This window comes from Mirounga leonina, unplaced genomic scaffold, assembly GCF_011800145.1.
Source record: "Mirounga leonina isolate KUSES-001 unplaced genomic scaffold, KU_Mleo_1.0 Mir_152, whole genome shotgun sequence".
Classification (NCBI taxonomy): Eukaryota; Metazoa; Chordata; class Mammalia; order Carnivora; family Phocidae; genus Mirounga; species Mirounga leonina.
The window spans coordinates 9980823-10052911 of record NW_023270380.1 but is presented as its reverse complement, the minus strand read 5'-3'; the positions used below and the strand labels follow the sequence as shown (position 1 = coordinate 10052911).

At 39.6% G+C, this 72089-nt stretch overlaps 2 protein-coding genes across 4 annotated transcripts in view; both read left to right on the top strand.

Moving 5' to 3' along the window:
• LOC118012946 (zinc finger protein 33B-like) overlaps positions 1-9121 on the top strand; it is a 50000-nt gene extending 40879 nt beyond the window's left edge. The window contains 2 exon segments of the mRNA XM_035008531.1: positions 3731-5802; positions 5804-9121. Coding sequence (XP_034864422.1) covers positions 3731-5802; positions 5804-5905 — 2174 coding nt within the window. The 3' untranslated portion in view covers positions 5906-9121.
• Positions 9122-31308: 22187 nt separating this feature from the next.
• On the top strand, positions 31309-57213 carry LOC118012950 (zinc finger protein 37A-like). Of its 3 annotated transcripts, none has more exons than XM_035008542.1 (5): positions 31309-31417; positions 33695-33753; positions 43295-43421; positions 43714-43809; positions 53123-57213. In XM_035008542.1, the coding sequence occupies exons 2-5, from the start codon at positions 33739-33741 to the stop codon at positions 54574-54576; spliced, it is 1692 nt and encodes a 563-aa protein (XP_034864433.1). In that variant the 5' UTR covers positions 31309-31417; positions 33695-33738; the 3' UTR covers positions 54577-57213. The 3 variants fall into 3 exon arrangements, with proteins under 3 accessions (XP_034864433.1, XP_034864432.1, XP_034864434.1); XM_035008541.1 differs by having other exon boundaries at positions 31358-31529; XM_035008543.1 differs by lacking the exons at positions 31309-31417; positions 33695-33753 and adding an exon at positions 36099-36225.
• The last annotated feature ends 14876 nt before the right edge of the window (positions 57214-72089 follow it).

The following is a 72089-nucleotide window of genomic DNA, read 5'->3' as shown; positions in this document are numbered from 1 at the left end:
TTATCTTTATTATTTCCCTCTTTGTGCTTTCTACTTCATTGTTTTACATTACTATTGTTTCTTCTAGTTTTTTTTTTTATTTTTTGAGTCAAGGGTTTACTTATTTTTCATTCTTTTTCACTGATACAAAACATTTAATGCTATGAAATCTCTGATCAGTATGTGTATCCCATATGTACTCCTAAGTAATATTTTCACTAGTTATTTTGGTTTAGAACTTCAGCTTTGGTTTGTTTCCTTTTTCACCAAAGAGCAGTTTTTACTAGAGAGTTGTTTGTTTTTGAAGTCCCAGTGGAAGCTGAATGAAGAAACATCCTCTGGGCAAAAAGACTAAATCTCAATAAATTTAGTTTCCCCAATAATTTCTAGTTTTACTGTAGGATTACCTGAGCATGTTACCTATATCAGTTTTTTTTTTTTTTAGTGTTTCATGCACCCTTGAGATGGAAGTGTATTTTCTATTACAAGTTTTGACATTATAAAGATATATGTCTTGATTGTTGTCATTAAGTCTTCTACACCCCCAACTTTCTGCTTTTTGATCTTTCTTGAAATAATATTTTGAATAGTGTATTTTATTTTTTCCTTGCTTTTCTGAGTTCTGCTTCATGAAGGGTTTTTGGACTCTAGATATTCATAACCGTGATTTTCGCATTCAAAGTTGAGGATTTTAGCCTTGTAAAGTGGGGGGTTTTTTTTGTTTTTTTTTTTTTTTTTTTGTCCTTACTGATAACAAGATTGCATCTCTGCTTCCTTACTGTTTCCCTTTGTCTGGAATAATATGGTCCATCCCTTTGATTTTAGCTTTTTTGAGTCCGTTTTTATCATTGTATTTCCCCTTTACAGCATCAATTTGGATTTTGCTTGTGACACAGTTTGAAGTCATTTTGTTAATTGATGAAGTAAACCCATTCATATTTATTAATATGATTCATGTTTGGTCTCATTTCTGTCATTTTGTTACATTTAATGAGTGTATCACATTTACTGAATTATTCTGTTTGGTCTTTTTTTCTTTTTGGAGGGAGTCAATTAGGAAATTTTCATGTTTTTGTTCTCATAGTTACTTTTACACTAATATCTTTTATACTGGCCTTAGTTTGCCCATTTCCTTATTTAACTCTCTATTTGATTTTTTAGCTTTTAGTGACATTCTTTAGGCTATTATTTATATGGCTATCTCTGAGCTTATTCTTATTTCTTCTTTTCATTCCTGTTTCCTATAGGTCTTCTAATTGCATCATTTCTACTTCACTAGAATATATAGCATTTATATATATATATATACACACACACATATGTATGTATGTATGTATTTAAAGATCTTATTTATTTGAGAGCAAGAACGTGAGAGGAAGGAGAGCATGAGTAGGGGGTAGTGCAGAGGGAGAGGGAAAGGCAGACTCCCTGCTGAGCAGGGAGCCCGATTCAGGGCTTGATCCTAGGACCTTGAGATCATGACCTGAGCCGAAGGTAGACGCTTAACCAACTGAGCCACCCAGGCGCCTCTAACATTTATATATTATTCTTCTATTCTTGTTCTCAACTTTCTTTTGGTCTTAGGCCTACAATTAAATTATCCACTGCTCAGTTTTTCTCCCAGTGTTCCCTATCAAATCCTTTATTCCCACTTTTTTTTTAACTTGAAAATATTCCTCCACTGAGCCTCGCTTTATTGGTGACAGAATCTATTGCCAAATCTACATTTTTGTTTATTGAGATTTAGTCTTTTTGCCCAGAGGATGTTTCATTTTTAAGGTCTAGTAGTTTTATTAAAGTGTTCCTTAGAGAAGACTGTTCCAGGTCAGCTTTGCCCAGGTTCATGGTGGTTCTTTATCCTGTGTAGATGAGGTCCTCTTTGGGGCAGTTTTCTTAGATTATGGTTTCTTTTTGTTTTGTTTTTAAAGATTTTATTTATTTATTTGACAGAGAGAGACACAGCGAGAGAGGGAACACAAGCAGGGGGAGTGGGAGAGGGAGAAACAGACTCCCCGCTGAGCAGGAAGCCTGATGTGGGGCTCGATCCCAGAACCCTGAGATAATGACCTGTACTGAAGGCAGACGCTTAACTACTGAGCCACCCAGGCGCCCCATATTATGGTTTTTAATATTCATTGTTTTTTTTTTTTCTGTAGAGAGTATAATCCTCATATATGCATATAATTTTTTTTTTAAAGATTTTATTTATTTATTTGAGACAGAGAGAATGAGAAAGAGAGAGCACATGAGAGGGGGGAGGGTCAGAGGCAGAAGCAGGCTCCCTGCCGAGCAGGGAGCCCAATGCGGGACTCGATCCAGGGACTCCAGGATCATGACCTGAGCCGAAGGCAGTTGCTTAACCAACTGAGCCACCCAGGTGCCCTATGCATATAATTTTATTTTAAAATCTTTTATTTATTTTGCAGACTACCTTCCTTATCCAGAATCTTCTTTGTGAACCAGTTCTTCTTTCTTTGGTTTTCTTGTCATTCTTCTTTCTGCTCTGTTGTCATGCCTTTTTTCAGGGCTATTTATTAAAATTTCAGTGAAATCTCTTTTCTCTTCGGACTCTCTGTTAGTCTGCCTGGACTGCTATAACAAAACACCACAGACTGGGTGACCTAAATAACCGAAATTTGTTTTCTCACCCTTCTGGAGTCTGTAAGGCCAAGGGGAAGGTGCCAGCAGGGTTGGTTTCTGGTGAACCCTGTCTCTTCAGCTTGTAGACGGCACCTTCTTGCTGTAGCCTCACGTGGCTTTTTTTCTGTGCACACAGTGGGAGCAAGCAAGTTGGTGTCTCTTCTGCTTCTAATAAGGATGCTGTTCCTATCAGATTAGCCCTACACGCTGATGACCTAATTCAACCTTAATTGCCTCCTTAAAGGCTCTGTCTCCAGATATAGTCACATTGGGGGAAAGTGGGAATAATTTCAGGAGGAATTTATGCCTTTCACAACTTCAGAAAACTCACACAATTCAGTTCATAACTGGCTCCTTGTAATTTAAGTCTATTCTAAGATCACTTTGTCCTTCTTACAGTTTTATTTCTGACCTGGATCAGCGCTTGCGTCCTCAGTTCCCATTTACTACAAGTCCCTTCTGTTGGAGTTCCCAGTGGTCTGAGCTGTCATGTATCAGAACTGAAATGTCATCTCAGTGTTTCCCCACTCATAGTGGGACTTCCCCTTTCTGGGAATGATTTTATTTGTATTTAATCATCTCTGAGTTCCCTGTCTCTTCTTTATGTGTGGTTGCCACAGTCTCTAGCTGACTCTCAACGGATGTGGGCTCATTATCAGTTTTTTCTGTATTTAAATGTTTCTTTCCTTAGTGGCGATTTGAAGTTCGTAGTATTTTGTATGTCCTGGTTATGCTGAAGTCATGGGTTGTTGTAGGTAATTTTATTTGCTCTCCTTATATTGATCCATACAGTTTTTTGGAGGACAGATGGACACATTCAGCTTTTAACGGGTGCTGTTATTCTTCTGACACCAGAGTGCAGATGTATGTGTTGTAATAGCCAGTTTCCGCTCCCTTTTCCCATTATGCCAGGCTTTTTGTTTCTTGTTTTCATTTTTCTTTTTTCATCTCAAACTCAAGAATAGAAAGAATATGTACCTACAGTTATTTTCTTCTCTGGAGACTAGACAAGAAATCCAAATCAGCTCTAACATAGGGCATTTGTATATACATTGCATTCCTTAAAAATGTGTTACTATTCATATGTAAGGTTAATTTTTCTTATTTTTAGAAATCTGGAAAACTGATCACAAGAAAGAAAGGAGCCACGAAAACCAGCCTAAACATGTGTGGGAAGTTGCATTCATCAATAATAAAATGCTAACTAAAGAACGAGGCAACGTAGTAGGAAAACCACATAACTTGGACACAAACTCTTTTCCTTCCAGCAAAACCCTCTGTCAGTGTGACTCATGTGGAGTGAGTTTCAACTGTATTTCAGAATTGTTTATCAATAAGAAAAACTATTTAGGAAAAAAGACTGATGAATTTAATGCCTGTGGAAAATTACTACTCAGTATTAAACACGAGAAAACTCATACTAGAGAGAAAAGTGAATTTTTTAAAAATGGGAAAACTTTCAGTCATGATGAGGACCCTATTCATCATGAGAAGATTCAAACTTTAGAGCAAAATTTTGATCATAACATTTATCAAGAAACCTTCCTTGAAAAGGCAATATTCAGTACATACAGGAAAGAGATTGCAGAAGGGAATGACTGTGAATGTAATGAATATGGGAGAACCTTCTTTGATAATTCCTCCTTCTTATTCCACCAGATAAATTCCTCAAAGGAAAATCACTATGGATTTAGTGGTTGTGGAAAATCCTTATGTGTGAAGTCTACCCTTTTGAAACCTCATGGGGCACATATGAAACACTATGACTGTAATGAAAGTGGGAATAATTTCAGGAGGAATTTATGCCTTTCACAACTTCAGAAAACTCATAAAGGAGAAAAACACTTTGAATGTAATGAATGTGGGAGAGCGTTTTGGGAGAAGTCCCACCTCACTCGACATCAGAGGATACACACAGGAGAGAAACGCTTTCAGTGTAATGAATGTGGAAAAACTTTCTGGGAGAAGTCAAACCTCACTAAACATCAGAGGTCACACACAGGGGAGAAGCCCTATGTGTGCAGTGAATGTGGGAAAGCCTTCAGCCACAAGTCAGCCCTCACGTTACACCAGAGAACACATACGGGGGAGAAACCTTATCAGTGTAATGCATGTGGGAAAACTTTTTACCAGAAGTCAGACCTCACTAAACACCAGAGAACACACACAGGGCTGAAACCCTATGAATGCTATGAATGTGGGAAATCCTTCTGTATGAATTCACACCTTACAGTGCATCAGAGAACTCATACAGGTGAGAAACCTTTTGAATGTCCTGACTGTGGGAAATCTTTCTGTCAGAAGTCACATCTTACACAACATCAGAGAACTCACATAGGGGATAAACCCTACGAATGTAATGCCTGTGGGAAAACTTTCTACCACAAGTCAGTACTCACTAGGCACCAGATCATTCATACAGGGTTGAAACCTTATGAATGCTATGAATGTGGGAAAACCTTTTGCTTGAAGTCTGACCTCACAGTACATCAGAGAACTCACACAGGGGAGAAGCCCTTTGCATGTCCTGAATGTGGGAAATTCTTCAGCCATAAGTCTACCCTCTCTCAACATTATAGGACACATACAGGGGAGAAGCCCTTTGAATGTCACGAATGTGGGAAAATCTTCTATAATAAATCATACCTAACTAAACATAATAGAACACACACAGGGGAGAAACCCTATGAATGTAACGAATGTGGGAAAACCTTCTGCCAGAAGTCTCAGCTCACTCAGCACCAGAGAATTCACATAGGTGAGAAACCCTATGAGTGTAATGAATGTGGAAAGGCTTTCTGTCATAAGTCAGCCTTAATTGTCCACCAGAGAACTCATACAGAAGAAAAGCCCTATAAATGTAATGAATGTGGAAAATCTTTCTGTGTGAAGTCAGGACTTATTTTACATCAGAGAAAACACACAGGGGAGAAACCCTATGAATGTAATGAATGTGGAAAATCCTTCAGTCACAAATCATCCCTCACAGTGCATCACAGGGCTCACACAGGAGAGAAATCTTGTCAATGTAATGAATGTGGGAAAATTTTTTACCGTAAATCAGACCTTGCTAAACATCAGAGATCACACACGGGGGAGAAGCCCTATGAATGTAACACATGTGGAAAAACCTTCTCTCAGAAGTCAAACCTCATTGTACATCAAAGAACACACGCAGGAGAAAAACGTAACGATTGAAGTGGATGTTAGGAATGTCGAGCTGCAGTTCAGCACCCATTACACAAGAATTCACACTGGCGGAAGCTCTGTTGACAGGATATCCTGAATGTTCGGGAATCTTCCTCCACACAAACTGGCCTTATTTTACTCCAGAGTAGACTGCAACAAATGCAGGACAGTCTTGTTAAGTAACATTCCATTGAATGTCACCAAGCAAATACCGGTATAAAATATTGCAGATTTTTTATTTTGTAAAAACAATTTTTTTTTTTTAGCAAAAATAAAAACTAGGTTATGTCAGAATTTATATTAAAGAGAAACCTTTCAATTTGGGGTATATAACTTGAAGATTATTTTTAGAAGTAATATATTAGAAGTCGTGTTTTTGGTTTTCATGCCATATTTATCTTTAGGAAACATAAAAAATTATAATTTATAAATGTATATTGTGCCATGTGAAGCTTTAAAAACCAAAAAAAAAAGAAATAGTAAAATGAAAAAATAGACTTGTAATAGGTTGCAGTCATACATAGAATTCTCACTTGCCCTCCACCAACCTTCCTTTAATGCTATCTTCCACAACCATGGTATACTGTCAAGCACAGGAAGTTGATGGTACTACAGTACCAAGTCACATACAGTCCTTATTTCTACTTCTACTTCAACAGTTTTTACAAGCACTTTGTGTACAGTGTAGTTATGTGAAATTTTATCACTTAATAGTTTGAGTAACCATCAGCACAGGTTACAAAATCAAAAAGGTATCTGGAGTCTCTGTTGCATTAGGATTACAAAGGAATCAGGATTTCATCACGAGAAGTTCCCTTGTGTTAATCATACCGTTTCTGCAGCCCTCATCCTGGCAATCGTGAATATGAAGCTTTTTAAAAGCAGAGATAAATGGAATAATTAGGGTCACAGCCTTAAATGCTTATGTGAGGTGTCCCTTAAGTTTACAGGACTTAGGTATCCACATATCATTCCTTATATAAACCATATGTGCTTCATGGGCATAATGCAACTTAATATAGTTGTGAACAGAGAACAGACACTCCTAATTTAGCAGTTGTTACCGTATCAGGCACATTTCTCATATGTGTAAGGGCTGAGCAGCCTTACATTGTAAAAGGAGGCCCAGAGAAGTAATACATAACCATTTAGAATGTATAAATCAAAATAACAAAGTGGCAAATAGAATGTGTTCAGTACAGAGGGATATCTAGTCCCTAGTCTCATTTTCCCCATTCACCCATGGTTCAGGTCAAGCCAGGAGATGCCTTGAGTGTACATGTGTGAGTCCTCTAGTCCTCAGCCTACATTTTGTACAAACCCTCTGTAAGTAACTGCCCTCTAAGGCAGAGGCCAGTATACCCAGAGACAGATCTGTGCCCTTGGAGATATTTGACTCTGTGAGGAGAAGGTGGGTTGAGACTGGAGCAGAGCCAGAGTGAAGCTAGAGTGGGGCTTTTATTGAGAGACAGGGTATAAAATGGTGGTATACTAGATTACACCATCAGTCAGATTACATAAACCAGGTTACACAAACAAATGATCTTAACTTGCACAAAGAGTCTAAACTTCCATCTTAGGAAACTAGGATAAGGAGCTGATTAAATCTGGAGTAAGTGAAACAAAAGAAATAATAATTAGAGCAGAAATCAGTGAAATCAAAAACAAAATAGAGGAAATCAGTAAAACCAAAAGTTAGTTATTCAGAAAGGTCAAACTGATAAACCTTTAGCTAAATTAACTAAGAAAAAGAGAAGATACAAGGTGCTAATACCAGAAATGAAAGAAAGTCATAACTGATTTCATGGACATTAAAAGGATAATAATACTGTGCATGACTCTGTGTCCACAAATTTCATAACCTAGATGAAATGGACCAATTCCTTGAAAGACACAATCTGCCAAAACTCACAGAAAGATCTGACTAGGCATATAGCTGTTAAAGAAATTGCGTTAATACTTAATCTTCCAAATCAGAGAGTGTCAGGCCCAAATGTGTTCACTGGTGAATTCTACCAAACACTTCAGGAAGAAATACCAGTTCTCTACAATCTCTTCCAAAAAGTAAGAGCAGAAGAAATACTTCCTAACTCATTCTGTGAGGCCAGCATTGCTGTAGTAGCAAAACCAGGCAGACATTACAAGAAAGGGAAACTGCAGACAGAACTCTATGTCTTGGAACATAGATGCAGAAATCCTCAACAAGTCATAAGCAAACTGAATCCAACAGTATATAACTTCACACCATGACCAAGTGGGGTTTATTCCAGGTATGCAGTCCTGGTTCAGCATTTGATAATCAGTTCACATAACCCATCACATCAACAGGCAAAAGGAAAATAGTCATATGATCATACCAATAGGTGCAGAAAAGCATTTCACAAAATCTTAACCCATATTCACAATAAGAAATCTCAGCATACTAGGAATACAGGGAACTTCTTCAACTTGTTAAAGCACATCTACAACAGCCCTATCACTAACATCATACTTAATGGTGAGAAACTAGATGCTTTCCCAGTTAAGATAAGGAGGAAGGAGGCCCCTTTGACCACTCTTTTTTAGCCTCCTTCTGGAAGTCATCGCTAACACAGTATGACAAGTGAAGGAAATAACCTTGGATTTAGAAGGAAGAGATAAAACTGTCTATATTCACACATAACATGATTCTCTAGGTAGAAAAATTGGAGGAGTCAACAATAGAATACCTTGACACTGGTAAGCAATTATAACAAGGTTACAAGGTACAATGATTGAGTGGATGGTAAAAAGAAGTGAGCTCTCAAGTAACAGAAGACATGGAGGAACCTTACTTGCATATTGCTGAATGAAAAAAGCCAATCTGAAAAGGCTTTACATTTTGGTTTCCATCTATAATGCATTCTGATAACAGCACAAGTGTATGGAGACAGTAAAAAGATCAGTGGTTGCCACGGGTTTGGGACAAGGCAGGGAAGGACGAATAGGTGGATTGTAGAGGATTTTTAGGACAGTGAAACGATTCTGTAGGATATTATAATGGCAGATACATGTCATTCATTTGTCAAAGCCCATAAAGTGTAAAACACAAAGGGTAAACCCTAAGGTAAACTGTGGACTTTAGTTAGTCATAATGTATCAGTATTAGCTCATCAGTTGTAACAAATGTACCACACTAATGCAAGATAGGAATAACGGAACTGTAGAAGTGAAGGGGTATATAGGAACTCTACTTTCTGCTCAATTTTTCTGTAACCCTAAAACTACTCTAAAAAATAAAGTGTATTAAATAAACAACCCTGCCTGCATATAGCAATGTAGGTGAATCTGTGAAGGTGCTTTCTTCTATACTTACAAAATTAAAAACTCACAGTATTCGGTACCAGTTTTCCCATGGTGGGAGGCACAATGCATTCTCAGAAATCTTATATTGACAACCACTAAACCTATTTTAAGTTATAGCTTTTCTGCTCTTGTAAGCCTTACTAGCTTTTTTGGAAGTATCATAAATTTCTTACCTCTCTTCATAATATCTTGTTTCTATATTAAGGTTTTTTTTTTTTTTTTAAGATTTTATTTATTTATTCATGAGAGAGAGAGAGAGAGGCAGAGGGAGAAGCAGGCTCCCTGCGGAGCAGGGAGCCCGATGCAGAACTCGATCCCAGGACCCTGGGATCATGACTGAGCTGAAGGCAGACGCTTAACCGACTGAGCCACCCAGGCGTCCCATATATTAAGGTTTTTGTTTCTCATATGTTTCTGCACTGAAAATATAATCAACATTAATGAACATTTGAGATGTTTTTATAGTCTTTGAAATATTTTAAATTATAGTAACTGTGGCCTGAAATCAAGGCCTAGTATAATGGACTCTTTTACCTCTGAAACCAAGATGGAATCCCACCACCAACTGAGTGAATAGGAGGCAGTTAATACAGTTGTCATAATGAACAGGATGGCCCATCCAAGAACAAGGTCACCATCTTAGATGTGGTTCATGTAGTTATCATTAACTAATTGTTCTTGACTGACTAACTAGTTCTGTGATACGACAAAGGCCCTTTGGGACAGAGCTGCCAATCGCCGGCAGGCCTGCCTTTTGACCTGCACAGTACTGCCTTCTTTTTGGGGTGTCACTGTGTCTTCCCACCCTAAAAAGCTCCCTGTGAGAGAACTGTTATTTGGCTACACCCCAGGTGACTTCCCTTTGGGTTCAGTTTGGCTGTGAGGCTTCTGCCTGTAAAGGTGGAGACAGCACTGTACCCCCACTGCATTTGTGCCCCACCTACCAAGGGTCTGGTTAGAACTCTCTGGTTACTGCATAGCGTCCGGCGACCATCCCTGGCTGCTCAGGGTGCCCATGCGTACCGGTTTGTTATTGTGCACCACTGGGGTGGGCATGCAGCTGGCCCTTTGTGAAATTTTGGAAAGGTAGGACAATCAGCCTCAGGAGAATTAAGCATGGCACTCCAGTTGTCTAATGAGCTGTTGCTCAGGTCAGGGTAGCAGCCTTCCCCCCTCCTCTGCTGCTCCTTCCCTTGCTGCCATTGCACACACACCTGATGCCCAGCGGTGTGGAGGTGCACATTTGTGGTGTCCTGTGGCCCAGATGCTGATGAGAAAAGAAAAGGGACCCCTTCCAAATTACCAGAGGAAGCACCTCAAATGCTCTTCTAATGCAAAACCTGTAGCCACTGAACCTGGGATTTACTTAGCACCGCTGAGTAACCTTGGAATCATGGAGCTTAATGGCTCTGACCCGGGCTATAGACAAATGACCCTACTGTTTGTGAACCCTGACCACAGGGAGATTGGCTGGCATTCCCTGGAGGAAGCGACAGCTGCCGATGAAGCCGACTGCTGGGCTCTGGTACTTTCCCTTCTAACCACGCAGGTCCATGCCACAGGTGACTGAGTAGAGACAAAAGCTGAAAGCTGCTACTTGACATGGCGAGAAACCCAAAACATTCAGAGGGAATTTGTACAGAGAGGAATGAAGGAGAGAAGAAGATGTGCATGGCAGAAAAAAAAGGCAGCCATACAGAAGATAATCAGTCAACTGCTGGGCTATTGGCCAGGCGTGCTCCGCTGCCTGTGTCTGTGTTGGAAGGAAACTCTCGTCCTTGTGTGTGGAGGGGAAAGTGCGCACTCTGTGCCCCAGCCAAGGGGATAGTCCAAATGTGACATCAGCCCAGGATCTTTAATCTGTAAGAAGCAAATACTGCCATGGAGTGTGCCCATGGCCCTGAAGATCCTGACTGGAGACTCCTCTGGGGAATGAAGTTTGTAAATTTGATCAGAGTAAATAGAAGCCCCCTGAGGTATATCTAGTGACAACAGAAAGGAAAGAAGGGGCAAGAAAGAATGAGGGAGAGGGAGGGACTTAGATACGGAAAGAGGAGACCACCAAATGACAGAAACGAAGGTCCACAGATTGACCCAATTGGGGGTATGGACTTAAAAAAAAATTATACCGCAAAAGACAAAAGGGCACTGTTTGGCTTTTGTACCTCTACTATTTAGTTTCTGAATTGACTTAAATATCTGCTGAAATGCACCATTGACAAAGTTTTATGGCCTTAAAACAGGGCTCAAATTACAGCTATATCTGGGCATTCCACTAAATTTAATCATGTTACTTCCTCAAACCTTGGAGGAGTTTTTGAATATAAAAGAGAAGTGCTATCGACTAAATATTTGTGTTTCCTCAAAATTCGTATGTTGAAATCTAAACCCCAGTGTGATGGTATTTGGAGGTGGGGCCTTTGGGATAAGGTTAGGTTATAAGGATGGAGTCCTCATGAATGGGAGTAATGCCCTTATAAGACTCCAGGAACTCCCTTGGCTTTTTGCCCACGTGAGGACAGAGCAAAGGGACAGCCATCCGTGAACCAGGAAGCAGGCCCTCACCAGACCCCAATACCACTGGTGCCCTGATCTTGCACTTCCCAGCCTGCTTAACTGCGAGAAATAAATAAATTTCTGTTGTTTATAAGCCACCTGGTCTATGGTATTTTGTTTTAACAACCTGAACAATCTGAGATAGATGGATGGCTGGATGGATGGCTGGCTGGACAGATAGATAATCAATCGATCTGCTGTACCCTGCTGTTGGTTATATACTGGGTGCTCCAGTACACAGAGGCTCTCACAGACTGAGCCTGGGACCCTCCATACACAACTGCCTATTATAGCTTGAATCATGGAAACAGTACCTCACACGCATGGCTACAGAGGCTTCCTTGCTACAAGATGGAGCCAAACCTGGGTTCTCTGGCATATCCCACCTGCAAATAAAGTATTTACTTTATATATATATATATACATACATATATATATATATATAAAGCCTCAGCCACAGTTCGCCTTCACCTCCTAAGGGGCACCTTTCCCAGGGTACCAATGGGATATCTCAGCGCCTCTGCCTCTGCACATAGTCTTTGTGGGCAATATCTTGATTGCATCCACATTTCTTCAGGAGCACAGGTAAGACATTATATTGATGCCATCCTCTTCTGAGGAGCAATTTCACACATCCGGTAGTGATCTACACATACAAGAGAATCACAAAAGTGGGTAATTCATTTCCCCATACATATTGCAAAGATCTGCCTCGGTATTGGTAAACCAAGGGCTGCTCCATCCCTGGCACTGTTGAGAAACAGATATTGACTGTTATTTGTATTGTGTGTTCTTAGCACACAGAATGTTAATACAAATACAACATCCTTTAGTCCTTTTTGGGTTCTGCAAGCAACACATTCCCCACTTACAAAGTTTATTTAATTTTACTAATGCTGTTACTTTCAAATTGACTCACTATACAAAGGGCCTTCTCCAAAAACAGGCTCTGGAGTCAACCCAAATTGAAATCGACAGGCACTCCTGTTAGTGCCCTTCTTCCCTGTAGAGACTTTAGCAATCTCTTCTCATGCCTCCTGGAGTTTGTAGACCATCCGTGATGGCCATAAGTCGCCCATGGGCTTCTGATGCAAGAAACTACCTTCTTCAGCCCTGCAGTCTACACCTTTGGAGCATCAGTTGTTGGTTATATACTGGGTACTCCAGTACACAGAGGCTCTCACAGACTGAGCCTGGGACCCTCCATACACAGCTGCCTGTTATAGTTTGAATCATGGAAACAGTATCTCACACACATGGCTATGGAGGCTTCCTTGCTACAAGATGGAGCCAAACCTGGGTTCTCTGGCATATCCCACCTGCAAGAGGGGGGCGCCTCTTCTGTATTCAGTCCCTTACCAGGTGCTGTGATGCTGGAAGAGGTCACTCCTCTCACAGACCCTGTTACTGGGGCAGCCCCTTGGGATTAAATGAACAGTAATAGCAGTTCTTAGACTTTACAGGTGACATCATCATCATTGTATGTGATGGAGCACAGGGGAATGTTGCTGGTTTTCATCCCTTATCCAGGATGTCCCTGATAAAGGGAAGGACCCAAGAGTCCGCATAACTGGCCAAACATCAAGTAGTCATCTTAGCACTGGATGCCCTGGCCAACAAATGGTCCCATCGGCACAGTTTTACAAACTCTTGGGCTATGACCTAAGAATTGCCCCCTCTTGGGGTAAAGAATTCTGGAAATCTTCTGTCTCACAGTATAGGCTGAATATAAATCAAGGTAACATGTTTCTACATGGACAATCGCTATAATACAGGAACTAACCAGGACACTCCTATTACCTTAGGAGTTCCAGACATTACTGATCGTGACCAGGGCACTTCTGTCACTTCTCAGAGCACACAATCCTGGGCTCTTGAAAAAGGCACTCAATAGAACCTCCACTTAACCCTGTAAGTCCCAGGCAGTCCATTTATTTGAGAGGCCACCTCTTGCATGTGGGGCGTGGTATAGTATATGAGTACACCTGTGCAAATCTTGCTATTTAAAGTGCCTGCTTAATGCTGAACTTAGACAAATGCTCATGATCTTTGCAGGAGTGCTCATGTATTTGCAGATAATAAAACCTACTCAGGTATTTTGGGATGTTTTTTTCAACACCCCAACTCCCATACAACCTCTCTTGGGAAGATGAAAGAAGCTGCTCTTTTTTTTTTTTTTAATTAGAGAGCATGAGCAGTGGAGAGGGGCAGAGAGAGAAGCAGACTCCCTGCTGGGCAGGGAGCCCGACTTGGGGCTCCATCCTAGGAGCCTGAGATAGACCTGAACTGAAGGCAGACACGTAACTGACTGAGCCACCCAGGCACCCCGAAAGAAGCCGCTCTTAAGAGGTCTAAATGTGAAGGTTTTGAAACATATTTGCAAATCTTTTGACACTTATCCCATTGAAAGGGAAGTTCTGTTTCCCTTCCTTTTGAATGTAGGCACATTTGTGACTCTACTGAGCAACAGAATATGGTGGAAGTGATGCTGTATCTTCCAACGTTAGTCATGAAAGGCTACAGAACTCACTGCCTTGGTCGCTATTAACACTTGTACTTGGAGACCTGAGCCTCCATGTGAGAAGTCCAACAATACTGAAGCTACCATTTCATAAGGAAGCCAAACAACACAGGGAAGTTTTGCCTAGGAACTCTGTTAGTCCAGTCTTTGTCTTCCCAAACCTTATGTTGTGCATGGTAGCCAAGTAAGCCTTCAAATGACTGCAGCCCACCTTTGAGTCATCCCAGCTTTGCCTCAGACATCAAGGAGCAGGGACAAGTTGTGTCTACTATACCCTTTCTGTATTCCCCAGCATAACAAAATGGTGAATGTTTTATGTCACTGTGTTTGGGTTGGTTAATATTACACAACAGTAGTAACCAGGACAGCCAGATCACTGGAATTTGGATGATCATCTTTAATCTGTTTGTATCCTTTTTTGTCATGTAAATCCCATTTCATATAGATTTTTCAGAAATGTGTTTATGACCCTGTTACAGGGCTATGGACCAAAGGCCCCATTAAATACTTGCTTGTGTAGGTCAGGCCCTATCTGCTGACAGCTGTTTGGGAGTAAGGAACATGATTGGTGGTGGTGGTGGAGGAGCTCAGGAATTCTCACTCTGCTTGCATCCCTAGGGTATAGGACTCCTCTTTTCCATTGCAAGCTTGGGGCACACAGTTCATTAGGAGTTGAGCATGTACACAAAGTATGGGAAGACCTGTTCAAAACTGAGAATACCACTTTTAACTCCAGAAAAATGGTTCACAGAAAAATACAAAAGTTTTTAGGCATGGGGAGGATAAACTGGAACAGTCATTCTGAGGAGTACCTACCTATGAACGAGACGTCATAATCTTGGTTATATTCATGATATCACGGGTTTTTAAACTGCATGATCAGAATGTAAATGCGAGTTCAGTCAGAGAAGCAGAACCATTAGGAGACAGATGTAGATAGAGATTTGTTGCAGGGATTTGACCTTATGCAGTGTGGGAGCTGGTTAAGCAGTTTTCTTTTCTTTTTTTTTTTTTAAGATTTTTTATTTATTTGCGAGAGAGAGAATGAGAGAGAGCATGAGAGGGAGGAGGGTCAGAGGGAGAAGCAGACTCCCTGCTGAGCAGGGAGCCCGATGTGGGACTCAATACCGGGACTCCAGGATCATGACCTGAGCCGAAGGCAGTCGCTTAACCAACTGAGCCACCCAGGCGCCCTAAGCAGTTTTCTAATGTACTCCTTCCAAGTCCTTGATCATCCAAACCATTAGCCCCTGTGCATGAATCAGTATAGAAACATAACTAAGGCCATCTCTCCTTCCCTGCCAAATAAGTAATCAGGTGCCCTGCTCAAATTTTTGCCCATTTGGATGATTTCCTTTCATCACTGACTTTCAGGACCATCTCAGAGTGAGGTCGAAATTCTGCATACCGTGCAGAATTATCTAACTCAAGCCTGAGTTTTTTCTTTCTCCGTCAGCTGGTCATGAACTCCTCATGAGACTATAGCTGTGGGTTGAAGAGGATAAGAGGGTAGAATGTAGTATTAGTAGGGGTAATGGGCATACTTGTGTTTTCTGGGCCTGCTGGAGACTAATCTTGTATATGCCATTTCATGTAATGATGAAGTGCTGCTGTGAATACTCAATTGTATGGCTTGGTGGATCAGACAACATCTAATTATTGATGGGCAGTTCAGGTTACATGGTAACTTGGTAGCCTGTGGTTGTGTTCAGTCTCCACTGTGGCCCACCAGGCATGCCAAAAGCTGTTTCTCAAAAGGAGAATAGTTGTTCACAGAGGATGGCATGGCTTTGCTTAAAGAGTCCTAAGGGTGTGCGCTGTGATTCACATATAGGTGCCTGCAAAAAGCTCCAAGCAGGACCCTCCACTACCGATACTTCAAGCAACCTTAGATCTGCTGGGTAATACAGCCCAAGTGGCACAGCAGTTTGCTTGGCAGCTCGGATCTGTTGCAGAACAGTCTCCTGTTCTGGGCCCTACTCAAAATTGATAGCTTTTCTGTTCTCTTAGTAAATGGCTGGGGGTAGCAGGCCCAAATGTGTATATTGTCTTCAAAATCCGAGGTGGCCCAATAATGGTTGTACCTCTTTCCTATTGGTAGGAGGAGCAACTCATTCTTTACCTTAGAAGGAATATCTTGGCATGTCCTACACCACTGGACCATTAGAAATCTTACCATGGTGGTAGCCCCCTGCATTTCTGTGGGATTAAATCCCACCCTCAGGCACACAAGTGTCTTACCATTGTGTCTTGAGTATTTGCTACTTTCTGCACAGTAGGTTCAACCAGCATTATATCATCAGTGCAATGAATCAGCAAGACATCTACCTGGTGGAAGAAAAAGGCAATCCAGCTGTCTGTAGACTCGACTATGATATGGGGCTGAAGAGTTGATATGCCCCTGAGGTAGGACAGTGAAGGTGTATTGCTGGCCTTGCCAGCAGAAAGCAAACTGTTTATGATGATATTTACAAATAACTATAGAGGGGGGGAAAAGCATTTGCTGCCAAATTGCTTCACACCAGGTGACAAGGGAAGTGTTGATTTGTTGTTTTATCTTGTCTCCATAATTTTTCCTTTTCTGTAAACTATTCCCTTTCTACTATAATTTTTTTACAGAGCTGTTATTCAGCAAATGAAACGTCTTACTTATTTTCTTTATATTCCCTCACTAGAATATAAACTCCATCATAACTGGGAGTTATATGCAAACAATGAGTCCTGGAACACTACATCAAAAACTAATGATGTAATGTATGGTGATTAACATAATAATAAAAATAAATAAAATTAAAATTAAAAACTTAAAAAAAACCAAAAAACTGGGAGTTTTCTCCATTTCAGGTAGTACTATAAATCCAGTGCCTAGATTGTGGCACACTGTAAATACTCCATGAATAAATGTTAAATGAGTATTTGTGTTTATATTGGATCATGAATCAAAATGTATTTCTTACTATAAATTGAGGTTAAAAACATCTGCAAACTTTAGCAGTTTTTTACAAAGCTAAACATAGTCTTATATAATCCAACTGCTGCACTCCTAGGTAATTACTCAACTTATTTGAAAGCTTAACATTCATACAAAGCCTACATAGTAAATACTTATACCAGCTTTATTCATAATGTCCCACATTGGAAGCAACCAAGATACCCTTCAATAGGTGCATGGATAAACAAACTGTGGCATATCCATACAATGCAATACTATTTGGTGATAAGAAAAAATGGTGTATTGAGCCACTAAAAGTCATGAAGCAATCTTAAATGCATATTGGTTAGTGAGAGAAGTCAGTCTGAAAGAGCTACATGATGTATGATTGATTTTTATATGACATTGGAAGAAGCAAAATTGTAGAGAATAACATTTAGAAAGCTTCAAGGGGAGGTTGAGAGAGCTGAGCAGATGATTCGCAGGAAATTTTTTAAGCGGTGAAGCTATTATTCTGTAGGATACCATAATGGTGGGTATATGACTTTATGCATTTGTTCAAACCTATAGGACTTTACAACATATATAAGGAAACTTAATGTAAGCAAATTTAAAAAGCCATTGATGGGTTCCGGGGATACCAGGAAGGATTGTAAACTATCTATGGGACAACCTCATTGAAGGAGGTGGAGGGTGAAAGGTGCTGACTTAAGTAATTATGGAAGTGAGTGGAGACTATAATGCTCAAGACAAAGAATTGCACATAAGCATTCTACTCTAGTTGATAAAGCTGTTTTCCATGGGGTACAGGTTAACAATTCTGGTACTGCTATACATTTACACTGGGTACTAAGTAAATAGGTAGCAGATGGAAGAGCCAGGTTTATCACTGTTGCATTGGGAGATTACAGATCAGCAAGGAAAGGACACTAGAATGATCCACATGGTAGTGGGTGAGAGTTGGAAATACCAACGTGAACTTATATTTAACTGCATATAGATACATATGATTGCATATATAAGTTTTTATGTTTATATACATATGCTAGTATACACAAAATACATCTTTTCTGTCAACTGACAGGATATAAGTGCACCAGTGTCCTAGAAGCAACATGTATGTGCAGTGCCCAGATCCTGGTTTCTAATAACATATTCCATACTTAATTAAATTGTCTCAAATAAAGACAATAACAAAGTCATACTTCCTCCATCTACCATTATACAACATCCAGGGTACAGCTGAAAAAAACATTAGCCATATCCCTGAAAGAGGATGCAGAGTCCTTGGGTGATGTTTATTTACTCTTCTCTTTGATAGCCCATAACTTAAATAGTATGATTTAAGTTAACAATACTTAAACCCTATGATATAAAATCAGTACACCATATACTATGGATATAGGGATAAGAGAAGGTAGTAAACAAAGATACCTACTTAATATATATACCAAGTATAAATTAAGTACATATATTATACTAAGTATGTTAACTAAACTATTTAGTATATAAATATATATGTATTCAGTATATATATTTAATTGAAGATATAGGCATACACCTACTAACAAAATAAGGAAGAAATACTCCTCTGACAATTACAGTCCTTATTTCTGTAACTGTTCATACAGTCACAGTGGGTATTTATAATGATCTTCTTCCACTACCCTTTCTTACTCCCTTTACCCTCTGCAAGCACTTCAGCTGGTCATGGTTCTTTACCTGGTGGGGTGATCCAAACCTTCCTTCCTGAAGGTTCTGGGACATTAGTAGTCTTCCCTGGATCAGGCTGTTGTACTTTTCCATTAATTTTAATCACAGGACATGCTAGTACTAAGAGATGCCCCAAAGGATCTCCTGTATTCTAGACATATTTTTCCTTACCTCTAATGTGTAGTAACAGTCTAGTTTCTTTAGTAGGATCAATCAACTCAACACAGTATCTCCCTTCTTTGCCTGTTCATTCGAAGGCATGAGGAGCCCAAATTGGCCAAGTTGACAGTCTTAACTTCCACTTCAGTTGAATCATGGTTGTGTCTCCTGATGGAAGCTTTCCTCCATTTGGAACTATGCCAGCAGAACAGAAGGTCATGGAGATAGCAAGCAAAAATTTTGCTACTGATCACTAAAGGTAATAGTGAATGGTGCCAATCCCATTTCCACCCTTTGGTTCATGGACCTGTGAATCAGGGCTATGGAGGAAATAGCACCATTTATTGGACACTGATTCAGAGCATATACAGCCTTCTGGAGAACTTGCCCCAGGTCTGTAAGGTATTGCCACCTACTTGGCACTGTCACTGAGTTTTCAAAAAGCTATTCCACCATTCATTCAAGCCAGCTTCTTCAGGATGGTAGAGAAGATGGTGAGACTAGTGAATTCTATGAGCCTGGGTCTATTGCCTCACTTCATCTGCTGTGAAGTGATTTCCTTGATCAGAAGCAACACAGTGTGGAACACCATGACAGTGAATAAGACATTCTATAAGTCCACAGATGGTTGTTTTGGCAGAAGCATTGTATGCAAAGAAGACAAGACTGTGTCCAGAGTGTCTGTTCCAGTAAGGACAAAATGCTGCCCCTTCCATGAATTTTTGCTGGATTCATTTCCCACTCTTGGACACACAAATGTATTTCTCCTTTTTTCTTTGTCTTGTCCTTCTGGGACTCCCATAATGTGTATGTTGTTTTCTTGATAGTATTCCATAGGTTTTCTTCACTCTATTTTCTTTTTTTTTTTTTTTTGTATGTTCCTCTGGATGATTTAAAATGACCTGTCTTTGTGTTCACTTATTTCTTCTTCTTGATTGAGTCTATTGTTGAAACTTTCTATTGAAATTTTCAGTACAATCTTTGTATTCTTCAGCTCCAAGAATTTCAATTGGGTTCTTTTTTGTGGTTTCTTTTTTTTTTTTTAAGATTTTTATTTATTTATTTGATAGAGATACAGCAAGGGAAGGAACAAGCAGGGGGAGTGGGAGAGGGAGAAGCAGGCCTCCCACTGATCAGGGAGTCCGATGCGGGGCTCGATCCCAGGACCCTGGGATCATGATCTGAGCTGAAGGCAGATGCTTAATGACTGAGCCACGCAGGCGCCCCATTTTGTGGTTTCTATTACTTTGTGGAAGTTCTCATTTTGTTCATTTGTTGTTTCCCTGATCTCATTTGGCTGTCTCTCTGTGTTCTCTTGTACTTAACTGAGCTTTTTTAAGATGATTATTTTGAATTCTTTGTCAGGCAGTATATAGATTTCCATTTCTTTAGGGTTGGTTACTGGAGCTTATTTTGTTCCTATGGTGGTTGTATGTATAGCCTTGTGTTGGTGTCTGTACACTTGAAGAAGCAGTCACCTTTTCCAGTCCTTATAGACTTGCATTGTCAATGAAGCCCTATACAAGTCAGCCTGGCCAGGAACTCTGGGTGAGCTGGTTGGCTGAGTCTGGGAGTGAATGGGCCCAGTGCTGGGTCTGCACTGAATTTGGATACTCACTTTGCTCTCTTTTTTGCTACAGGAGAATTTACGGGCTAAGGGAATCTCTTTTGGTGCTACACTGTGTGGGTTTGGGGAAAGGGTGATGAGGGTATAGTGAGACTGTTATTCTCACCCTTTTCCATATGTTTGTTTCTGTGCTCCACCAATGTACTTTAACCTCTCACCTGGATTCTGAAGCTTGTCTGAAGGTATTTTTATTCATGGGTGGTTGTTAAATTGGTGTTTCTGTGAAGGAACAAGGACTGAAACTTCATTTTTGCCATCTTGCTGACATCACTCCTGATTTCCCATTTACTTAGATCTTTAAAATCTTTCACTGAAATTTTCATTATACAAATCTTGTAGAAGTCTTGCAGTTTTCATTGTAGTCTTACACTCCTTCTGTTAAATTCATTTCTAAGAACTTTTTTGTTTTTGGATTGCTCAATGCTAATGTATGCAAATTCATTTGATATTAATATATTGGGATCATGTATCCTGTAAACTTGTTGCAGTCATTTATCAGTTCTGATGTTTTTGTCAGTTTCCTAAGAATTTTCTACATATAAGATCACATCATCTGCAGATATAGTTTTCCACTTCATTTCCAATCTGGATGACTTTTATTCTATGTCATTGTCTAATTGCCCTTCTAGGACCTTCAGTACAGTATTAACTATAGGTGGTAAGAATGGTGTAAGGATAAATACAAATTAAAAATAAGAGGCTTAATATTCCTCTAAAAATAAAGGAAGAGACATCTCTCTTTGTATTTTCTTTTGTAAACTTGTAAATTCTTTTTCTGCCCCTTTGAGAATGAACATAAATCTTCTTAAATGTCTCTTGGCAGTTTTACAACCTAGAATGTCTTTCTCAAGGGCCTCAGAACCATCTCTTTGAAATGTAAACTTCAAGGGACCTAGCACTTAGGTTTCCCAGTTTCTGTGAGAGGGTAGAAGCCTAACTTTGGTGGTGGGTGCCTTGATCCAAGTTGCAAAATTACCTCCTGTCATAAAGATATGAGAAGCTTGTTTTTTGTTTTTTTGTTTTTTTGTTTTACTTTTTGAAAAACCAATAAACTAACACAGCCAGTCATTCCAATTACCAGGTAAATTTAGGGCAAACAATGTGTGATAAATGATGCTCTCAAGTCCTCTTACTTGAGGGCTAGTTATTGTTTATCTTGACAACATGTATGTAATGGGTTGTATCTGCTTGGCTATAAAAAAGGGTGAGGGGTGCCTGAGTGGTTCAGTCGGTTAAGTGTCTGACTTTTTTTTTTTTAAAGATTTTATTTATTTATTTGACAGAGAGAGACACAGTGAGAGAGGGAACACAAGTGAGGGAGAGGGAGAAGCAGGCTTCCTGCTGAGCAGAGAGCCCAATGGGGGGCTCAATCCCAGGACCCCAGGATCATGACCTGAGCCGAAGGCAGATGTTTAACGACTGAGCCACCCAGGCGCCCCGCGTCTGACTCCTGATTTTGGCTTTGGTCATGATCTCAGGGTTGTGAGATCAAGCCCTGTGTCGGGCTTTGTGCTGAGTGTGGAGCCTGCTTAAGATTCTCTCTCTCCTTCTTCCTCTGCCCTTCCCCCCACTCACTCTCTCTCTCAAAAAAAAAGAGGGGGGGCGCCTGGGTGGCTCAGTTGGTTAAGCGACTGCCTTCGGCTCAGGTCATGATCCTGGAGTCCCGGGATCAAGTCCCGCATCGGGCTCCCTGCTCAGCAGGGGGTCTGCTTCTCCCTCTGCCCTCTTCCCTCTTGTGCTCTCTGTCTCTCATTCTCTCTCAAATAAATAAATAAAATCTTTAAAAAAAAAAAAAAAAGAGGGGGGGTACCAGAAAAAAAAAAAGGCAGCTCTTTCTGCCCATGGGTCCTGTCTGCATGCTATGATAAAAACACCTTTTTGCACCAAAAAAAAAAAAAAAAAGGTGGGGGAGGTAAGATTTCTTTCTGTCTTTGGATTGTCTGTGATATGTATCATGTCATTCAATAATAAAGTTGTTTTCTTTGTCTTATGCCTGAGTGGATGTTTTCTAGGTTTGGAGAAGATTTTGTTTTTAATTGTATTTCCTTAACAATTTTGGTGTTAAGGATGGGATGAGTCTGGCAATTCCTGACATGATCAGCTGAAGTTGTATGGTCATACACTAGTCAGATAAGAGACACTAAACTGTAAAATGTCCTCCTTCTAATGTTCTACTTTTTTGGAATACTAGCCAAACTAACCACCCTGTCCAAATTCAAGATTTTACTTTCACTTAATCACCATTAAGTATGATGTTAGCTTAGGTTTTTCATAAATGGCCTTTATTAAGCTCAAGAGGTTGAGGTAGTTCCATTCTATTTGCGGTTTGTTGTGTGTTGTATCATGAAAAGGTGCTGGATTTTGTTAAGAGTTTTGTTGAATGCTTTCCTGTGTCTATATGTAATTGCATGAGATAACAATATTAGTTTATTCTATTAGTTTGATGTTTTACTGTAATAATCCTTCTTGAGAGTCTGTAACTGATGATTTGGCATCTCAAAATCATCAAGCTGATGGCTAAAGTTGTTTATATTCAAACCATCTCTCTGTTTCCACAGGGGCACAGAAATCATATTACAAACCCTCCAACCACAAACCCTAAATCTGTTTTGTTTTCTGCCCAGTGGGGCACATCCTCACCTAAGAACTTCCTACACTATAGAAATAAAGGCTCTCATCCATGATTTTCTCTCACTTCTGTCTCTTCACTGACCTCGGTGCTTCCCTGGGTGGCCCTGCATGGTGTGGTGTGTTCTTTCCTCTTGAAAATTGTATATAATAAAGTTTTCCTTCAAAGGCAGTTATCTTCATGTCTGTCATCTTATCAGACCTGCTTATAACAAATCCTGGGTATATCTTGAGATAACTGGTACAGTGACCAGGGTGGTTCAGTGACAGACAGGGATGGCATGCCTCTAGAATGCTTTCAGCTTACTAACCGATTCCATGGACAGCGAATCCTGCCTGGGAGCACAATGCTGGATGCTGGCACACTTGTGCTTTAGTGGCCACCACACTGTGCGGTGTCTTTTGGGTTGCTCTGGTTACCCAGTTCAGTTGTGTTAGAGCTCAAGAAGAGAGATCATCTGCCTAGCTTAGGGTGCTGTAGTCTGGGCAGAGCAGTCCCCAGTTGGTCCCTGTGTGTTTGTGACAGACACACCTAGTCTGGATGAGGTCTCCAGGGTGCTTAGGGTAAGTGGCCACCATACTGAGCAGAGGTCCTCTAAAGGGACTGGAACAGTTACCCTTCCACCCTCACCTGCAAGGCAGGCTTGATCTGTTGACCCTCCAGGCCAATGTGCCCAGGGGCTGCTCCATTATTCGCCCTTATTTTCCTTGTATACAAAAGACACACCAGCTTGCCTCATCAGGTAGTAGGAGACTGCCTGGCTAGGCATTCTTACACTGAAAGGACCTACTGAATATTGGTTTGGGGATGCCTGTCCCATGGAGACCACAGCTCCCCACAACTGTTATGTGGCTGCCGACTACTGCTATTGTGTGCCTTTGTGCTGTCAGTTTGACTCCAGACCCAGCAGATGTAAGATGGCCCGTCTCTGGAGATGAGCGGCTCAATGTTCGATGAAAAAGTTGAACAGAAAGGAATATCTAGTTCTGACTTTGCCCCAAGCCCTAAGGATGTGGCCTAATGAATAAAAAATTCTAAAATACTTTTTCAGTGTGTATGGGCTCTCTTAAGGGCTGCTGCTTATCAGCACACAAACAGTCTTCTACACAAAACATGTGAAAGCGAAAGCTGATCCCACTGTTGCTCTCTTGGACGTAAACCCCACACCCTTTGAGGTCAAGTGGGACACTCTTGAAAGGAAGGCCACTGCGGACCACCAGGAGTTTATCAGGGAAGCATCTAAAAGGGGGAAAAACATGATCAGGAACAGACGACAAAAACAAACAAAAGGAAGGAAGAAAGAAAGAAAGAATGAGTGAATTTATCCACCTAGAGATACAAATCATTCTAAAAGATTTTATTTAAGTGGGGAAAGGCTCTCATTATACTGCAGACAGGGCTAATCTCAGGTAGAAGCTCCTGCCTAAAGGCACAGAGTGCTCCCTCCTCCTCCTCTTTTTCTTTTAGCAAACACATAATCTAAAAACCATGGCTTCAGGCAGCTAAAAGCAAAAACAGAAAAAAGTAAAAAGAAACAAAAGCCCTAGTTAGAGGGGAGAAAATAAAACACAACTAAGTAAGTGGCACATATGATATTTTAATATAAATATATAGTAAATAAATTACATATGTGTATGTATAACTATTAAAACAGAGTCCCATGATTTGACCCAATCGAAAGTCCAAAATTTCTATACTAAAATGATTTATAAAATAAAAAGGGTGCTGATTTTCTTTTGAATATAGGTTCTAAATTAACTTTAGTATTTGCTAAAATGCACCAACTGACAAAACTTTGTGGACTTCATCAACACTGGGTCTCAAATTATTTGTTATACCTGGGGATGCTGCTAAATATAAGCATCGTATTTACTATAATATTAGGATATTAACCAAATTATAGAGGGGAAATAGGTATGTTTCACTTTCACTGTAGCCTTGCCTAAATTTTCCATAGTTGTTGTACCCATTGCCCTAAAATATCCCATATTAGGCATATTAGGCATAGATGCCCATAAAATCTTTGGGATTTACAAATTGGCTTGATAAAATGGGAACCTATGGACCCCAGTTAAAATCGTTAATATATCCTAATGTAAGCTAAAACAGGGCCTTAGAGGATTAAAACTCATTATATAAAACCTAATTAATAAAGGACTGATTATCCCCACTACTTTTTTGTGTGACATTCCAATTTTGCCTGTTCTTAAACCTGGAAAATATAAGGGATGCCTCATGATGAATCATGACAACCTGAATCCTGCGGTCCCATCCATTAGGGCCCCTGTATCAGTCTACTCAAGCTGTCATGACAAAAGAGCATAGGCTGGGTGGCTTAACCAACAGAAATTTATTATCTCACAGTTCTGGAGGCTGGAAAGTCCAAGATCAGGTCTGATAGGGTGCAGTCTCCAGTGAGGGCTCTCTTCTTGGCTGGCAGATAGCTGCCTTCTTGTTGTATCCTTTCGTGACTTTCTTGGGTGTTGGCATGTGGAGAGAAAAAGAGAAAGCTCACTGTCTGGTCTCTCTTCTTATAAGGTCACTAATCTTATTGGATCAGGACCCTACCCTTATGACCTCATTTAACTTTAATTACTTATTTCTTCAAATATAGCCACACTATGGATTAGGTTTTCAATATACATGTTTTGTGGGACACAAATATTCAGTCCATAACAGCCCTCACACTTACTATCCAATATTGTTAAAATTACTGATTCTATCCAATCAGCACCTAGTAAATGGTTTGCTCTTGTAGACTTGGCCAGCATGTTCTATTCAGTGCCTGTTTTAATAGTTTCTCAGTTGCAGTTTGCCTTCAGTTCCCAAGGGACACAACACACCTTTTTCAGACCACTCATAGCACACTTCAGTGGTTCTGCCGTCGTGCTCAGTCTTTGCAGACAAGATATTAACTGCATCACCCTTTCTCCAGGTGGCTGACGTTGCAGCACAGGTCTGACGTGACCTTGATGACATCCTCCTTCAAGGAGATTCTTTTGACATACTCATTGAAGACATACAAATCCAGTATCTTTTAGTCTTTTGGGGGGTTCTAGTGATGACATAGTCCTCATCTATAAATTTTGCTTCCTCTCACTGCTGCTGCTTCTTAACAAATCAACTCACTTCCAGTGGGGCTCTCTCCAGCCAAAAAACTCTAAAATCTGTCCATATTGAAATCAACCGCACTCTTGTGAATGCTCTCAGAAACTCCTTCACTAAAGAGACTTTGACAGTCTCATCTCATGCCTCCTAGAGTCTCTGGACCACTTATCATGGACATAAGTTAAATTGCCCAAGAGCTTCTGATGGAAGAGACTGCACCTTTTAGCTTCATGCTATACACCATTAGAACAACAAATTACTGGCTATATCCTGGGGTATCTCAGAGATAAAGGCTCTCACAGACCCTAAGCCTATGGCCCTCCACACCCAGATGCCCATTATACTTGGGTCATGGAAACAAGACCTCACAAACTTCACCAGCTACCAGTGCCTCTTTAATACAAGATGGAGCCAAACCTCGGATCTCTGGCATAATCCACCTGCAGTGGCATCCCCTGTCCTCAGTCCATTGCCAGATGCCATGGTGCTAGAGGAGGCCACCTCTCCTCAAGACCCCTGAGCTGCCTAGAGAGTCCCTTGGGATTAGCCAAACGAGCAATAGGAGTTTGTTGGCACTACCATTCATCATAAAAATGATATAACTCAGTGGGATATTGCTGTTTCCATCCCTTAGTCAGGAAGTCTTTGATAAAGGATGAGACCCCAAGGTCAACAAAATTGGCCAAACTTCAGGTTGTCATTTTAGCACTGGGTGCTTTTGCCAAAAAATGGTCCCATCTTCACATTTATCATGAACTACTGTGACATTGCTTAAGAGTTAACCCCATCAAAGTAAAGAACTCTGGGAATCTCCTGCCCCCAGATATTCAAAATATAAATATAAATTAAAAATATAAATCAAAATCCTACATCTCAGGGTCCCTGAGAGGTGTAGTCTTAAGCACTCTTGGTTTGGGGTCAGGTCTTGATCTCAAGGGTGTGAGATGGAGCCCCACATTGCGCTCTATAGTCAGTGTGGAGTCTGCTTAACTCTCTCCCTCTCCTTCTACCCCCCCAAAATAAATAAACAAACCTAAAAAAAAATCATACGTCTCTATACATACTAACACTATGATACAAGGATTTGCCAGGACATTCCTCTTTCCCTTCAAAGAACAAGACATTACTAGTAGTAACCAAAGCACACATTTTATTTCTCAAAATACACAATTCTGGACTCCTGGAAAAGGCATTCAATAGAGCTTCCATGTCACTGACATGTTCTGGATGGATGGTATACTGAGAGATGTAATTGTCTTCTCAAATAATTCCTCTTCAAATGCTGGTCCAGCAAATGGACCCCTAAATGGACTTCTAACTTACTCCTTGAGCAATTGGGTTGGAAAACTAGTGGGGCATATAATTGAAGGCAACCCTGGGGCAATGGTGTTGTGAGTTGGAGTTGACTGAAATTGAATATATCAGCAGAGTAAGCATGTAAGGTAGGGTACAGGCAATTGGAGACCAAATGACAAGTCTGGCAATTTCTGATTCCCACTGTGTGGGTAGCTTTATTGGCTAAATCAGTTTAACCAGAATCCTTCATCCTCCATAGCTGATCACTCTGGATATCTGATCAGTTTTTCATCCTCTACCATCCTCCAGGTGATGTCTGATCACCTTGGCCTGTCTTTAGCAAGATTCTTGTTAGGTTGGTTTAGCCTAAGTCCTCCTTAACCCTGATGTTTCCTCTTGGTAATTTTCCATCCACTAACCTCCACTCTGCTCCTTGACTATAAATTCCTACTGCCCATGCTGTATTTAGAATTGAGCCTGGTTGTATACTGAGATCCCTTTTTCCCTAATGCAATAGTCCCAAATAAAATCTGTTAGTTTGCTTGTTTGTTTTTGGCTTTACTGTCCAGCTTTGTTTTTTCCTTGACAAAACAATAATTTAGCCATATTTCAGTCAGTCAGTGCTATTCTGTTCTAGATAATCCCGCTTCAGATGTCAATGGTTTGGGGTTGACATCCTTGGGTTCAGTGATTTGCTAGAAAGTTTTACAGGACTCAGCATATAGTCCTACTCATAGCTAAAATTTACTCCAACAAAATCATCAAGGGGAAAGGCTCTTGGGGCAATGTCCAGAGGAAACCAGGCATAAGCTTCCAAGGGTTCTCTCCCTGTGGAGTCAACTAGGATGTGTTTAGTAACACCAGCAATGAACTGTGATAGCACATGTGGAATGCTGTCTACCATGTAAGCTCATTAGAATCTCTGTGCTCATGGTTTTTATGGGGGGCTCGTTATGTAGGCACCTTCTGCCTGGCACATACGTAAAATTCCAGATTCTCAGAAGTATGTGTTCAGCATAAACCATGTTGTTTGCACAAAGAAATTTAGGCACAGTAAGCCACTCTTACCAGGTAGACTGGCAGGAACACTTCAGAAGTCCAAGCCCCCAAGCCTTTTCAAAATCCAAGTTCCCAGATACTAGCCACAGGCCAGCCTTACAAGCAGGCCTTCTAGGACAGCTGTCTCCATCCACTTAAATGGTAACACGACTTCAATTTATTTCTAGTTTGCAAGTTTGCAATGCTTTCAATGATTCAACCCCTGTTTGTGATTAGTTATGAGTTCCAACTTGTGACAGACACATTAATGCAGTCATGAGATTATCAATCATTTCAATTTTTGCAGTGGTTGCTATTATCTGTTTTTATCTGCATATATTTGAATCCTAAAATGCCAAAATGCACGTGTAAATTGTGTGATGAATTTTCTGAAAAGTGGACATTTATTAAGCAAGGAAAAGTTCCCTTTGAAGCTTTTTGTCCCTTATGGAAAAATGGTAGTCAGGTATGAACCAGCATATACTAACAGCTAAACATAAGATATGTATTATTTTCTCAACTAGTACTATAGAAAGTGACAAAATAAATTTACTATTATGAGGAATTCAGATTGAGATAGTAATTTCAGCATAAGTTGAGTACCCTGTATGCTTTATATCATCATCAGTCTCTCAGCTCAAATAGACTGAACGTACTGCTGACAGAAGTGTTTTTCTGATTCTGAAGTTGCAATAAGAATTTCAGGTGCCAGGATGAAATCAACAACAAAAATAGTAGCTCCGCTTATCATTACAGAGATTATCAATGATCTAAATGCCCCACCTTTTGGGGCGCCTGGGTGGCTCAGTTGGTTAAGCGACTGCCTTCGGCTCAGGTCATGATCCTGGAGTCCCGGGATCGAGTCCCGCATCGAGTCCCGCATCGAGTCCCGCATCGAGTCCCGCATCGAGTCCCGCATCAGGCTCCCTGCTCGGCAGGGAGTCTGCTCCTCCCTCTCATGCTCTCTGTATCTCATTCTCTCTGTCTCAAATAAATAAATAAAATCTTTAAAAAAAAAAATAAATAAATAAAAATAAATGCCCCACCTTTTTTCAGCATAGCCATGGATTCAAGTCATTACAATGCAGAAAACAAATATTTTCCCTTTGCTTCTGTGCTGCTTTTGGTGGAAGTTAATACTAATACAAATTTTGGTGGATGTTTGCCTAAAGTTGCAGACATGTTTAGTCCAAGTTGAAACAAAGCATGAATGATTCTATGGAAGATGTTGGCTGTCCTGCTTATAATACCTGCTGTTCGAATAGCTTTTGATATTCTTTCTATACAGGTTGAAGTGATTGTCATGAAATTGTTTCCTTACTTCGAATTTATGCTGTTTGGGTTGAGAGACAAAAGGATTTATGTGACTTTTGTTGGCATTCAGTATTCTTCACGTCTCTTGCATTCAGAAACCCATTGGTTCTCTTTAACAAACACAGTTGAGAGAGTTCTGTTTATATAAAGCACTGAAATAATATTTCAATTCTCAAGGAAAGGTCCCAATATTCTTGACTATTTTTTCTTGTTGTCTTTTTAAATAATCCATTGAGTGAAGCTAATTTGCTTATTTCTTGTTCATAGTTTTCAGTATCTTTTTAGCAACAGGATTATGGAAATTGAAAGAAAAACAAAAAGTATTATTAAATATTCCAGTGTTCAATGGAACTTGAAAGCATCAAAGGAAGAATTGATGAAATCTTCATAAGTGCCAAGCTTGTTCTTAAAAGGGAAAAACATTACTTATAAATAGGAAAATAAATTGACTTGTGGATAATCATTATTGTACTTTCCATGACTGTCTTTTGAAATGAGTTCCATCTCTTGTAGAATTTGATTTTTTTTACATAAATGTTACTAAATGCTTTTCCAGTATGGGAACAAGTGAATTATCATGTGTAAGGTCAAAGAGGAAGGGAAAAATTGGCAAAAAAAAAAAAAAAAAGTTCTCTTTTTGTCAGTAAACAACTTTTTTAAAAGTCACTAATCAAGAGATCCAACGTAATTTTGAAGAATGGGAAAGGCATGTTATGCCATAAAAGATGATATTATGTATTTCAACAAATCAAAATTTGAAGAGCAATTGCCAGTGTTAACTTCATGCCAGGATAACCACTCATAATGCTAAATTCATCAATGAATGTCCAGAAGGACAAAGAACGAAGTGAGAGAGATACGACTACTATTTATGTTACAATGTAAACGGAACACAGACTGCCTCTGGAAGAAATTCTGCAAGTGCATTCAGCAAAACAACGAACTGCTAGGAGAGCCAATCCATCAGGGAAATATAATTAATGAAACAGGTATGTATTTAGATACTTAGAATTATTTCGGAGTAACAACGAATACTGTAGTTATCAGTATGTCTCCTGCTTTTACCTTATTTGCTAAATCGAGCAGTTCTGCCCAACTTCCCCAAAGTCTGAAGGCTGGTTTCCAGCGACGTGGCGCCAGGGATTTGGGAAACAGCGCGCGCCGTGGAAGCGGACGCGGGAGTCCCTGCGGGACTTCTGCGCATGTGCCCTGCGCCGCTCCCGTCTAGTTCGCGTCGGCGGCTGAGGCCTCGCGAGAAGACGGTCCCGGATGCTCCAGAGGCTGACGGCCCGGCCGGGGAGCCCCGGGGGGTTGGGCGTGGGTGGCCCTTTAACTGGGGGCTCCGCGCGGGAGGGGCGCGTGACGGAGTCGGCCTTGGGGCCTGAGCTCGGGGTGAGTTCTGCTACGTCTTATGCATCGAATGCGAACCAGCACGTCCCAGCGCTTGTTACCGAGCGAAACTTGGTGTTTTCATCTCCGACGTGAGGGGTCGGCCGAGGCCTCGGTAAGACCGGCGGAAACCGGCCTTGGGGCGCTCGTGGCCTGGCGCTTCTCTCTTGGGGAGGGGGAACTTCGTTCTTCTCCACTCACGGTCCCTCTTCGTCCTCCCAGCCACCTGTGGTCAGTGTCGCGTTCCCATGGCAACCGCGTACCGGGCTCAGGGAGGTGACAGAGACCCAGGTGGCGAACGAGCAGGGGGGAGATGCCCTGCCTCATCCTCTATCCCGCATCAAACCTGGGCTTGAGGCAGACCCAGCAGCTGGCCGCCGCTGCAGGAGTCCTGACCTTGTTCCTGGAGAACCTATGAGCCTGAAACCTGAGTGGAGCATCCAGATCCCGCTGACACCCTGCAGCTTGCCTGTGTCTTCAGTAGCAGCAGTTTGCGTTTACAGAAGGTCCAGCTTGTGATTCAGGGTGACAGGAAGGTCCAAGAGCTTTAGATCTTGGATGGGGATTCTAACTGGCTATGCCCTTAGAATGTTCCTGGAACAAGGCAGCTCCTGTGAGGGAGGAAGAGGGATCCCAGGAGCAGGGACCACTCCTAGGACGCCAGTCAGTTGGCCCCAGACCTCAGTAGAGATAGGTGGAAAGGGCAAAGACTCTTGCTCAGCCAGAAGCAGTTTGGGTCCTCTCGCCGGAACCACGGTCATAACCAGATTCTCGAAGACTGGGGTGATGGTGGACGTTGTGGGCCAGCCTTCAGGAGGACTGTCAGCTGTGGCTGGGAGGGGAGGGGAGGGGAGGGCAAAAGGAACAGAAGGTACTGCTTGTTGGGGAGCTGTGAGGCATCATGTGGAAAGAAAGGCTTACCAGCCACAGAGAAGGAAACTACCTCCTTCGTCCCTTCATCTTTTCTCCACTCCCAGATTCTGAGCGGCTCGCTTAGTACAGAACAACTAGCCCTATGCTAATGCCCCCTCTGATAGAATCCGAGATGGTACTGCAGGAAGGGTCCTTAAGTCTTACCTATTTGTGCTCTGCTTAAAGATGGGAGTGGGATAGGGTGGGAAGGAAATGGGTCTTCTTTCACTTAACTTACCTGCTCCTAGTCACACATTTTGTTGTGGCAGAAACAAGAGCAGACATGGAATCTTTTGATGGCCCAGGCAGGTGTTTTCTGCTTTAACAACAGATAAGTCAGAACCCGTTTGTTGTTTTTATTTATTTATTTATTTATTTTTAATTTATTTGACAGAAAGACAGCGAGAGAGGGAACACAAGCAGGGGGAGTGGGAGAGGGAGAAGCAGGCCTCCTGCTGAGCAGGGAGCCGGATGCGGGGCTCGATCCCAGGACCCTGGGATCATGACCTGAGCCGAAGGCAGACGCTCAACCGACTGAGCCACCCAGGCGCCCCTCGGTTTTTTTTTGTTTTTGTTTTTGTTTTTGAAAGAGAATGAGAGAAAGAGAGAGCGCACATGAGAGGGGGGAGGGTCAGAGGGAGAAGCAGACCCCCTACTGAGCAAGGAGCAGGATGCGGATGCAGGGCTCGGATGCGGGGCTTGACCCCGGGACTCCAGGATCATGACCTGAGCCGAAGGCAGTTGCTTAACCAACTGAGCCACCCAGGCGCCCCTGTTGTTTTTAATCAAAAGATATGTTTGAGATACCTGAACTGAGTTAAAGCAAACTCTTTTTTTTTTTTTTTCCTTTGAAAAAAGACCAGCCCTTAAAAACCCCATCCCTTTTTTCAGAACCTAGTGGGATTCTCTGGTTTATAATGAACATTACAACTTGATATATTTTTGCTCAGCATCAGTTTTAATGAAAGCGTTATGTTCCATTCCTTGGCTTTTCCTAATTTGTTTATTTAGTGTACTGTGTTGCTTACATTTTTCTGTTTTAAAGCATACATTGTTAGTAAATCAGGAGAAAACAAACATTTTTTAAAGATTTTATTTTTAAGTAATTTCTACATCCAACATGGGGCTCGAACCTACAACCCCGAGATCAAGAGTCGCTCGCCCCACCAGTTGAGCCAGCCAGATGCAAATGTTTTTACATTTAAAAATTAGTATGTCTGAGCACTCCGGAATTGTGCATGGGCTGCTCCCTCCTGTCATCCTTTCTGTCCCTTCTCAAGGCATCTCCACTTCGGAGGTGTTTTGCCAGCAGCTATGTGGAGTTTTTCAGGCTGGCGGCATATCTCATGTTGGTTCTTTCCTTCTCAGCTGTACCCTCATGGTTATCCACACTCTTCCAGGGCCAGCAGAAAATGATCACATCCCAGGTGAGTTGTTCATTTATTCACCGTTTTGCCTAACAGTGATTATGTGAGGTTCATAAAATGTACCTTCATGTAAAATAGTAGAAATGAATACGTTAACATCAGGGAAAATGCAGAGCACAGGTCAACAAATTACAGTACATGGGCCAAATACAGCCTGCTGCTTATTTTTCTATGGCCCACAAACTAAGAACTTTTAGGTGGTTGAGAAACAAATCAAGAGTAGTATTTTGTGATGGGAAATTATATGGAATTCAGATTTCAGTGTCTATAAAATTTTATTGGGACATAGCCATGCTCGTTCATTTGTGGTTGTGGCTGCTTTCATATCATAGGGATTGAGTTGAGTGGTTGTGACAGAGACCGTGTGGCTTGGCAAGCCTAAGATATTTATTATGTAGCCATTTACTGAAAATGTTTACAGGTTGCTGACATCCGATATAGTAGGGCAAAGATGCCTTATAGATAAATGCACATCTTGTGATCTTACTGAGTTTTGAAACTGGAACGTAAAAACCTTTTTTGATAAGCCTCATTTGGTGGCATTATGTACCTTCCAGTGACAGTCCTGTAATTACACATAAAGAAGTGGTAGGCATAGAATACTTCTCGTGAACCGTGCCAGCATTAGGACTCACAGTTGTTTAAAGAAGGAGCAGGTTTGGGCAGACCACAGTGATTAGTGGTAGTCAGTAGGATGAGATAGGCTTTGTGACAGCCCTGGGGACTAGGCAGAATCTACATTTTTGCAGTCTGGTGAGGGATTCCACTCTTTCAATTGTGGTAAAATACATATAACGTGAAATTTGCATTTGAACCCTTTTAAAGTGTAGAATTCAGTTGCACTTAATACGTTCACAATGTTGTACAACCATAGCCACCCTCTCCTTCCAGAATAGTTTCGTCACACCAAAAGGAAACCCCATACCTTTAATGAGCAGTGCCATGACTTAATGAGCAAATTACTCCCCAGTCTCCCCAGCTCCTAGCAACCACTAACCTGCTTTCTGTTTATGGATTTGTCTATTCTGGATATCTCATATAAATGGAATCATACAATATGTGGTCTTTAATGTGTGGCTTCTTTGACTTACCTTAATGTTTTGAAAACCCATCCATGTCGTAGCATGTACCACTACTTCTTTTTATGACTGAATGATATTCCACTGATGTATAGTCCACCTTTTGTGTATCTATCAGTTGATGGGCATTTGGAGTGATTCCATGTTTGGCTGTTGAGAACAGTGCTGCTATGAGCATTCATGTACAAGTTTTTGTTTGAAGACCTATTTCACTTCTTTCCTGGGAGTAAAACTGATGGGTCATCCTACATTTAACTTACTATGAAACCACCAAACTATGCTCTACAGCAAGGTCCCTTGCAAGTCCGTATGAATTTTAGGTTAGCCTTTCTATTTCTGCAAAGAAAAGGCTGTTGAGATTTTGGTGAGGATTGCATTGAATCTGTGCATCACTTTGGGGAATATTGACATTTTAACAATATTAGGTTTTACAGTCCGTGAACGTGAGATGTTTTTCCACTCTCTTAGGTCTTCTTTAATTTCTTTCAGCAATGTTTTGTAGTTTTTGGTGTGCAAATCTTACATATCCTTGCTCAGATTTATTCTTAAGTATTGTATTCTTTTATTTATTTTTATTTTTTTCAAGTCTGAGACCGGGAGAAGGCTATTTTATTCCTTTTTTTTTTTTTCTATTAACATGTAATGTATTATTTGTTTCAGGGGTACAGGTCTGTGATTCATCAGTCTTACACAATTCACAGCACTCACCATAGCACATACCCTCCCCAATGTCCATCACCCAGCCACCCCATCCCTCCCACCCCACCCCCCACTCCAGCAACCCTGTTTGTTTCCTGAGCTTAAGAGTCTCTTATGGTTTGTCTCCCTCTCTGTTTTCATCTTGTTTCATTTTTCCCTCCCTTCTGCTATGATCCTGTCTTGTTTCTCAAATTCCTCATATCAGTGAGGTCATAAGATAATTGTCTTTCTCTGATTGACTTATTTCGCTTTGCATATACCCTCTAGTTCCATCCATGTTGTTGCAAATGGCAAGATTTCTTCGATGGCTGCATGATATTCGTTGTATATATATACCACATCTTCTTTACCCCTTCATCTGTTGATGGCCACTCTGGAAAACAGTATGGAGGTTCCTCAAAAAGTTGAAAATAGAGATACCCTATGACCCAGCAATTGCACTACTGGGTATTTACCCCAAAGATACAAATGTAGTGATCCGAAGGGGCATATGCACCCCAGTGTTTATAGCAGCAATGTCCACAATAGCCAAACTATGGAAAGAGCCCACATGTATTTTCCTTTTAGATGCTATTATAAATGAAACTGTTTTCTTAATACAACTCTAATTAATTTCTCTTTTAACTTAGTTGAAAGCAAGTCACTGAAAACCACTTGACTTGTAAAAGGAGATGTTATCCATTCTCACTCACCAGTGAGTCATTCCTTCCTTTGATGTCCTGGAGGTTTTGGGGTCATGGGGGTATTGAATCTTAGTAAGATTTTCCGCTTTCTTTGTGAGTATATTTTTTTTGGTAAGGAACATATAACTAGACATTTTTAGCCTAATATGAAATGCTCTGTCCTTTATATTGAGAATTTGTTCTCATATTGTTGTGGTTGCTGATAACGTGGTTTTAACTCCCTCATCTTTTACTGTAATTTTATTCCCCACACTTTCTTATGTTTTAAAAAAATTTATTGAGGTGAAATTCACATGCAAAATTAACTATTTTAAAGTGACCAACTCAATTCAGTGGCATTTAGTACATTCACAGTGTTATGCAACCACCTTAATTGAGTTTCAAAATATTCCCATCATTCTAAATAAAGCCCTTTACTCATTAAGGAGTTTCTCCCCATTCTCTTATTCACCCTATCCCTGGCAACCAGCAGTCTGTGTTCTGTCTCTATGGATTGATCTATTCTGTGTATTTCATACAAATGGAGTCATTCAGTATATGGCCATTTGTGTCTAGCTTCTTTCACTTAGCATGTTTTCAAGGTTCATCCATGTTGTAGTACATATCAGTACATTTTTACTTTTTTTTCTTTTTCATTGTGGTAAAATACAAATAACATAAAATTTACCATCTTAAACATTTTTTTTTTTTTTTTTTAGATTTTATTTATTTTTTTGACAGAGAGAGACACAGTGAGAGAGGGAACACAAGCAGGGGGAGTGGAAGAGGGAGAAGCAGGCTTCCTGCAGAGCAGAGAGCCCGATGTGGGACTCGATCCCAGGACCCCGGGACCATGACCTGAGCCGAAGGCAGACGCCTAACCGACTGAGCCACTCAGGCGCCCCTACCATCTTAAACATTTTTAAGTGTACGCTTCAGTGGTGTTAAATACATTAACATTGTTGTGCATCTGTCACTGCACTCATCCCTATAGTCTTTCATCTTGTAAAACTGAAATTCTGTACCTATTAAACAATAACTCCCCCCTGGAAAGTACCTTGATACTTCCTGTTTCTGTAATTTTGATTACCCTAACTACCTCATATAAGTGGAATCCTGTAGTATTTGTCCTTGTGTGACTGCCTTATTTCACTTAGCATAATGTTCTCAAGATTCATCCATGTTTTAGCGTACTGCAGACTTTTTTCCATTTTTAAGGCTGAGTAATATCCCATTGTATGTATATATACATTTTGCTTATCCATTCATCTGTCCATGGACACGAGTTGCTCCATGTTTTAGCTACTGTGAATAACAATGCTGCTGAGAAAATGCATGTACAGACATCTTTTTGAGACCTTCTTTTGGATATTTACCTTGAAATAGAATTGCTGGGTCATATGGTAAATTCTGTTTTTAATTTTTTGAGTAATCTCCATACTGTTTTTCACAGTGGTTGTACCATTTTACATTCCTGCCAGAAGTGCATGGGAGTTCCATTTTCTTTACATCCACACCAACAGTTGTTTTCTGTGTTTTTGACAGTAGCAATCCTAATGGGTGTGAGGTGGTATCTTATTGTAGCTTTGATTTGTATTTCCCTAATGATTCATGATATTGAGCATCTTTTCTTGTGTTTATTGACCATTTGTATATCTTCTTTGGAGAAATAACTGTTCAAGTCCATTGCCCATTTTTGAATTGGGTTGTTTGGGGTTTTTATGTTACTGAATTTTAGGAGTTTATATATTCTGAATCAGCTATATGACTTATAGATATTTTCTTCTGTTCTGTGGATTGCCTTTTTACTCTAGATAGTAACTTTTGTTGTGAAAATATTTTCACTTTCATGAAAAATTTGTCAGTTTCTCCTTTTGTTACCCAGGCCTTTGGTGTCTTATCCAAGAAATCATTGCCAAATCCAATGTTGTGTAACTTTTGTCCTATATTTTCTCCTAAGAGTTTTACAGTTTTAGGTCTTACATTTAGGTACTATATCTATTTTGAGTTGATTTTTGTATATGGTGTTAGGTAAGGGTCAGCTTCATTCTTTTGCGTGTGGCTATCCAGTTTCTCCAGTGCCATTTGATGAAAATACTGTCATTTTCCCATTGAGTGGTCTTATCAACCTTGTCAAAAATCATTTGACAGTATATGTGATGGTTTATTTCTGGACTCTCTTTTCTATTCCATTGGTCTATATGTTTTTATGCTGGTACCATCCTTTTTTGATTACTGTGGCTTTGTATTAAGTTTTGAAATCAGGAAGTATGAGTCTTCTACTTTTGTTCTTTTTCAAGATTGTTGTGGATATTCAGGTTTCTTTAGATTCCGTATGAATTTTAGGATGAATTTTTTCATTTCTGCAAAAAAAATCATTGGGATTTTGCTAGGGATTTCATTGACTCTGTAGATTGCTTTGAGTAATATTGACATTTTAACAGTAAGTTTTCTAATCCACAAACATGGGATGTGTTTCCATTTATTTATGTCTTCTTTATTTTTAAAGATTTTATTTATTTATCTGACAGAGACACAGTGAGAGAGGGAACACAAGCAGAAGGAGTGGGAGAGGGAGAAACAGGCTTCCTGCTGAGCAGGGAGCCTGATGCAGGGCTCAATCCCAGGACCCTGGGATCATGACCTGAGCCAAAGGCAAACGCTTAACGACTGAGCCACCCAGGCACCCCTATTTATGTCTTCTTTAATGTCTTTCAGCACTGTTTTGTAGTTTTTATTGTGCAAATCTTTTACATCTTTGGTTACATTAATTCCTAAGATTTCTTTTGATGCTTTTGTAAATGGAATTGCTTTTGTAATTTCCTTTTCAGATTGTTCATTGTTCCTGTATAGAAGTGCAACTGATTTTTGTGTGTTGACATATCTTGCTACTTTGCTGAATTCATTTAGTTGATCTAATAGCATTTTTTGTGGAGTCTTTAGGTTTTTCTACATATAAGAGTATATCATTTGCACGGGTGATTTTATTTTTTCCTTTTCAATTTGAATACCTTTTATTTCTTTTTCTTGTCTGATGCTGTGACTAGAACTTCCAGTACTGTGTTGAATAGAAGTGGAGAAAGCAGGCAGCCTTGCCTTGCTCCTGATCTTAGAAGAATAGCTTTCAATCTTTCACCATTGAGTATAATTTTTCCTGTATTTTTTACATACATGGCTTTTATTGTGTGGGGTTAGTTCCCTTCTATTCCTATTTTGTTGAGTGTTGTTATCATGAAAGATTGTTGGATTTTGTCAGATGCTTTTTCTGCATCAATTGAGATGGTCATTTTGTTTTTTCCTTCATTGTGTTTATGTGGTATATTATACTGCTTGATTTTTATATGTTGAACCATCCTTGGATTCCAAGAATAGATCTACTTGGTCATGGTATATAATCCATTTTATTTTATTTTTTAATTGAAGTATAATTAACATACAATTTTATATTAGTTTAGGGTGTACAACATACTGATTCAGCAATTCTATACATTAGTCAATGCTTACCACAATAAGTGTAGTCACCAGCTGTTGTCATACATGATTACAATATTATTGACTTTATTTACTGCCCTGTATTTTTCTTTTTTTTTTTTTTTTTTTAAGATTTTATTTATTTATTTGACAGAGAGAGACACAGCGAGAGAGGGAACACAAGAAGGGGGTGGTGGGAGAGGGAGAAGCAGGTTTCCTGCCAAGCAGGGAGCCCCACACAGGGCTCGATCCCAGGACCCCAGGATCATGACCTAAACTGAAGGCAGCCGCTTAATGACTATGCCACCCAGGCGCCCCTGCTCTGTGCTTTCCATTTCCATAATTTATTTTTTAACTGGAAGTTTGTAACTCTTAATCCTTTTTCTCAGCAATCTCCTACCCACCTCCCCTCTGGCACCACCAGTTTGTTCTCTGTATTTATGGGTCTGTTTTTTTTTTTAATTTGTTTTTCAGATTCCTCATGTAAGTGAAATCATATGGTATTTGTTTTTTTCTGTCTGACTTATTTCACTTAGCATAATACCTCACCCATTTTGTCACAAATGACAAGATCTCATTCTTTTTTATGGCTGAGTAATACTCTATTGTGTCTATATACCAAATCTTTCTTCATTCATCTATCAGTGGACATTTGGGTTGCTTCCATATCTTGGCTATTATTGTAAGTAAAGCTGCAGTAAACATAGAGGTGCATATATCTTTACAAATTAGTTTTTTTTTTCCTTTGGATGAATGCCCAAAGAAAGTGGAATTACTGGATCTTAAGATATTTCTATTTTAATATTTTGAGGAACCTCCATACTGTTTTCCACAGTGGCTGCACCAATTCCACTCCCACCCAAAATGCACAAGGGTCTCTTTTTCTCCACATCCTCACCAACACTTCTTATTTCTTTTTGATCGTAGGGACTCTGACTGGTGTGAGGTGGTACTCATTGTGGTTTTGATTTGCATTTCCCTGATGATGAGTGATGTTGAGCATCTTTTCATGTGTCTGTTGGCCATCTGTATGTCTTCTTTAATCAGTGTTTTTTTGTTTTGTTTTGTTTGGTGTTAACTTGCTTATGCCCTTTATATATTTTGGATATTAATCCCTTATTGGATATATCATTTGCAGATTTTTTTTTTTCCATTTACTGGGTTGCTTTTTGTTTCATTGATGGGTTCCTTTGTGCAAAATCTTTTCATTTTGGTGTAGTTGCAATAGTTTATTTTTGCTTTGTTTCCCTTGCCTGAGAAGACATATCTAGAAAAACGTTTCTATGGCCAATGTCAAAGAAATTACTGGCTATGTTTTCTAATGGTTTTATGGCTTCAGGCCTCAAATTTAGACCTTTAATCTCTTTTAAGTTTATTTTTGTGTATGGTGTAAGAAAGTGGCGCAGTTTCCTTATTTTGCATGTAGCTGTCTAGATGTCCCAGCATCATTTGTTGGAGAGACTGTCTTTTTCTCAGTCTTTATTCTTGCTTCCTTTGTCGTAGATTAATTGACCAAATAGGTATGGATTTATTTCTGGGGTCTCTGTTCTGTTCCATTGATCTTTGTGTCTTGTTTTGTGCCAGCACCATATATTTTGATTACTATAGCTTTGTAGTATATTACAGTCCTTTTACTATGCTGCTGAATTCTGTTTGATAATATCTTGTTGAGGATTTTTTACATCAATGTTCATAAAGGATATTGGTCTCTAGGTTTCTTTTCTCTTTAAAACAATTTATTTAAACAAATAAAGAAGAATTCACCCATTTCCCCCACTCCACCCCCCCACCTCTGGCAATCACCGATTTGTTTTCTGTATGAATGTAATTTTTTTTAAGATTCCACATATCGGAGAGATCACAGGGTACTTGTCTTTCTCTTTCTGGCTTATTTCACTTAGCATAATGCCACAAAGTCCATCCATGTTGTTGTAAATGGCAAGGTTTCATTCTTTTTTATGGTTGAATAATATTCCATTGTATATATATATATACCACAATTTCTTTATGCATTCATCTGTGGATGGACTTATTAGGTTGTTTCCATATCTTAGATATTGTAAATAATGCTGCAGTAAACATGGCGGTGTATATAACCTTTTGAGTTAATGTTTTTCTTTGGATAAATACCCAGAAGTGGACTTGCTGGATCATATGATAGTTCTAGTTTTAGCTTTTTGAAGACCCTCCATCCTGTTTTCCATAGCACCAGTTTACATTCCCTCCAACAGTGCACAAGGGTTCCTTTTCTTTACATCCTCGCCAACACATGTTGTTACTTCTTGTGTTTTTGATAGCCATTCTAACAGGTATAAGGTAATATGATTGTGGTCTTGATTTGCATCTCCCTAATAATTAATGATTTTGAGAATCTTTTTAATGAACCTATTAGCCATCTGTGTGTCTTTGAATAATGACTATTCAGATCTTTTGCCCATTTTTTAATCAGATTTTTTTTTTTTTTTACAAATGAGTTGTATGAGTTCTTTATATATTTTGGATATCAGTCCCTTATTAGATATATTACTTGGAAATATTTTCTCCTATTTAGTAGGTTGCCTTTCCATTTTGTTGATGATTTTCTTCAGTGTGCAAAAATTTTTAGTTATGATGTAGTCCCACTTATTTATTCTTTCTTTTGTTGCTTTTGCTTGTGGTGTCAAATCTAAAATCATTGCCTAGACTTATGTCAAGGAGCTTACCACCTATGTTTTTTCTAGGAGTTTTATGGTTTCATATTTTCCTGTTTCTTTGTATGCCTTGTGATTTTTTGATTGAACACTGGGCATTTGAATCTAATAATGTGGTAACTCTGAAAATCAGATTCTCCCCATTCTGCAATATTTGCTGTATTTTCTTATTGTTTTGTTTATTTTTATTTATTTTTTGATTGTCGTAGGCTTTCTCTGTGCCAAGGACCAGCCTGATGTGTAAACTTAATGTCTTCTTAGGTGTATTCTGAGCCTTTCCTTGGGTATGCACAGTTACTTTCTTATTCTCCTAGTATATGCAGTTGTTTTTGAATGTCTTGGTCTTCAGTGTCTGGTTCTTGAAGGGGGAAAAGCAAAGAATGAAGGAGGAGAAAATGAAAAGGGAAAAACACAAACTGAAGGGGGACTTGCAACAACTGGGGGAAATGCATCAACAGTGGCTGTGTGCCTCTTTGCATCTGTGTGATCAGAGGCACCGGTCTGCAGTCAGAGCATGGGAACTTGCACAGAATCCCTTTATAATTCCTGTCTGTGTTGCACGTGTTCGTGGTGTGGATTCTTTAAGTCCTATGGTAGCTATGTCTTCGTATGTTTCCTTATGAGAATAACTTCTTTGAGACCAGGAAGAGTATTTTATTCAACTTGGAATTCTCAGAAACTAGGGCAGTTCCAGGTACCTGTGAGCACTCAGATTTTTTGTATTAAATAACAAAATAATTCACCAATGGTATTTCTATTATTATTATTTTTTTTTACTCACAGAGTATAACACAAAATAAGCTACATAGCAGAGGTCTGTAGTAACATTTTCTGGCCAGTTTTCAACAGTAAAAAATGGTAAGAATTAGTCTTTGAACTTCTTTTTTTCAAATCACCAGATTCTGATCACTTCAGACTGAGCAGAAATGTGCTTTTCTAGGGATCCTTGTCATTCAGGGATGTGACTGTGGGCTTCACCCAGGAGGAGTGGCAGCACCTGGACCCTGCTCAGAGAACCCTGTACAGGGATGTGATGCTGGAGAACTACAGTCACCTTGTCTCAGTGGGTAGGTAGTGTTTGTTTCTCACGGAGACCCCCGCTATGTGTGTCTTTTTTTATTTACAGAAACTTGCAGAGTTTTTGTAGAATATAATAATATTTAGCTTTGGAATTTGGAGGTCAAGGTTGACTTACCTCTTTTGGTTATCAGAAGGAATTTGTTTTCTTCTCCCTCATAACAGGGATTAAGTTAATTTTTTTTTTTTTTATTGTATAGTCTTTGAGTTATTATGTCCTCCACTTTCAGAGGCCCTGAAGCTCATCCAGTTTGTCCCAAATCACACACCTCTCATTCACAGGGTGTTCCATTCCTAAACCAGAAGTGATCCTCAAGTTGGAGCAAGGAGAGGAGCCGTGGATATTAGAGGAAGAGATCCCAAGCCAGAGTGACCCAGGTAAGTTAGTACGTATGAGCCAGATGGAGTTTAGGAGGAAATTAGATCACAAAGGGTTAGTTCAGAGCTTTAAGGCCATTGAAATGTCATCAGGAATCACCTTTTAGAGGCTCTGGACCTTTGGAAGTAGCATGTTGACATGACTCAAATATTCAGTCACTGAATCATCCAGTATCTCCCAGTGTCACTTTTATACAGAAATGTTATCTTTTTTTCCCCTTTAGGAATAAATTATATAGCGTTAAGTACACAGATCTTAAGTGTACACACATGTACTATATATGTGTGTATGTATTCTTACTGTAATTGTGTATATAGAATATTTATATATATAGTATCTGGCTACTTTGGTTCAGTATTATGTCCATGAGAAACATCCATGTTGTGTATATCATTAGTTTATTGCTTTATATTGCTGTGTAGCGTTCCATTGTGACTATCCCAGAGTTTATCTCTTTATTATATTGTTAAAACATCATTAGGATACATATTTGAAACATATTGTTTTGAAACATACTTGTTTTGAGTTTTGAGGTATTTGAAAAACATTTATAACTATTCTTGTGTGTGTCTTTTTGAGGAGGACATAAACTCTTACTTCTGTTGGATGTATGACCAGAAATGGACTTGCTGGGTAGAGTAATCACATATTTAGCTTTAGCAATATTTTTTAGTTTAAACAGTTTTCCAGGGAGGTTGTACGGAATTGTATTGCCACTGGCAGTGTATGAGAGCTTTAAATGCAGTTTGTTATTGTGAGCACTTGGTATCGTCCATCTAATTTAGCCACTTTAGTCATTGTGTTGTGCTATCTCATTAGGTTTTCATTCCCGTTTCTCTGATGACTGATGATGTTGAGCATCTTTTCATATGTTTGTTGGCTATTTGGATCTTCTTTAGCAAAGTTAACTGGTCAGGTCTTTTGCCTGTATTGTTTTATTGGATCATTAGTCTTTTTCTATTGAATTATAGAAGTTTTAAAATAGATTCCAAATATGAATCTTTGGCAGATGTATGTATTGAAAATACCATTTCTCAATTATGTCTTGTCTTACCATTCTCTTGAGGACTTCTGATGACAGTTAAAAAGACTATCCTTTCTCCTGCTGAATTGTGGTTTTATCTTTGTTATTTATCAGGTGACCATATATTTGTGGTTTTGTTTCTGGGCTTTCTGTTTTGTTCCATTGGGTGATTTATCCATCTTCTTGACAATACCATTGTCTTTTATCTTTATAATTTAATTGTAAGTCATGACATCTGGCAGTGTTAGCCTTCTAGCTTTGCTATTTTCTTCAAGGTTGCCTGGCTATAGCATGAATACAGAATGTTGCCAAGAACATTTTAATCTACAAAATATATTAAAATAATTTCAATGTTTCCAGATATTATGGACAATGCTGTGATACTATGAGCTTTTGCATCTTCATATAAATTTTAGAATCAGCTTGTCAGTTTTCACAAATGCGCGTGCACGTGTGTGTGCACACACACACACACCCATATGCCTATACCTACTGTTTTAGGGCTTTTATTGGGATTACATTGATCATTTTGGAGAGAATTGACATCTAATGCTAGTGTATAGAAAAACAGTTGGTATTTGCACACTGGCCGTGTATCCTGCAACTTTGCTAAGTTTACTTATTCTGGGAGTTGTTTTATGGATTTCTTAAAAATTTTTAGGTCAATAATTGTGTTCTCTATGAATAAAGACAAGTTTACTTCTCCTTCCTAATGTTTATACCTTTTTTCTTTTCTTTGCCTGTTGTACTGGCTAAGAATGACAGTAACATGTTGTACAGAAGTGGTGAAGGTGAACATCTTTGTCTTATTCTTGACTTCAGAGAGAAACTATTGAGTATTTTAGAATTAATTTTGATTTTAACTGAAGGATTTCTATAAATATGCCTTATCATTTTGAGGAAGTTCTCTTCTATTCCTAATTTCCTAAGAGGGTTTTTGTTTTTAAAGATTTATTTATTTATTTTAGAGAGACAGAATGAGCATGTGCGTGGTGGGGAGAGGGAGAGAGAGAGTGTGTTAGAGGGAGAGAGGGAGTGTGTTAAGCAGACTCCGTGCTGAGCAGGGAGCCCAATGTGGCTCGATCTTAGAACCCTGAGCCAACCTGAGCCAAAACCAAGAGTCAGATGCTTAACTGACTGTGCTACCTGGGTGCCCCCCCCCCCCGCTTTTTTGAATCATGAATGACAATTGGATTTTGTCAAATACTTTTTCTGCATGTATTGAGATAATCATGCTTTTTCATATTTATTCTGTTAATATGGTGAGTAATCTTGATTAATTTTCCAACGTTAAGCCAACCTATTATGTCTGAAATATATCCTCCATCATAATGTATTTTGCTCTTGCAATCACTGAATTTGGCTTTTCACTATTTTATGTAGGATTTTTCTGTGTGTGTGTGTGTGTTCATGAGAACTATTATCCTTAATTGTCCTTTATTGTAAAGTTTTCAGGTTTGGGGTTGAAGATTGTACTACTTTTGTAAGATGAGTTGAGCAGTGTTTTATACTTTGCTATTCTATGGATGATATTATGTGAGATTATGTTATTTGATGTTTGATAGATTTCACTTATGAAGCTTTTTTGGGTCTGAAGTTATCTCTTGGTGGAGATTTTAAATTTCAGACTGTTAAATTTTTAGTATTTTACCATAAATACAACACATGAGGTTCCTGGAACGGAGCAGATGAATTAGTATTTGCTTAAAGCTAAGTAACAACTTTGTGGTTCCAGTGTACCTCAGTTTCTTACTCTTGAAGCAATGAGACAGAAACCAGGTGTTCTACGCATACATACAAAGTTGGTATTTTGGGTGAAAAATACTGATAAAATGAATGTGGGTGTTTCTATAGAAGGGAGAGGTAGCTGTCCCCCTACCCTTTTAAAAGGAGAGAGGAAAACCTTTCCTCCCTTGGGAAGGATCCTGAGTTCACACTCTAACCCTTTGGACTATGAGTACATTTCTTCAGGGGAGAAAGAAGACCATTGTCTCCAGCCTTATACCCAGGATGTCACCAGGGCCCCCAGTTCCAGCGCCCCCACTGAAATGTGAGTCTCTCTGGAGTCTGTCTCTATCTAATTAGTCATAAATTACTTTCCAAGCCTCATTCTTTTACTTTAAGCTCCAAGTTTTATTGAGAGTTGCTCAAGAAGTCCTAGCTGTGCAGAAACAAAATTTATTTTCCCTACAGCCCCACACAACCACTCATTTTATTTCTGACTTCTGGCCAGTTTTTCCGTATGTGTGCCATTCCTCCATAATTTTGGTTTAGTCTTTAACCATCAAGGTCTGTCTTAGAAAGCTAGATGCTCTTCAGGTATTTCCATTCACTTTTTTTTTTTTACCTGGCCCAAGGCATCAAACCAGGGGCTGCAGTTCATATTAGTATTTTGCCCAGACTTTGCCTTGGCCTGCAAGAAAGAAGTCCGTGGCACATTCTGTTATCCATAGAGCTCTGGCCAGCCTGTTGAAGCTGACTTGAATGCCTTCCAGGCTGCGGCCGGGTCATGAAGCATTTCAGCTCAAGACAGGAACAGATTCTGTACCTCTTTCTAGCAGAATAACCACACTATAGGCAGTAAACCTGCTCCCAGAGGGCATGTCTGAGGTCTGTACACCACCAGGTATTTCCTCAAATACTTGAGTGTTTCTGATAACCACCCCTGGGTGCAGATCACACTTAGATTGCAAGTTAATGCCTTATTTTCACACATGCACACACGCAAGCACAGTCCCAGAGGGTACACCTGGAAATAACGATTTTGCAGTTGTTAGGCCCCCAGCATGACTTCTCACTGTCTGGTAAGCTTTAGACTCCCCATCCCCAATACCAGTCCAAATATTTGATTTTGTCCTCTTTTCAGAGGGACTTCCTGAAGGCAGTCCCCCTTGTTCATGACGCCATTTCACTTGCCTCCCTTCTCTGGTGTGCATGACACCTGGAGGTGTTCCACAGGGAAAATGTAGGAGCTGCTATTGATCAGAGCATCAAGCAGGGATGTTGAGAAGTGAGTTGCTTCTAAAATCTTTTTTTTTTGTTACCCTTCAGTTCTTGAGTTCTAATTTAATACAGAGAATTTCAGTTTCTTGAAATAAATTCAGTTGCTTGAAATTTGTCGATACTGTCTGTTTTCATAAATGTTCCATGCTCACTTGAGAAGAAGGTATAGTCTGTAATTGTTTTGTATAATGTTCTACAATGGTATTTTTTCAGCTCTTCTGTATTCTGATTGTCTTTTGTCTGCTGTTCTGTCAGACACTAAGACGTTTTAAAGTCTCCAACTGTGATATTTCTTGAAGCTGTATTAGTAGGCAAATAGGAATTTAGGATTGTTACATTTCACTTTTTAATGGACTCTTCAACCATTATGCAGTGCCTGTCTCCATATATGCAGTGATACTTTTGCCTTTAAGTCTGAGTCTGGTGTTAGTGTTGCCACACCAGCTTTCTTTTCCATCCTTTACTGTCAGCCTTACCATGTTCTTATATTTAAAGTGTGTCTCTTATAAACTGAAAGCAGTAGTTGTTTGTTAAATCTAGTCTGACATTTAAAATTTCTTATTTATATTATTTAGTCCAATTATGTTTACTGGTATAATTGGACTTAAGCCTACAGTCTTGCTATTTCTTTTCTTTATGTACCATGTCTTCTTTCTTCTCTTATTCCTCATTTCACAACTCCTTTTGGATTTAAAAAAACTTTGTTTTTTAACTTAATTTAATGCTTTATTTTTTTATATTTTTTTAAGATTTTATTTATTTACTGGAGAGAGAGAGAGCACAGTCAGGGGGAGTGGCAGGCAGAGGGAGAAGCAGGCTCCCCGCTGAGCAAGGAGCCTGATGTGGGACTCGATCCCAGAACCCTGGGATCATGACCTGAGCTGAAGGCAGACGCTTAACCGACTGAGCCATCCAGGCGTCCCTCCTCTTGGATTTTTAAATTATTATATTCTTTTGTCTCTATTAGCTTTTAGTTATATATTCTTTCAGAAAATTACTAGTTTTTTGGAGTTACACTGTATATAACAAGATGTAAGTGTGGACATCAGCGGTGTGAAGATGTTCAAAGTCATGGGAACTGTATGAGATCTTCTTGCTCATGAGTATAAATAAAGGAGAGACGTGGTCTCATGGCTGAATCCTGGGGCACCATGAGGTTTAGAGGTTTAGAAGTGATAAAGATGAGGATTGAGCAGTGGGGACTATAGGAGGAATCTGTGAGGATGGACTAAAGTTGAGAGAATATGATATTCTGGAGGCCAAGAGAAGTATGTATTTCCAGGAGAAGTAAATGGACCTCAGGTTTGAAGATGGAAGCATAAAATTGGCATTTTAACCTTGACTTCTTAGGAACAGGAATACAAGAAGAACTAGCAGATGCAAATCAAACATCACTTTTGAAAGAACAAGCAGAAAGTTTAACTCTCAACAGCAAAACAAGGGGAAGGGGTTGCCAATAGCTGTGAAATACCAGGTGGAGGTGTGTGCTGAGCTAAAGATTTCAGAGCTGCTCCTTTCGAAGGTGGAACCTCAAATTGTCAAACCTAATCTTGTAGAACAGCAGGAAGGACTTTCAGGATGGTGCTAGATCTCTGTACCGGGTTTCTTCCTGAGAAGCAGAGGGATGGGGTAGAATGAGGACTCATAGGCACAAGCTGTGTTGGAAAGCTGCAGTCCATCTGTGAAGTAGTAGAAAATGAAAAAGACTTTATACTTGAAAAAACTAAAAAGACTTCTCTCAGTTGAAGAATAGTAAAGATTGAGGAGAGCATGCAGTGCCCTTATTCCTGCCAGTTTGGAATACAGTTCTCAGTTCACCCCATGGGAAAGCTGGATCAGAAAATAGCTGGGTCAGGAAAAATCCATCTCCTTCAGTGCTCAGGAATTTAAAAAAAAAAACAAAAAAAAAAACAGCCATCACAAGATATATGCAAAGTTATTACAAGAAATAGGAGAAGACAGGACAAGCAAGTGGTAATTCATGTGAAAAATGTCATGTAATGCCTAAATATTGTTACTAGTGTTTAATAAAAATTAACAATAAAATAATGGCTTTGGGTGTGCAAGAACATAAAACAGGCAAATAAGAGGTTCTGAAAGAGATAGTAAGACCGCAGGAAGATGTATTATGAGCTGTGTTATATCATAGGAAATAATTGGGGAAAAAAGGAATAAAATAGCTGCAGTAATCAAAACACAATTTGAAAAAACAGGTAGAAAAGATAATGCTGAAAGTATAGTAGGAAATATGGAGGTTATAAATGAGAAACCGAAACAACAAAGGGTATGGAAACAGTGCCTGACATCAAGTAATGGCTTCTTGTTTTCATTACATATGTTTTATAATTTTTATCCCAAATTTCTTTTGCCAAGACAAGCTCATTGAATACTTCAGCTCACTTCTCCTTCTATGTTTGTCCATCAAAGAGGGCACGTTCTGCATGGAGCACTGGGTGTTAAACGCAAACAATGAATTATGGAACACTACATCAAAGACTAATGATGTAATGTATGGTGATTAACATAACATAATAAAAAAAAAAGTTATTTCCTGGTCATATAATTAGGTAATGGTATTTTATGAGACTTCTCTCCTCCACCCCCCCCCAGGATTTTGATCTTCCAAAGAGAAAGATCTTGGTTTCACTCTTTAATAATCCAGAATTGCACATTAATAATGATTTTGCTTGACCATGGACCACATAGAGCCAGATTTTCATAATAATTCAGAAAGTCATTACCATAAACTCTTTGTAAACATACATGCCAGGTCATCAGTCATTAGATTCTGATTTGTCAGGTATACATTGACATAGAGACTGAAAAATCATGCCTGTGTTATCATTCTTGTTCCTTCTAAACAGAAGTAACACATGCTCATTTTAAAAATTATCATGGAATATGAAAGCCAACTCCATGTCATCCTCCTCATACACACACACATCAAGTCCTAAGAGGAACAGGACACTTTTGATGGGGTTTATATAGATTTGTTAATAACATTTAAATATTTATTTTCATAATAAAACTAACATTATTAATATCATAAATATTAAATATATTATTCTATACATACTTTTTTGATCTTTCATTAGCATTTTACCATATTTGCTGGTTTTTACAGAAGTATTTTTAAAAGTACAGACATTAAACCACTAAATCTTTCAGTATGATGCCTAAAAGCTTGTGTTTGGTAAAGCTCTCCAGTTAATTCTGATGAAAACCATTTGTTAAATATCATTGACTTAATATCTAATCAGAGTGTTGAAAGAAAATCATAGGTAGAGTTATGGCTGCCAGAAACATAGTTGAATGAAAATCAGAGCTGCGTGAAATATTTAAAAATTCAGTGTTTAACAAAGACGTTGTTATAGCAGCGTAGCTCATGTTTGTGTTAAATTATACAAACAGACTTTTTTTTTTTTAACTTTTTATTTTATCACCCAGTGCTCATCACGACAAGTGTGCTACTTAATCCCCATCACCTATTTCACCCATTCCCTCCACCTCCCCTCTGGTAACCATCTGTTTGTTCTCTGTAGTTAAGAGTCTATTTCTTTGTTTCTCTCTTTCTTTTTCCCTTTGCTCATTTGTTTTGCTTCTTAAATTCCACATGTGAGTGAAATCATATGGTATTTGTCTTTCTCTGACTGGCTTATTTCACTTAGCATTATATTCTCTAGCTCCATCCATGTCCTGGCAAATGGCAAGATTTCATTCTTTTTTATGGCTGAGTAATATTGCATTGTGTGTGTGTGTGTGTGTGTGTGTGTATACACCACATCTTCTTTATCCATTTGTCAATTGATGGACACTTGGGCTGCCATCATAATTTGACTGTTGTAAATAATGCTGTTATAAATATAGGAGTACATGTATCTCTTGAATTAGTGTGCTTGTATTCTTTGGGTAAATACTCAGAGGTGCAGTTGCTGGATCATAGGGTAGTTCTATTTTTAACTTTCTGAGAATCCTCCATATTGTTTTCCACAGTGGCTACACCAGTTTGCATTCCCACCAAACAGTACATGAGGGTTCCTTTTTCTCCACATCCTTGCCAACATCTGTTGTTTCCTGTGTTGTTGATTTTAGCCATTCTAACAGGTGTGAGGTGATATCTCATTGTGGTTTTGATTTGTATTTCCCTGATGATGACTGATTTTGAGTATCTTTTCATGTGTCTGTTGATCATCTATTTCTTTGGAGAAATGTTTGTTCATGTTATAGGCCTTTTTTTTTTTTTTTTTTTTCTTTTTCTTTTTAGCAAATGAATCTGAAAGTGATTGGGAAATTTGGGAAGGCAACTTTTTAAAAACATTATTGGACTGTAAACTAACAGAATGAAAGAACTTGAATATAAGATTATGGATGAGAATGAACAATTTATGGGGACAAACAGCTGGGCTTACAAGAATAAAATATATTCATTCTAGATTTGTAAATTAATGGTTTGGTTCTAATCTGAATCCAGATACAATGATATGTTTGCTTCAGGGTGATACCTTTAAAAAAATATTGTCAGTTCTTAGGTTATTGGACTCAGTAGTATTAGTGTTAGTATTAGTATTGGCATTCTATGGAATTGTATGATACATTATTACAAATATAGTATTATAGATAGCAGAGGAGTAAAGACATGCATAGGTATGCATAACCAAAAAATATTAAGGTACAGGTAAATGAAAGTTCCAGGTTCAGGTTTAGACTTGTAGGTTTTCATGTTATGCAGAGATATAAAAGCATATATATATATATATGCATTTAACATTAGTCTTTGAAGACTAATGTTAAATGAAGGATTGAAGACTAATGTTAAATGAGGTGAGATTTGGTTGGGAGAAAGCCAGAAAACATTGGAAGAGGGTTTGATGGCCAGGAGAAGTCCACACTATTGAACAACTCTGATGGAATAAAGGGAAAATACTATAAATCAAAAGAGCTGTAAATCTGATCCTATGGCAAGGATGGCTTGACCACTCATTGTTTTTGCTATTTTGTTGTGTGTTTTTATTCCTGGTGCATCAGAGCTAGAAACAGAATTAGAGATATTAGAGATAGCGTTATCGTACCATTCCCTTTTGAATTAGAGGTCTTAGAAATTTGATTTGTTGTTATTGTGTGGAATGGAAAAGAGAGATGAGACTGGAAGTGTGTATACTATTGTTATAATCGAGACATGAGGAGATAATGAACTAAGCTTGTTCACTCCCTGAAACCTAATTAATTTTGTTTCTCCTAAATATCTTTGTCAACTAATCTTCCTTGTTACTCTATTTATATTTCAGAATTAATTAATAACAGTAGAAACTATTCAAGAAAGAAGTTCAATGAGTTTAACAAAGGTAGAAATTGGCTCCATAATGATAAATATGAAAGAATTCATTCTGAAGAGAAACCTTATGAATATAATAAAAATGGGAATGGCTTCCACCTTAATGATGACTTTGTTCACCATCAGAAAATTCAAATTTTGGAGCAACCTTTTGAATACAGTGAATGTAGGAAAGCTTTCCATGAGAATTCACTCTTTGTTGTAAATAAGAAAGCTTACACAGGGAAGAATACCTGTGAATACACTGAATATGGGAAGATCTTCTGTGATATGTCATCTCTCATTGCTCATCAGAGAACACATCCAAGAGAGAATCACTGTGAATTTAATGAATGTGGAGAAAACTTGTTTGAGGAATCCATTCTCTTTGAGCATCAGAGTGTTCAGCCTTTCAGCCAGAAGTCAAACCTCATTCCAATTCAGAGAACCCACTCAATTGACAATATACTTGAGAATAATGAATGTGGAACACTTTTTAGTGAAAAGTTAGTCTTTGGTGTACAGCAGAGAACACACATAGGAGAAAAACCTTATGAATGTCATGAATGTGGAAAAACCTTCAACCAGAAGTCAGCCCACACAAGACATCAGAGAACACACACGGGGGAAAAATCTTGTGAATGTCATGAATGTGGGAAAACTTTCTACAAGAATTCAGACCTCATTAAACACCAGAGAATTCACACAGGGGAGAAACCTTTTGAATGTCAGGAATGTGGGAAATCCTTCAGTGAAAAGTCTACCCTCACTCAACATCAGAGAAAACACACAGGGGAGAAACCATATGAGTGTTGTGAATGTGGGAAAGCCTTCTCATTTAAGTCCGTCCTTACTGTACATCAAAAAACACACACAGGGGAGAAGCCCTATGAATGTTATGAATGTAGGAAGGCCTTTCTCAGAAAATCAGACCTCATTAAACATCAAAGAACTCACACAGGGGAAAAACCTTATGAATGTAACGAATGTGGGAAATCCTTCTCTGAGAAGTCAACTCTTACCAAACATCTGAGAACTCACACAGGTGAGAAACCCTATGAATGTACTGAATGTGGAAAATTTTTCTGCTACTCCTCGGGTTTCACAGAACATCAGAGAAGACACACAGGGGAGAAACCTTTTGGATGTAATGAATGTGGGAAAAATTTCCGTCAGAAGTCAGCCCTAATTGTTCATCAGAGAACTCACATAAGACAGAAACCTTATGAATGTAATGAATGTGGAAAATCATTCTGTGTAAAGTCAAAACTCATTGCACATCATAGAACACACACGGGGGAAAAACCCTATGAATGTAATGTTTGTGGAAAATCATTCTATGTGAAGTCTAAACTCACGGTACATCAACGAACACATTTGGGGAGAAACCCTATAAATGTAATAAATGAGGGAAATCACTCTGGGTGAAGTCAAGAGTTTATAGAAAAAGAACACAAATGGGGGGAAAAATCCATTGATACAATGATTTTAATAACATCTTTGGTCTAAAGTCAGTTCTCACAATATAGCAGAGAACTTAACAGAGGGGAGAGAATGATATGAAGCTATGGAATATAGAAAACTTTTGTGTTGGAATTTGAACCATACTGTATATCAGAAAACTCAGTGGAGAAAACCTATTGGTGAATGAATATAGGGAACCTTTTGCCCAAAGCCACACCTCACTAAACATCAAAGAAAACACATAAGTTAGAAACCTCTATCAGCATTCGTAGGGTAGAGAAGACTTTATCCACGGGCCTTAGAAAATGCACAAATTATAGGAAACTATAGGAAAATATTTACTCTGAGGTGATGACTTGTGTGAAGTGCTTGAAGTAGGATCTGGTCGATGTTGGAAATTACTAGAGAAAATATTTTAAATATGTGGAAGCTTTAAGTTAAATCTAAGCTTATACATCAGAGATTTTGAAGGGTTTCTAGCAATTGAGGAAATGTGGAGAACTTTTCATTTAGAAATAGTGTTTTATTTTTGTAAAGATACACTTTGGCCCCTTGCCAGGTCCGTTGTTCCCCTCTGTTTAAGGTATTAGACGTGAAAACACACCACACTGGGAGCACAGTTGTAAGCACGTCTGAGGCTTATTGTTCAGGCATATGCAAAACAAGAGAAGATTTTTAGCAAGAGGACCCACCAACAGGACTTTCTGATGTCCAGGTAAAAAAGAGAGATTTTGGATCTGGTGACACATGTAGGAGTAGCTTGCCAGCAGGATGTTTTAGTAATTCTGGGATAGACTGATTTTGAGTGGCTCATCCTGGAATGGTGGATCAAAGGGGAAAGGTGAGTTGCTATGCATGCAACATAGTGAATGTAGGAAAAGTGAGTGTGGAGCATAGGTGGTTTCTTCCCTGGCAAGTGTCATCCTGTTGTGAGTGACTTACTGTACCCAACTCTATTTCTCCACATACTTAACACCTTTCATATGTGGATGTAACAATTTAAAAAAACTGAAACAATTATATATGAAAATGCATTCTTAAATATAGAGCTTTAAAAAAGCACAAGTAGATACTACTACTGGGTGGGTTATAGTAGCTTACAGCAGATCAGTGTACTAACTGAGAACAACTAGAAAAATATCACAAAAAGCATCTATTTGAATGCAGCCTATTGCTGCAGAAGCAAAGAGGACTAGAGGTAACATTCAGGAGAGGAGTGAATCATAGAAAGTACACGGGCAAAATGCAGCTGTTTTACCTGGGAGCACTTGCCAGTTCTGGCCACAGAGAGGAGCCTGAGTATTGAGCGTGGCTCAGGTGGAGGCTGGAACTCTTAGGAGGGCAGAGACGAGAGCCAGCAGAGCTTTTGGCCGTCAAGGCTGGAGTGAAAAATTCTTAAACATTAGAGGTCAGATACATAGACAGTTTTTAAGGAAATTTTTAGAAGACTGACTCAACACAGGGCAGGAGCCTGAAAAGCAAAGCTGAAAGTAGATTTTTTTTCAGTACTAAGAAAAAATGATTAGAATTTGGGAACTGCCAGTAGTTTGGGCCCTTGCTGAGCACAGCATGCTATCAGTAAAAGCAAGGTCATATCAGAGGTAGATTGTACCTTATTGCAATTGCAAATGATACCTGGTATTTAAAAAAAAAAACAAACAAACAGAAACCTGCCCAGAAAGAAAACTCTTAAGAACAGATGGCTTCACTGTAGTTATTCCAAATATTTAAGAAGGAAATGATACCAAGCTTTTATGAATTTTTCCAGAGAAAGGAAGATGGAACTTTTCTAATTCATTTTGTGAGCTCAGTATAACCTTGATGCCAAAACCTGTAAAAGACATTTCAGGAAAGTAAAGTTACCAGTATTTTATGAATTAAGGTGCATAATCCTAAATTTAAAAAAATCCAGTCATATCCATGGACCAAGTAATGTTTATTAAAGAAGCCAAAGGATTTAATATTTAAAATGAAATCAGTTTGGCCAGTTCTTCCTCTCACGTTCTTCTTTCTCCCTTGTGCTTTCTGTATTTCTCTCTTGCCTTCCCTTCCTAGAGTGGACGTCAGAACAGGCCTGCGTTGGGGGATGAGAAAGGTATTGTGGTGAGGTGCACACCTGCATCAGGAGTGTTGAGGGCAGCTGGAAGAGACGATCAGCATGGCTGAAATATTTAACATTGAGCAAATAAAATGTATTGCGGATGATGAGAGCCAGATTGGAGAAGGCTTTCATAAAAATGGAGAAGGGGAAAGTTAGAAAACCCCGGAGTGTTGGATTGAAATGTAACTCATAGAAGTTGTGTGTGTGTGTGTGTGTGTGTGTGCGTGTGTTTTATGGATCTGTCTGCTGAGAGGGCCTGCGCACAGTGATACCCCAGGCGCAGTGAGCACACCCAAGTGCCAGTTTACTAATTTCTAAATGCTGTCCTCCACCAAAGAAGAGACCAAGTTTCTGGAGTGATGGCAGGTTCCAGGTCAGAGATAGGAAGAAATATAAGATGAACCTGAATCATCTTACCTACCAGACAGAAAATGTTCAGAGACTCTTGGAGACAAAAGTACCATCTTGGACAGGTTCCACTGGCCAAATTTGAGACAGTTCGGACAAAAAATAACAATAGCATCAGAATACAAGAGACTTAATAAAATGTGAATCCATTAATTTATAGTGATATAAATAAATGAGTAAATTCATGGAGAAGGGAAAACTTTTCTTTACAGAAGATGCCAATTAATGTAGGGAGAATAATGGAAATAGGAAAACACCATAGCAGCCATCAGAGTGGTGGTTGATTTAGGTGGTAGTTGCCAACATAGGCTAGAGTGTGTGGGTAGAGGTTTGATGAAGAATATGATATTAACATAATCTTCAGAAATTTCCCCACAAAATACTAATCAGCTGCAAAGGTGAAAGTGGTAATTTTATGATTAAACCCGGCAGAAACCAACATGATTAGGTGATCAAAGTTCACCTCACCAGTGGGGTAGGACAGGTCAACACGATGTGTCCCCTGATGGGATGCCCTGAGAAGAGCCAGCATCATCTGTGTGGTATTTTTGCCAAGAAAGCATGACCTGTGTTTGCTTAGGAGGAGATACCAGGTGAACCCATTTGAAAGGTTATTTTACTGAATGCAAAGCCTATTGTCTTTAAAAATGTGAAGGACATGAAAACTGCTCCAGATTGGAGGAAACTGATCTATTTTAAAGATTTATTTATTTACTTTAGAGAGTGAGTGATCGAGTGAGTAGTGGGAGGGGCAGAGGGAAAGAATCTTCAAGCAGACTTCCTGCTGAGTGGGGAGCCCTATGTGGGGCTTGATCTCACGACCCTGAGATCATGACCTGAGCCAAAACCAAGAGTCGGACTCTTAACCGGCAGAGCCACCCAGGTACTCTGAGACTGGAGATATTTTAAAATAACAAAAAGGAAGACTAGACATTGTTAGGAGAGTTGGCAAAATTCAGCATATGGATTGGATGGTGGTGTTTATCAGTGTTTATCTCCTGACTTGGATGATTGTTGGGTGCCTTTGTGGAAGATACACCCTGGAGTAGGTAGGGGTAATGGAGCCTCATGCCTGCAGCTTATTTTCAGATGCTTTAGAGAAAGACTAATAATTTGTGTGTTTGAGTGCAAGTATGCGAGGGACAGATGGAGGAGGCGCAGTGCAGTTAGGGGAATCGGAGTGAAGGGGATATGGGAGTCTTTTTGGTATTATGCTTGTGACTTAAGTGTGAAGTTATTTCAGAATAAAAGTTCAAGTTAATTGACGTAACCTACCACATCGGTAGAAAAAGCAAGTAAAGCCACTTGATTAATTCAATAGATGCAGAAAACATATTTGATAAAACTTTACACCCATTTGTAGTTAAAAAAACAAAACTAGGAATGGAAGGAAAGCTCGTCAAAAACAAGGAAACCAACATAGAGCAAACATCATACCAAGTAGACAAATACTGAGATATCTCTTCCTGATATGAATGAGACAAGAATGCTTATTACCACTTCTGTTTAACATAGGACTGAAGGCTCTAGCTTATCAGTAAGGCAAAAAGGAAAAAGAAGTGTAAGGCATAAAACTGGGGAGATTGAAGCACAACTCACTGGTAGGTGGTATCATTGCATAGAAATGTGAAAAAAATCTATGGAGACGTCATTAGAAGTAAGTGAATTACCAAACTCACTGTACAAAAATTGTTTCTATATATAAACTACAAATAGAAAATAAGTGATACCAGGAAAGTTGTATCCACCCAGGATAGGGTAGCAGAGACCAGATTTACCTGCCTGCCTAAAAACACAGGGAAAAGGGAAACAGATAAAATCTAGGAAATCATTGTTTTCATGTCAGTGGACATTAGGCAGTGATCCCTGTGGGTGATAAGTTCACTACATTGTGGTGATGCTTATACAGGTGTATTAAATTATATCAAGATGTACACTTTAACTACTGTTACATTGCTGTTAGGTTTACAGTAGTCCTAAAACAGTAAGTTCTAGAAATCCAAAAACTTCATTGCCAAATTAAAGGATGTTGAAGACCAAAATAAATGGAAGGATATACTCACTGTGTTGATGACTTTGAAGACTCATTCCCCCCTCCCCAAATTGAATGGTAGATTCAGTGCAACCCTAAAAACCATCTAGCAGCTAATTAGAAATTAGCAAGTCTGAATTTAAAATGTATATGCAGATTCAATGACTAACCCTAGCTAAGACAACCTGAAAATAGACAAATAAATCTACAGGACTTAGACTGCTGGATATCAAGATGGTGGTTCAGGCACAAGCATAAACAATGTCCAGAAACAAGCCCCAATATATTTGTCTATGACCAAGGTGACACTGTGATATCGTGGTAAAAAGATGACATTTTTGGTAAATGGTGCTGGGTTAATTGGCTCTCTGTATGTGTAAGAAAAACACTTTGTAGCCACCCACCATACACAGAAACTCGTTTCGTATGGATTTACATCTAAATGTGAAAGGTAACACTTTCAGAAGAAAATATAGGTGAGCATCATGACTTTGGCTAAGACACCTTAAACAAGAAACCAAAACCATAGATAGATTCGACTACATTAGAATTAAGAACTGTTTGTTCAAAAACAAAAACCAAAAAAAACATAGGAGTTAAAAGACTGGGAGAAGATAATTGCAATGCATATCTCAAACCAAGGACTCTTCTACAGAATATAGAAGGAACTCCAGCAAATCAGCAAGAAAGAGAAAAATGAGCAGCAGATTGAACATAATTCACAGAGTATACTTAAATGATCAGTAAATGTGGAAAGTTGCTCAATTTCATTAGTCATCAAGGAAAAGCAAATTCTAACAAATATGCAATACCACTGCACACCAGAATGACTACAGTGATAAAACACCAACTGATAATGAAGATCTGAAGCAACTGGGACTAATAAAAGTTTGGTGGGAATGTAAGTTGTGCACTTTGGAAAAATGAACTCTTTCTACTAAAGCTGAACATACATGTAAATTTTGGCTGTGTAATTATACTTCTAGGTGTATCTCGAACAGAAATATATGTTTCCTGAAAGAACAATCATGGTGGTAGTATTCTCAATAGCCCAGAAGAAGTAGAAATAGCATGAATGGGCACCAACACTGAAATGCATGCATAAATTGTGCTCTTCGTTCAGTGCTGTATTCTACAGCAGTAGGAATGAATGAACCACAATTGTATGCATGCAAAAGAAACAACACAGAAGAGTAAGTGCTGTGTTTTTCCACTCAAGAAGCAGGCAGATGTAATACATGGTGTTAGAAGTTGGGATGGTGGTTGCCTGGATGGTGGCAGGTTGCAGAGATTGACTTAAGGGGGCTTCTCTGGTGCTAATAGTATTCTTTTTATCTCAATATTGATTGTAGGTGTATTCAATTTACAAAATTTATTGTGAATTATTTATATATATTCATGTTTGAGTGTAAATGTTCCTTAATAAAAGCAGAAAGTCTGACATTGTTCGCTCTCTGCTAAGATTCCTCCAGCAGCTTCCCATCTCACTTAAAAACACAGCACACCATGAATAATTAGGATAACAGCAGTGAGCATGTGTGTGAAGAATCCCTGTGTGATAAGTGCTTATCTCTGTGAGTTTACTACGTAAAATATTTTGTTCCCTTCACTATGTGACAGATAACAATGGTGTTCCTTATTAAAAGCTAACCAATTTATCTTATTCGATATATATGTTAAGTGAAATAATACTCCACAATTTTACCACATCTCCTATGTGTTCTCTCACAGTTTCCTGGCATATAAAAGTGGATATGGCCAGTGTTCTGTATTGATTTTTCAATAAAGAATTCAAACATTGTGTCTATGAAGTTTTCACCTGCCTCAGGGTCCACCAGTAGGTGTAATGAAAGTACTAATTACACAGAATAAGCAATATCGGTGTGCCTGGGTGGCTCAGTCAGTTGGGCAGCCGACTCTTGGTTTCGGCTCAGGTCCTGATCTCAGGGGCCTGGGATTGAGCCCCGAGTCAGGTTCCGCACTCAGCTGGGGATTCTGCTTATGGATTCTCTCTCTCTCCCTCTGCCCTTTCCCCTGCCCATGCATGTTCTCTCTCTCTAAATCTTTTAAAAAATAAGCAATATCAAGGTAATTAATGAAAGCAGATGTGGACAGTACTACTTGAGTTCAAACACTATTGGTTTCCATTATATGAAGAAAATATCCAGCTGAAATGTTCCAATGAGAAATCTACTTAGGTATGAGTTGCATAGCCCCAGTATAACAGGAACCATCTACATTTGTATTATGATGTTGTATATACATATTTTCTCTTACTCATTTCTTCTCCAGTATAGGGGAGGCTGCAGAATTAGAGATCAGATTGCCTGGGTTCTTATGATGTGTCTGGCTCTATCACTTAATAGATTTGAGACACATTACTGTCTGTACTCAGACTCTCATCTGTAAAATGGGGACATTGATAGTGTCTCGCTCATAGGGGCAATTTAAGAAGAGCTGTGCATGTGTTAGCTGTTATTTCTTAAATTAACTTCCAAACAATTGATAGGTTCTTACAGACTATACCCAACACTCATTTTTCTCTTGATGGCAGAGCATTAACTTGTTTTTCACCTTAGCCTGGGAAGGTTCAGAGGTAAAGGTTGACTGGAGTAAGCCAGTCACAAAAGACACTCCTCTCAGAGAGTTGTTTGGGATCGGCACGTGTTCTAGTTCTCACCAGAGTTGTTTGCAAAAGTGTTCTGGAAATTTCTGGAAAAGGTTTCTTTCTTGCCCAGCTGAAACGTTTATGTCTGGACTTGGCACTTAGTTCTGTCTTACAACTCGCAGAGGTGGATGGTGGACTGAGGATGGTATGCTGAGAGTGAAGGGTTCCTGAGGAGGTTATTGAGCTGCCTGTTCTAACTTCTGCAGTGAGAATAGGTGGAGGTTGTATTCAGTGGTAGGCAGAGCAGGAGAGTAGCTTCCCTGCCCAGGCAGGGCCACAGAACAGGCCTCCAGGCTGGCAAAACTCTTGTCTGGGGAGCTGGTCAGGCAGAAATATGTCCCAGGTTCCCTGGCCAGATGGAGCCAGCGTCTTCACTGTAGATGTACAGAGCTGCTGGCCATGATCTCCACTCAAGTGCCATTGGGTTAGGCAGCTTCCCAGGTGCTCAGGTCAGGCTTTTTCATTAGGTGGGGTGGGCATCTACATTCAGGAGTAGGTGTGGGCTATATATTAGCTCCCTTGACTGGGTGAAAGGGAGACGAGCTCCAAGCCCTGCAAGGCTCTTTTTTTGGTGTGTGTGTGGTCTTAGGCTTATTCTGTGGTGGTACATAATTCCCTAACAATGCTAGTTTAAAAGTTAAAAACAAAAAAAAAAAAACTTAGTAAAAATAACCATGAATATAATAACCATTTACCGGGTATACAATATAAAAATATGTAAACTCTAACACCAATAATGAGAATGTGTGAGAGAGAAGTAAAAGTATAAAGCTTAAATTCAACGTTTAAGATAAGTCAACATTTAAGTTAAGTCAATTCAACAATCAAGTTGAGTTAAAGTTGTTATCAGTTGAATTTAAGTTGTTATCTGTTTAAAATAGACTTATAATTTTGAGATACTTTATATGTTTCATGGTAACCGCAAGGGAAAAACCTATGGTGCTTATACTGAGGAACATAAAGAAGTCAAAGCATACCGACCAAAAGACATCAAAACACAAATGGGTAAGAAGCAAGGAACAGTCAGACTCTACAAGAGTCAGAAAATGATGAACAAAATGGCAATTGTAAGTCCCTACCTATCAATACTACTTTAATGTAAAGATGGCTTCTTCAAAGACATAGAATGATTGAATGGATAAAACAATAAAATCTCACAATATGCTGCTTAATGTAAAGATGGCTTCTTCAAAGACATAGAATGATTGAATGGATAAAACAATAAAATCTCACAATATGCTGCCTACAAGAGACTAGCATTAAGACACATACAGACCGAGAGCAAAGGGATGAAAAAGATATTTCATGCAAATGGTAACCAAAATAGCAGAGATAGCTATATTTATATCAGACAAAATCAACTTTAAAAATAGTAAAAAGAGAAAAGTTCATTATATAACAGTAAAAGCATCAACCCATCAAGAAGATATAATATTTGCATATATCCTATGCACCCAACATTAAAGCAACTAAATACATAAAGTAAAATTAACAGAGCTAAAAGGAAAAATAAACAGCAATACAATAATATTAGGGTACTTTAATAGCCCTCTCTCAAAAAGGATAGATCATCCAGAGAGAGAATCAACCAGGAAACAGCAGGTTTGAATATCACTATGGACCAAATGGACTTAATGGACATACACAGAGCATTCTAGCCAACAACAGCAGAATACACATTCTTCTCAAGCCCCCATGGAACACTTTCTAGGGTAGACCATATGTTAGCCCACAAAACAAGTCTTAGCAATTTCAAGGAGATTGAAATCATACCAAGTATTTTCTCTGACTACAGTGGTATGAATTTAAAAAAATAACAGGAAGGTAATTGGAAAAACTCACAAATACATGGAAATTAAATAATACTCCCTCAAAAACCAGTGTATTAAAAAAATAAATTTAATGGGTAAAATAGTATCTTGAGACAAATGAAAATAGAAAGACAACATACCAAAACATATGGGAATGTAGCAATACCTATCCTTCTCAAGCTAGTCCAAAAAACAGAAGAGGAAGGAATACTTCCTAATTCATTCTCTGAGGCCAGCATTACCCTGACACCAAAGCCAGAAAAGGGCACTACAACAAAAGAAAACCATAAGCCAATATTTCTGATGAAAATAGATGCAAAAATTCTCAATAAAATGCCAACAAACCAAATTTAGTGGCACATTGAAAGGATTTTTTACCATGTTCAAGTGGGATTTATCCCTGGGATGCAAGGATAATTTAGCATATGAATATCAAGAAAGGTGATAGAGCACATTAAAAGAACAAAAGAAAAAATCATATGATCATCTCAATAGATGTAAAAAGAGCATTTGACAAAATTTAACATCTGTTCCTGACAAAAACTCATAACAAATTAATTATAGAAGGGTGGATATGACAAGCCCACAGCTAATATCATACTCAATGGTGAAAGTCTGAAAGCTTCCCTCTAAGATCAGAAAGAAGATGGGGTGTCCTGTGTCACCACTCCTATTCAGCATAATACTGGAAGAGCACTTAGGCAAGGAAAAGAAATAAAAGGTGTCAGAATAGGATTGGAAGAAGTAAAACTGTCTATGTTTGCCGATGGCATGATTTTAAATAGAGAAAATCCTATAGACTCCACCAAAATATTGTTAGAGCTAAGCAATGATTTCAGGAAAGTTGCAGGATACAAAATTAGCAGCATTTCTATACACTAAAAATTTTTTTTCAAAAATAAAACTCTGCTATACATGATAGCATGAAAAACAGTAAAATACCTAGGAATAAATTTAACCAAAGAGATGAGAGGTCTCTTCACTGAAACTGTAAGACATTGATGAAAGAAATTGAAGAAAACACAAATGAATGGAAAGGCATTCCATATTCATTGATACAAGAATTAATATTTTTGAAATCTCGATATTAACCAAAGCCATCTATAGATTCAGTGCAATTCCTATGAAGATTCCAATGGAAATTTTTACAGAAGTAGAAAAAAAAATTATCCCAAAATTTTATATGGAATAACTAAAGACCCTGAATAGCAAAAGCAATCCTATGGGAGGTTCACATTTCCTGATTTCAAGCTATCTTATAAAGCTAAGGTGATCAAGGGGCACCTGGCTGGCTCACTCATTAGGTGGCTGCCTTTAGCTCAGGTCATGATCCCAGGGTCCTGGGATTGAGCCCCACATTGGGCTCCCTGCTCAGTGGCGAGTCTGCTTCTCCCTCTCCTACTCCCCCCTGCTTGTGTTCCCTCTCTCGGTGTGTCTCTCTCTATCAAATAAAGAAAATCTTTAAAAAAAAAAAAAGCTAAGGTGATCAAAACAGTATGGTACTGGTATAAAACAGACATACAGACTAATAGAAATAAATCGAGAGCCCAGAAATAAATGCATGTCTACACCATCAACTAATATTTGACTAGGGAACCAAGAATACTCAATGAAGAAAAGATCATTGTTAGAGTGATATATAAATCCATCACTGAGAGGATTGTTATTTCAGTGTGCGGATGTACTATCCATCCTGTAAGGCATTTTGAAGAGAATTTAAAACCACATGTAATAAGAATGGATCTAAGAGTGCTGCTTGCATTCTACTTTGAGAAGAGTTATTTCAGGGAGTGGATGTGATATCTTTTTTGTATTGAATGTAGAGAAGTGTTTAAAATCATATGTATTTGTAAGGGTGCTTGGAGCATAAGGCTGGACAGTTGGGTTTTCTCTGTTTGTAATGCAAGCACCTGACTTATGCTTTGATTGCTGAGGGTCCACTCCAAAGAGGCATCCATTCCGAGGTGGCTCTCAGGTCTGGCCTGCACCCCACCCCTGAGGCTCCTGTGTTTATCTCTGTTGGTTTGGTAACTGACCATTTGGGCCACTTGTTTTTTCTCTTCCCATGCTTTAGATTTCCACTGTTATGTTTAGAATTTACCAATAAAAAGTGAGCCCACGAAACCGTAGGCCCCCACCCTGGACTCCAATAAAAGCAGAACTGTAGCTCCCCTCCCCCACCTGCAACCTTGAAGTGTGGCCTCAGGTGTGCATGTAATTTCTAGGACTTGTAAGTAATAAACCTGTTTTTTTTTTTTTCAAAGTTTCCTGATGGTTATTGGTGAGGGCATCTTGCAATCATATTAAGAACCACACAGGCCGGCCCGGCCACACTGGTTATCACCAGGCTGAGACTGAAACACAAAACAGTTCTGCTTGCATGCTACAGTGACAAGAGTTTTATTCCAGGAATGTATGCTGGACACATTCTGTCATTCACACAGTAAAGATGGTTATATGAGTATTATGTGGAAGCTACTTTGAGAGGATTGTTATTTCAAGGAATGGGTATGATTGCTCTTCTCTAATGCATTTAGAGAAGTGTTTAAACACACATGTAATGGGCACCTGGGTGGCTCAGTCGGTTAACCATCTGATCTCAGGGTCCTGGGACCGGGTCCCACATCGGGCTTCCTGCTCAGCGGGGAGCCTGCTTCTCCCTCTCCCTCTGCCACTCCCCCTGTTTGTGCTCTCTCACTCTCTCTGTCAAATAAATAAATAAAATCTTAAAAAAAAACACACAACACATGTAATAGCAAGGTTTGTAAGTGTGCTGCCCGCTGGCTAGGAAAAGTGTTATCCAAGGTAATGGTGTAATGCCATTGTATAACACACGAGAGAAGGGGCTGAAAACTCACGTGCCAACGTTTGCTCTCTGAGTGATCCACACAAGCTACTTTGACCAGAATGTTATTCCAGGAACAGATGTGATAACATTTCTGTAATGCATTTAGAGAGATTTTTTTAAAAAATCATGTAATAAAGAGGATTAGAATAGTGTTACCCACCTTCTACTAAGAGAACTGTGTTGTTAAGTGAATGGATGTGATTGTCATTCTGTATTGCATTTAGAGAATTATTTAAAAACACACATAACAGGGCCCTGGGTGGCTCAGTTGGTTAAGCGACTGCCTTCGGCTCAGGTCATGATCCCAGAGTCCCTGGATCGAGTCCCACATCGGGCTCCCTGCTCGACAGGGAGTTTGCTTCTCTCTCTGACCCTACCCCCTCTTGGGCTCTCTCTCTCTCAAATAAATAAATAAAATCTTAAAAAAAACCAAAACACACGTAACAAAGATGGTTATATGAGTACAAATGGAAGCCACTCTAACAGTGGTAACATTTTAGATTATGGGTGTTTTTCCAGTTTATTATGATATAACTGACATGTAATTGTGGAAGTTTTAGATGTACTACATAATGATTTATGTGTATATTGAAAAACTGTTACTCCATAAGATTAACCTTCCTCAACACACATTGTTACAATTATTTTCCTTGTGATGAAATAAAGATCTATTCTCTTAGTAACTTTCAAATATATAATACAGTATTGTTAACTACAGTTACGATTTTTCACATTGCATCCTCAGAACTTATTTGTCTTATAGCTGGAATTTGCAGCTTTTGACCACCTTCACCTGATCCCCCACTCCAAATTCCTTGCCTCTAGTAACCACAAATGTGACCTCTTTTTCTATGAGTTAGGTTATTTTAGATTCTACATACAAGTAAGATCATACAATATTTGTCTTTCTCTAACTTATTTCACTTAGCATAATGTCCTCATCCAGGCTGTCACAAATGACATGATTTCCCTTTTCTTTTTCATGACTGAATGGTATTCCATATATATATATATCTCTCCCCCAATTTCTTTAACCAATCATCTTTTGGTTGACACGAAGTTTCTATATGTTGGCTAAATATTGCTGCAACGAACATGAGGCTGCAAAAATCTCTTGAGGACAATGATTTCATTTCTCTTAGATGCATACTAAATTTTTTTAAAAAGATTTTATTTATTAGAGAGAGAGAGAGCACGAGTCCAGGGAGGGGGGGCGGAGGGCAGAGGGAGAGGGAGAGAGAAAATCTTAGGCAGGCTCCATGCTCAGCACCGAGCCCCATGCAGGGCTCGCTCTCACAGCCCTGAGATCATGATCTGAGCCGAAATCAAGAGTTGGACGCTCAACTGACTGAGCCACCCAGGCGCCCTTGGGTACATACTAAATTTTTAATTGCTGAATCATATGGTAGTTCCAGTTTTAATTTTTTGAGGAATCTCGCTTCTTTTTTCCTTTGTGGCTGTACCATTTTATATTCCCACAAACAGTGCACACGGGTCTTTCTCCCCATCCTCACCAGCATCCATTTGCTCTTGTCCTTTTGATGGGATTGTGATTTTGATTTGCATTTCCCTAATAAATAGTGAGGTTGACCTGTTAGCCATTTCTGTATCTTCTTTGTAAAATGTTTATTCAGGTTATTTGCCAATTTTTACTTTTTTTTTTTTCTTTTTGCTGTTGAATTGTGTTCTTTACATATTTTAAATATTAATCCCTTATCAGATATGTTGTTTGCAAATAATTTCTCCAATTCTGTAGGTTTCATTTCCATTTTGTTGATCATTTCTTTCATTGTCCAGAAGCTTTTGAGTTTGTTGTAGTCCTACTTGTTTATTTTTTATTTTGTTGCTTGTGATACAGGTGTCATATAAGAGGTATCATTCCCAAGACCCATGGCAACAAGCTCTTCCATGGCAACAAGCTCTTCCATGTTTTCTTCTCAGAGTTTTATGGTTTCAGGCTTACATTTAAGTCTTTAATCCATTTTGAGTTAATTTTTTGAGTGGTTTAAGATAGAGATCTGGTTTCATTCTTTTGCACGTGACTATCCAGTTTTCCCAGCACCATTAAATGCAGACTGTCTTTTCTCCACTGAGTGTTCTTGGCTGTCTTGTCAAATGTTATTTGACTGTATGTATTAAGTTTATTTCTGGGTCCTCTTTTGTTCCACTGGTCTCTCTATGTGTCTGTTTTTACGCCAGTACCACAGTGCTGTGATTATTATAGCTGTGTAATATGGTTTGAAATCAGGAAGTGTAATGCCTCCACCTTTGTTCTTCTTGGGATTGCCATGTATGTAATACTCTATTTTATACTGGTAAGAATTTAACTTTGAGGGGCGCCTGGGCGGCTCAGTCATTAAGCGTATGCCTTCGGCTCAGGTCATGATCCCAGGGTCCTGGGATTGAGCCTGACATCGGGCTCCCTGCCCGGGGTCGGGGGGGGGGGGAGTCTGCTTCGCCCTCTCCCACTCCTCCTGCTTGTGTTCCCTCTCTCGCTTTGTCTCTGTCAAATAAATAAATAAAATCTTAAAAAAAAAAAAGAATTTAACTTCGATAGCATTCCTAAACTTTCCACTTTTACTCCCCACCCTCCTCACATTTTAGGTTATAGATGTTACAGTTTATATGTTTTCATATTATGCATCCAATAGCAAATTATTGCAGTTATGTTTATAATGCATTTTTAAACTTTTAAAGTAGACTTATAAGTGAATTATGTAGAATATTGAAGAATATGACTTCTATTTATTTACTCTTAACAGTGGATTTTACATACATATCCAATGTTTTATGATGTTAATTTGCATCCTTTTATTTCCACTTAAAGAACGCCTTTCACCATTTCTTGTAGGGCACGTGTAATGGCAATGAACTCCCTCAGCTTCTGTTTGTTTGGGAAAGTCTTTATTTCTCCTTGGTTTTGCCTCTCTGTAGGTCTCAGTTCCCCAATTGTCCAATGAAGAATTAGATTCAGAAACTGTGTAAGTGTTAACTCAGCATGGCAGTGACCCCAGCTCCCTCTGCCCCAGATGCTGTGTGGACAGGGCTGCTAAATGCCCATCCAGGCTGCCAAGTGCCCCCGCCCCCGCCCCCCATTTCTACTAACACAGTCTTTTCCAGAGTCCCCTGAGGAAGCCTGAGTGCAGCCAGGGCCCAACTTGGAGGACACAGCTGGATTCACACCTGGCTCCACCTTTTTCCTGGGGTTCCGGGCAAGGCACTGAACCTTTTCGGGCCTTCCCCTTCTCTGCCTCGGTGGCTCCCTGGGATCCCCACCTCCTCGTGGACACATCCCTTCCTAAGTCCCTTCTCGTGAGCGTGGACTGGACTCAGTGACCTCTCTCCCATGTGCTGTCACTTCCAAGTGTTGGAAATGACTTTGAGTTCTGTTTCGCTCACTCTTTCTCGTGTCCTCTCCTCTTTTCCCTCCTTCTCTCTTTCTCTCCTCACATCCCTCATTCTGAGGCAGAAGCAGACGTTTTATTGGCAGTGCTTGGAGAGGTTCCTGCAGTCCAGAGCTGAGAGGCACCTCAGTCCACCCCGAGTCCTGCCGGCACCCCCGAGTGCGCGCAGCTGTCGTCCTGCCCCTTCGGAGCCTCCGCTGAGACCCGAGCCCCAGCCTCTTGGGATTTCTCGGGGGAGATGCTCCCAGGGCCAGCGGAATTCCTGGCCCACGGAACCCGCCAATATACATGTCTGTCGTTGCCAGCCCCTGTATTTGGGGGAGCTTTTCCGCACAGAACTAGGTCATCCATGCGGTGTGTCAGACCCAGCCCTGCCCCCCGCCTCCCTCCCGCTCACCTCTTCTCCCGCTGACCAGCCAGCCATCCTGGGGCCCTTCTCGTGGCTTCTCTGGCCACACTCACCTCTGCACAGATGAGCCTTCCCCCAGCGCACCGTTCTCAGGCTTGTGCGGGGCCGGCTTCTTCGTCTCGTCACTCGCGGTCGCAGCCTGAATGTCCCCTCCCGTGTCACCTGTGGCGCGCAGCCTTCTCTCACCGCACCGTGCTTTACTTAAATACGGCTTTCGGCCTTTTTTTCTTTCGCGTGCATTTGTTTTTGTGGTGCAGTCCATCTTTTCCCCCCAAGAATGTGAGCTCCCGGAGGGCAGGGCCCCGTCCGCCCTTTTCAGTATTTCAATCGGGGCTCAATCAGTTGCGGAAAGGAATAGCCGAGAGGATATTGGAGCCCGCACCCCTCCTCGGATCAGCTCGGATTTTGCAGATGGATGCCCGGAACTGAAGGTGCCTGTTGGGCGGGGACCAGAGAATGGCCGGAATGACCTCCGGGTGCGGCTGTGCTGGCTTCAGTCCCCCCCCCCCCCGAGTAGGGGGGGGGTTTGCGGCGGGGGATGGGGGGGCGGGGGGAAACGGGGACACCGCGTGCCCCCTGGTGGCCAACACTGGCATTGCCGCCTCGCGCAGGAAAACCTCTGTTGCGGTATTCTCGTGTCTGTGCATTTCAGAGGGCGAGAAGGAGCAAGAGGGAAGGATTAAGGGGTGCGTAGCTGTGTGAGCCTCCCCAGAGCCCCCCCAGAATCCTTCTGCTCACATCAAATTGGCCTGGACTTCACTTGGTCATTCTTAGCAGCAAGAGGTGGGGAACTAGAGGCTTTTCGCTTGGTGAATGGTTACCCTGAATGAAACTGAATCTCTGAGGTTAAGAAAAGGAGAAGAATGGACACCGCGTGCGCAAGGCCAGGGCTCTTTCCCTGCACCAAACTCCAGGAACAAGGGGGCACAGTGGAGCTCTTTCCAGATGCATTGGGCATTCATACCACATTCTACCACAGCCTCTCATTCCTTGGTTTTATTTGTATCCAGAGAGAGAGAGAAAAGTCTTGGTTTCAAACCAGGATATGTGAGTAGGAAACCTGCCTTTGCACAATAAGGGGACAAGGATGGGAATACGGAAAGGGACCTCCAGGAATATGTGGTGATGGGTGATTCATTCATAAGGTGTGCCTAGAATTGAAATTGATGGGCAGCCTACCAAGAGCAGAGATCTAGACACAGTAGTTGCTCCAGTGAGAAGTCACGGTCTGTTACCTAAGCCAGCACCCCATCCCCCACCACGGGGGGGGGGCGGGGGGCTGGTTAGAAACCCGCACACCTCTTGACTAGCGGTCTCAGCTCCGCACATTATGACCTGCGGGAAGAGGTGCTCTCACTTCTGGACCCAAATCCCTTACCTCAGTTTGCGGTTGTCCTTTTCTGGAATTTTATGTCAGTAAATTTTAAAATTTAAACAAAATGGACAAATTCCTTAGAGGGGAAAAAAGTCTGACTGCTTTCTTGGTTAGTGAATTTTTCGTACTCAAAGAAATGTTCACAAAATGTCAGGCTCTTCTCCCTCTCCCATCAGAGCAAGATTAAGTAACTTCATTTTCATGATGCAAGTGCTCATTTTTATTTTTTTTATTTTATTTTTTAAAGATTTTATTTATTTGACAGATAGAGACTTGGCAAGAGAGGGAACACAAGCAGGGGGAGCAGGAGAGGGAGAAGCAGGCTTCCTGCCGAGCAGGGAGCCCGATGCGGGGCTCGATCCCAGGACCCGGGAATCACGACCTGAGCCAAAATCAAGAGTCATGCACTTAACCAACTGAG

What these genes read in the sequence shown, in the direction of transcription:
- LOC118012950 (XM_035008542.1), top strand. An exon ending in CAGTCACCTTGTCTCAGTGG is followed by an intron (nt 43,422 to 43,713) that starts GTAGGTAGTGTT and finishes TCTCATTCACAG; the next exon opens with GGTGTTCCATTCCTAAACCA. An exon ending in CCCAAGCCAGAGTGACCCAG is followed by an intron (nt 43,810 to 53,122) that starts GTAAGTTAGTAC and finishes TTTATATTTCAG; the next exon opens with AATTAATTAATAACAGTAGA.